This window comes from Neolamprologus multifasciatus, chromosome 20 (genome assembly GCF_963576455.1).
Source record: "Neolamprologus multifasciatus chromosome 20, fNeoMul1.2, whole genome shotgun sequence".
Lineage (NCBI taxonomy): Eukaryota > Metazoa > Chordata > Actinopteri > Cichliformes > Cichlidae > Neolamprologus > Neolamprologus multifasciatus.
The window spans coordinates 27,570,802-27,642,890 of record NC_140458.1 but is presented as its reverse complement, the minus strand read 5'-3'; the positions used below and the strand labels follow the sequence as shown (position 1 = coordinate 27,642,890).

The 72,089-nt window shown below is 40.1% G+C and overlaps 2 protein-coding genes across 6 annotated transcripts; one reads left to right on the top strand and one right to left on the bottom strand.

Annotated features, from left to right (window-relative positions):
- Window positions 1–38,005: 38,005 nt before the first annotated feature.
- LOC146495093 (hyaluronidase-1) lies at window positions 38,006–59,377 on the top strand. Of its 3 annotated transcripts, none has more exons than XM_085145761.1 (7): window positions 38,006–38,869; window positions 48,619–49,252; window positions 50,920–51,168; window positions 51,749–51,895; window positions 52,195–52,281; window positions 54,075–54,257; window positions 55,923–59,377. In XM_085145761.1, exons 2-7 carry the CDS (start codon window positions 48,677–48,679, stop codon window positions 56,307–56,309), a joined length of 1,629 nt encoding a protein of 542 aa, XP_085001887.1. In that variant the 5' UTR covers window positions 38,006–38,869; window positions 48,619–48,676; the 3' UTR covers window positions 56,310–59,377. The 3 variants fall into 3 exon arrangements, with proteins under 3 accessions (XP_085001887.1, XP_085001889.1, XP_085001888.1); XM_085145763.1 differs by lacking the exon at window positions 38,006–38,869 and adding an exon at window positions 38,876–45,137; XM_085145762.1 differs by lacking the exon at window positions 38,006–38,869 and having other exon boundaries at window positions 45,144–49,252.
- On the bottom strand, window positions 58,258–68,764 carry borcs6 (BLOC-1 related complex subunit 6). Of its 3 annotated transcripts, none has more exons than XM_085145764.1 (7): window positions 68,680–68,764; window positions 66,169–66,797; window positions 65,589–65,775; window positions 65,204–65,386; window positions 62,422–62,585; window positions 61,778–61,861; window positions 58,258–61,379 (listed from the first exon to the last, which is right to left on the bottom strand). In XM_085145764.1, the coding sequence occupies exons 2-7, from the start codon at window positions 66,784–66,786 to the stop codon at window positions 61,254–61,256; spliced, it is 1,362 nt and encodes a 453-aa protein (XP_085001890.1). In that variant the 5' UTR covers window positions 66,787–66,797; window positions 68,680–68,764; the 3' UTR covers window positions 58,258–61,253. The 3 variants fall into 3 exon arrangements, with proteins under 3 accessions (XP_085001890.1, XP_085001892.1, XP_085001891.1); XM_085145766.1 differs by having other exon boundaries at window positions 66,169–66,794; XM_085145765.1 differs by having other exon boundaries at window positions 66,169–68,736.
- Window positions 68,765–72,089: the final 3,325 nt, after the last annotated feature.

Sequence of the window (72,089 nt, the reverse complement as noted above, 5' to 3'; positions counted from 1 at the left end):
GGGAGAATTAGGAGAAAGAATTAGACGCTAAAAAAATAGACGGAATGATTAATACACCTCAAAACAACTTAGCAATGATGTTCTCCAACAGTGCTGGTTGTTTGGGCAGAAATCCTAAAAATAGATTGACCATAAACGGCCTTTGTAGCCTTTCTTGCACACTGGTTATGTTAAGAAGTCAAGTTTCTGTCATCTCTGAATAGAAATGTAAAATGTAAAACGGCATAATGGAGATCAAATCTGATATAATTGCATCAGATGAAGAGTATGAGCCACAGCTAAATGGAGCGGATGAAAGCAAAACCGGTCGCTTAATGGAGAAACGATGAGGGAGAAAAGGGAGAGGATGGTGAAAGGCGAGGAAAACACAAGGAGGGTCAAAAAAGAAGAGAAACGTGTGGGAAGGTGACAAGAGGACAAAACAGAAAGACGGTGTGAGAAAAGGCAGCCAGATGAGCACAAGAACAGGAGGTAGATAGAGAGAGAGGGAGTGAAATACTAGGCAGACAATCAGGAATAAGGCGAGACTGACAGATCGACGGGAGGGAAGATGGTCTGGGATAAAACCGGTCTCAGAGATCATTTGACGGGAGATCAAATAGTAGGTGATGAGGAGCGAAACGGCGCAGATGAACAGACGGGGAAGATGAATGCAGGCGAGAAGTAAAGATGATGAGATAAAAGAAAGACGGGATGGGGGGGGGGCAGCGATGGAAGACTTAAGTACCTGTGGTGTCACCTTTGTTCGTGCATGACGCCACCTCTCTGCAATAATATGATTGGAGACAGAAGAGGCTGATTCAAATCCCCAGATTTCACCTGTACTATATATAGCTGCACGATGTTTTGTTTTTAACAGCATTTCAGCTTCATTAAAGGCTCAGCTGCCGTGCAGGACACAAAGTGAGATGCGCGAGAAAGCTTACACTACTCAGGACTGAGCGGAGGCAAAATGTTTCACCTTATATAACAAATTTATGGGCCATAAATCTGTGATAAAACTTTAAACAACTCAGTTGAAATCTTCTCAGAGACAGACAACCATCCTTGCTCACATCCTCACTCTTGCGGCCAGTTCAGGGTCGCCAATTAAATTAAACTAACGTTTTGTGTCTTTGGGGCGTGAGAGGAAGCCAGAGTGCCTGGAGGGAGCCCATGCAGGCACAGGGAGAACATCCGTTTCAACCGACAGGAGATTTTTTGTGTGAAGTTTGGATTACCATATCAAATGTTTGGAGCCAGAGCATCTGCATTCTGGGTACTACAGAGTAAGACTTGGCAAAACTGAAGAGAAAGAATCAAGCAGCTACCACAGAGAGTATGGCTGAGGCACCTCACTCAATCTACAACACAGCTGTTCAATTAAAATTTAAGGAGGTCTAGTTAGAGAAAATGTCCTAAAAGAAAGGTCTGGAATGTCCTTGTGCAGGCTGGAGCCCATCATAGCTGTCATAGGGTGAGAGAGATGTAGTACACCTTGGACAGGTCTGTCGAAGCAGTAACACAGAGACAGAAAACCATTTGCATTCACAATTACGGTTAATTTAGAACCACCAATTAAACTAAACCTCATTCATGTGTATGGACTGTGGCAGGAAACCGGAGAACCCACACAGACATGGGCAAACTCCACAGAAAGGCCCACGCGGAGAGGGCAGTGCAGCCTCAGGATTCAAACCCAGAACCTTACTGTGAGGTGACAGTGCTAAACACTGCATCACAGCAGCAACCTTCTTAACTACATATCACGTGTACGCCTCTTTTCTCTCTGCATTTTCCCTGACTTCTTTGAAGCCCTACATCTCGACTGCTTGCTGAGTCTTCTGTTTTCACACGTGCTCTGAAAAAATGATTTGATTGACAAAGTACAGTCACATGGGATGAATTACAACACAATGTGTGTTTCCTGTGGTCTGGGTCCGGATCCAGACCATGATCTGATGACTGAGGATCTACAGCAGGGATGTTTGCTTAAATGGATTAGATACAAATAAATAAAATTGGAAGTAACATTTTGGCACAGTGATTACAAAATGTGACAAATATCTGCTGTTACTGCCTATTTTGTCAGAAATCTAATGTTTATTTGGTCCTGTAGATACTGGATAACAATTAGTTTTACACTATTTAGCGTTCCATACTCTTTAACATATAGTAACTTGACTTAGGAATGCATGTACTCTTTGCATACTTTTGATTTTTAGGAGAAGAAAAAAAATGTAACAAAGTAAGTCAGCTGGAATTACATATGCTGCGTTGACATGGCAGTGGCCGAGTCTTTGACACATTCCTTTCACACCATCGTGAAGGTGTGAAGAATATGCCAATACCAGCAGATATCAACACGTGTTTGCAAAAGCTGAAAAGCCCAGGCAAAATGGATATTCATATTTATTAGGGAGCATAAATCCTCTGTGGTTCATATCTGGCTTCTGTTAATGGCAGCATTTTATACAAAAATAACCAACAGGAAGTTTAGTGCTGATTAGTTTGTCTGCCTTTAGAGGAAAAAACGGTTTCCTGCTATAAAATGTACAATTTGAGATTTTTCCGGATTTTCTTCGATCCAGAGGTTTTTCTTTTTTATGTGGTGTTTATAGGAGGCAAGTTTTCTGACCCGGAGGCCTGCAAAATCCATTCAGTATCCTTAATAAGATTTCAAAGATCCATGGTCATCAATCTTAAAATGAGCCTGCCTTTATAAATTTTAGAAAAATTGACTTTTTGAAAGTGCAGCGAACAGCAGGTGAAGAGAGAAGGTGTTCACCTCTGCAGACACACAAAGGAGTGGTTCATCACTCTTCTTGCAGATTAAATTTAGAGGACAGCTGAGGAAAGACTTCTCTTACTTCCCATTTATTTAACATTTGCTGAGGACGATTTCTGCTGATAACTATATGATTATGAGCCACTCCTGACAGTCTGGCCTGTCTGCGCAGTAACAGACCTCCAGGACATCCTGTCTGAAGGTACTGAGTGAAGGTCACATATTACAACCCACAAAACTCGGCTCAGTCACGTTAATGTGTTGAAGCCAGGAAGTAGTGACTCAAGAAGTGGTGACAGCTGTGTGGGCGGAAGAGCTGTGTACGAGCTCAGGCAAAATAGTAACATAAATCCCCCAAATGCCCTTTAGCAGCGTGCCTGATATTTGCCGCTGACATCGAGTTAATGTTTACAGTGTTGTTTGCCTGTCAGTTATAAGGACAGCTCAAAAACTTGTTTATAGATTACTGCTGGGAACTCTGGGAATGTGCCGCACAACAGTTTGCTAAGATGAAGGAATAGTTGAAGGGATTTTGTTGAGTTTTCTCATTATCTCACGAACAGCTGGATTACACAAAAATGAGCCTGTTCCTGAATAATACAAATAATTAAAGCTGCAAGCAGTGTTATGAGGGCCCTCGCACCCCCAGCGCGTCGAGCCACGCCCAACACCTAAAGCCAGCACGTCCGATCTGATGTCACATTGATGGAATTCATGCATTTAACCACCAGCTAACATTTCATCTCATTCAATCATGATTATAGTCATCCCACTAGGTGGCGCTCTAACCATTAATCAACAAATGGCATAACAAACATTTCCGAGCTCGAGTCTCATCGCGTCTGCGACCTTTGGGAGAGATTGGACATTGTGTTTTTGAGTGACAGCAGATTATTGCTCTTTGGCGAGTGATTGAAACTCCACGTGCCGCCATGACCACCCCGTTTCCCTGAACATAAAAAGCTTCGCAATTTAACATCACAAAGGTCTTTAGATTCCACACACTGGAGATCGCATCAATCTGATGAAATCCCTTGGAGGAGTTCGTCAATGTACGGTGCCTGAAAAGAGGGGAAAATGTCGTCAAAATTACACATTAATTTTAAAATGGCTGACTTCCTGTTGGATTTGGGATATTGCTCCAAGAGACTTTTTTGTATACCTTGATATCTTCCATAAGCTTACCAGGTTTCAGACTCATACATAAAACACAGAGCAGGGGCTGATGTTTTGAAATTTTGTAGGGGGCGCTGTGGAGCCATTTTGCGCTATTCAATGAAAATAATCACATAACAAGAAAGCCTTTATCACATTGGAGGTGTGGGCCAAATTTCAAAACATTTTAAACTTTCCAAGCCCCTCAAAAGCTACTCTATCTTTCACGGTGAAGATTATATCCATAGGTCTCGGTCACAGGGGCCTAGATACCAGTTGGTGAGTGCCTGGCAACCAGCAGTCTCGGCAGAAAAATGAGCTCTCCCAAATCAATGTCAAGCAGTTTTTAGTGGTAGCTGGCAGCTGTTAAATCAGTTATTAAAGCCCCAATCACACAGGCCTCGAGACGGGTCTGTGAGCTGCTAGTAACCACCAGTCAGGGAAAAATGTCTTTCCCACCTGGTTGGCAAGCGGTTGCGGTAGGTTGTTTGCCGTCTCTTGCTGAAGGTGGTTGCAAAGATGAGGATAAAGCAGCACCAAAATCTTCCATGAGATGATGCTCATGTTTTGGTTGCTCATAGTTGTAAGACCCAGCTAGTCTACAAACACTTGCTAAGTGGTGGAGAAACTGTTTAAACTGCAAATAGAGACTGGTCGCCTCTGAAGTGAAAGCCCCATAGTTTGAATCGCACTGCTTTCAGTGGTAAAGACTTTTACTTCAAAGGTAAATGTTTTTCATTTTTGGTTTGTGTTGCATGTTTTCAACATTCAGATGACTCTGTGGTTAGCTAGTGAGTGTTTGCACGCAACTTGGCATCTTCCATGCAAACTACCGCCGCACCCGGCAACACCGTGCTTACCTAGCGACAGTCAGCAACTGTCTTCAACAGGATACTACCGCAGGGTAGTATACATTTTTCCCTGGTGACCAAGGGTTTCCAGGTGGTCACCAGCTGATCTCTACACCTGTGTGCTATAACGCTTTGTGGCTCCTGCTATGTTTGGATCACTCCCAGTGGATCTCCGATCCTTTCCTTCAACTTGAGCTACATCCTTCCCATTCCATACAAGGCCACCTGGGTTGGCTGGAAGACTGTTTACTTAGCCTGGCAGGGCGAAGGACACTGTCTCAGCTGAACTATGGACACGTACACACATACATATACTGATAAGCACTCACCGACGCATCACCCTCCCTACCCCGGATCCAACGCCACCTCCAACGCTTACCTCCCCTCTGATGTGGACATCGGGTCACTTGGAGGCGCAGTCGAAAGATTGCAGCAGTCCCAGATCAGATGTACACACTGGAACTCTTTCCCATGTTGCTGTCTGTGTTTATTGTGCCATGGTGTGTTGATATCTGTGCATTCCTGTATTATCCTTTTGTGATACACATTTCGATGTTTTTTTCCTGGCTACCTAGCCTGACCTGTCTCCCCAATGTGATGTTTGTGTATTGTATGTACGGTCGGCAAGGTCTGTCATCTCGGTTGTGGGCAAAAGACCTGCAACTGACAAATAAAGGCTATCTCATCTCATCATCTCTCATTTTTAGGGATGACAACAAAGTCACGAGGCAATGAGCAACGTTTATGTTAGTGTGGACAAAAAAACAGAAACCCTTTCTATGTTGTCAGTGTGCTTTGATAGTGTGCACAGTAGCATGTGCCATAGTTGTTATTTGTGCAAGATACCTTTCCTCAGATATCTGAAGATTGCGTTATTTGGGGGGAGGTGGTATTAAAATATGTAACCCAGCCTTTAATGCTGTCCTCTTATTATTCAGTCAGTTTAGCCCACTCTATAGAGAAAATTGTTTCTGCAGTCCACTGCAGCCGGAGCCGCTACTTGCAAGCCATGACTTTTTTTAAAAAAATCTTTCTTTGGTATTTTTTTTTTACACTTCTTCTACTTTGCGATGAACTCCAAAGTGGTTCAGTTTCCCATTCAAGCCAACTTTTAAGCCAATCAGCTTATTGTACGTGAAGGATTCTCTGTAACCTCCACAGTGTTTGAATGCCTATAATCCTTCAGCATAGCCAAAGAGCAACAGGACAAGAAAAAATGCATAAGCATGAATTCGACTTATTCTGGAGAAATAACTTGTCATGTAAAGCCCAGTAAATGTCTCACAAAAAAAATAAAAACCTGATGAACATGCTCCTGATCAGTTTGTGCCTCGTCCACATTGCAACAGTACATGCATTTTACTGCCTGTATCAAGAACTGCAGCTGCAAAACAGAACAGCCTGCTCACATTAAATGTCATTAAGAAGCTGTAATCTAAATGCCATCTATGATCGGTAGCGGTGAAATGTGTTGACTCACATAAAGTGACAAAGCAGTGTTCTTAATGAAAAAGGAAGCTGCACTCATGTCAGTCTCTTTCCTTAAAGGGAGTCCCTTTGTTTCCTTTATAGCAAAGAACCGCAAACCAGACACAGATTAGCATCAAGGTGTTGTTGTGGCTTAAAAATGTCACCTCCAGCTGTTATCTAATGCTGCCCTTTGGCGCTGCCAATGCACAGAACCCACTTTAAATTTGAACAAACTATGCAGACCACTTCCACTCATTAAAGTTTGCCAGTTTTTTCGATAACAGTGAGAAACCTGGTGGTGTGGGTGAGACTAAGATAGATCATCGTTCCCTGTTTTGACAAAACACAGCCCCTATTTCCGCTGTGCATTTTTAGCAATTTACCTTTTGCTAGAATGGAAGAGAGACAGGGGAAGGGGAGAAGAAAGGAGGAGAAGTGAGTGAAAGTGAGTTCTGCACAGTGTTAAAGAGCACACCTGGTTTGTGTTTTGGTGATCGACTCGTATCACTGGTGTGTGGGAACAGAAAAAAAATGAGGATGGAGAGCACGGTGGGGTGGGGGTGTAGGGACCGAGGGTGGAGGGGGGGAAGCAAGAGAGGAGGGCGAGTAAAGGGAGTAACGGTCGTCTCCATGGTGAAGTACTGGTCACCATGGTTACCCACAGAGCCCGGGTCAGCGGCTCCAGGAATGTGCAAGCTGTTTGCACACACACACACACACACACACGCACACACACACACACACCATTATTTTCTCCCCTTATGTCTTCTGTGTGACTTATATGTTTGCGTGTGTTCGTGTGTGTGTGTGTGTGTGTGTGTGTGTGTGTGTGATGACGGATGAGTCCTGTTGTCAGAGTCACAGAGGGGTGTGAATGTCTACACTTCAGGGGGTAGGAGAGGAGGTGTGTGTTTTCAGTGTGTGCTAAAATGAGACAGGGGCGCTGAGTGTGTGTGATATTTTATCTGTTTAGCTTCCTGTTGGGGATACTGATACATGTTTGCATCCTATGTGTTGCCGTGCGTGTGGTTTGTTTGTGTAGGTGTGTGTGGCTGGGTCAGATAAGTTCATAGCAAGGAGGGGTGACGAGACATCTCTGACTCAACTGATGCTGCCACATGCAGATGCCTGGCTGTGTGTGTGTGTGTGTGTGTGTGCGTAACACAGCAAGGAGCGTGAGTTAACCAACGTGCACTGCTGGGCTGCCATTTCTGTATCAAAAAACATCCCCATCTTCTTGCAAGCAGAGGTTTAGCACACACAGAAATGCAAACACACACACACACACACACACACACACAAATGTTTCCGCCTCCAGACACGCTCACCCGAGCACAAAATCAGAAGTTCAAGCAAGAAATTCACTCACTATTTTCCCAGCGTCCTTCCACTACATTTAGGCAATGCACGTGGTTACCACGACACGCAGCTATGCCACAAACATGCTCTTACATGCTTTAATGTATTTAGAAGCATGGGGCTGTTTCCGTGTCTCCTATTGGAACCAGTGTGCCACGGGTTTTAGGAAAACTAAAATATCTTCCAGCAGACTGAGTATTTGTACCTTGCTTACAGTATTTTAATGTGAGCTTGCTTGGGTTTCAGATCAAATCTTTTGATTTTCCACATTTCCAATTTTTTGTTTTAGAACATGCTGCTTTTACTTCTTTTACATATAGCATGAATGATACTTTTAGGATTCATTACACAGAGACTTTCAAAAATGCTGAGTTTTAATTTGAAAACTGCAGGATTATTTTTAAATTCGGAGAGACAGAAACTGAGACTTTCATGCACAGTGATGTATCAGCCTTTTGTGATTTTTCTATTTCGTTATGAAGTTATTTCCTTCCCATTGGCTTTCTTTTCTCAGTTCTCCTATAGATTAATATATATTGCTGCTTTTTCTTTGTGACAACCTTGAACTCCTTTGTGTTACTGTCTTGGTGTTTGCCATTGTACTTTTTGTAGAAATGTTGCAAGCAACATCTTCCTCTTTGTTATGGCACATTCATGTATTTGTGTTTACCAGCGTGTCAGCGGCCTATAGATGGAGATTATTTCTGAAAATGTGCTAAAACACTTGTCTCTTGCAATGACAACAATCTTGCGAAATTGTTTTCAACTTGGATGTGACATTAGGTAAGAACATGGCCTTTCCTCTAATACTCAGGCTAAACCATTTTAATGATCTATAACACTAAATTTACCATCCATGCAGCTGTTTTGTTTTGTAAGTAAGGTTTATTTATAAGGTGCTATTCAGAGGCATACAGCTTAGTAGCTGTACAAGCAAAATAACAAAAGCTAGGAATAATTTCAATGAAATATCTGTATTTGTACTGATTGTGTCCTAAAAGCCTGAGCAAGTTATCTGTGGCTAGAAGTTCTATACACATTGCATTAATTTAGTTTTGTTTAAAAGCAGCAACATTAATATGTATCAACCTGTTGTACAAATAAATAACACACAATATAACAGACAAAACCCAGTTAAAACACTAAATAAAAATAGAATAAAAAATATAATTGTTTATCCTCCTGAAAACTGAAGAAAAAAAAAGGATTTTTTCAGTTTAACTTTTTTTTTTCCCACTACAGAGGACACAATGAATAGGCTGCGTCCCAGGAGGATATAATAGTAATTGTATAATTAGCTAGCCAAGAGCTAACAATTTTAGACCATTAGTCTTAGTTTTATATGACTGTCATGGTGGCAAATTAGCAGCAGTTGATTATTTTTGTAATTTCCAGTCATTACATTGAATGTTTAGCATGCGTTGAGAATTAATTGCTCAGCTTAAGCATGTACGATAAAGGTTTATCAGTTGAGTGGTCAATGGACAATAGGACCGCTGGTGGAGACCCAGGGGAATCAATCAAATGATTGCAGTGTGATGTCTTTCATGGGAACATCACTGGAACCACATTTTCTGGACAACAGTGTCCATTAAGAAATTTTTTTGAATTGAGCATTGAAAGGAAATATTTCTTTATAAAAAGCTTTGTATTTCCATAATCTGTTTCTGTGGCCTGAATATAACCTGCTAGCTGTGGAGTTTTCTCCGTCACTGCTGTTGCTGATTGAATTCTGTCTGAATTCAGTTTGAATGAATCAGCACACTGTGTGGATTTCTCCAGCTGACACAGAGGTCACACAGAGTTGACTTTGGATAACAAACGGATGACACTTCTGCTTCACTTGCTGGATGGCCAGTGGAATATTTTAACTAACTACTGCTTCAGCTCTGCTGCCATGACGACAAATACAGGAAATCTTTCCTTCCTCGTGTGAGAATGCTTGCATTTATATGAGATTTTCACTTATTAACCTCCTAACATTCTGTCTTTCCACTCTACTTCAGTGAAGCTATTTTGTTTTAGGTCCTAACTTTCAGAATGAGTACATTGCATCTTTAGCAGTTTTTAAACAATGTAAGGGCAGTCATGTACTGTTAAATTCACCATATGAAGGTAAAAAGCTGCATGTTGTAGGTCTGAAAAGAAACAATGATAAGCAGTAGGACGTAGTAAGCATGCGAAAATGTTACAAAGACATCCACCCAGCTGAAGAGTGCCTGATGAGCACTTTACTGCCTCACAGAGGAGACTGTCCCTTTAATAAATGATCTTGCTATGTTCTGTCCATGCACTGAAAACTAACAAGTTTCATGACCTGGGGGGAAAGCAGACATATTGAAAACGCTCTTTAAAAGGTCATACATTTACAGACATCAGCAGAGGGAGTGGGGCAGGTTCACTAGTTCTGCGATAGTCTTATGTGGGTCTGAGGTATTTTGAAGGTCATTGACAATGCACAGCATGCCTCGTTGAGCCAGCCAGAGTAGTACGAGTTCTCAACCCGCTACCCTTTACCACTCTGACAGAAGATTCAGGAGGGATTTCGACTCCAGTAAGTGTTGCATTGTTCAGGCACTTTCACCCCCACTTTCACACATCAAAACCTCAGATTTATTTGAGCACTGAAATGTTTCAAAAGAAACCAAAGATAGAAAAGAAATGTGTTCCCAGTGAATAATTTAACTCCCGTTGCTTGTTTGAGGAAGAGCTAAGATTTTTTTTTCTGTTCCTGTATCTTTTCCACTTTATGTGTAGTAATAACTCTGGCTTCAATTTTGCCATTTTATTATTCAATTCATATGTTAGCTTTTCACTGTGTAAAGTCCTATATGCAGGTACCACATTGCAGAAAGGCACAGAAAACAAGAAATTGTGGAGAAAAAAATAGGTGGACTTAGATTCTTCAAATTACATTTAAGCCCATAATTATTCATACCCCTGGCAAATTTTGACTTAAAGTTACTTTTATTCAATCAGCAAGTTGTTTTTTTACTGGAAATGACATAAGTGCCATAGGTGTTTCCCAAAAGATAATAAGACGATGTACGAGAGGCATTATTGTCATAATTGGCATTATTCACATTTGAGCAAAAAGTGTCACATCCAGAATTATTCATACCCTTCACAAACTGTCACAATCTCTGGGAAAATCCAAAGTTCTATATCCTTCCAAATAGTCCAAGCTTTTTTAACCAGCTGTTTTAATCAACTCAACAGGTGAAAAACAGCAGCTCTCTGCAGTTGGTTTGTGGACAGTCATGGCTAAGACAAAGGAGCTCAGTGAGGACCTGCGGCTGCACATTGTGGCTGCTCACAAGACAGGAAAGGCCCTGTGTAAATGTTTTCAAGTTCCAGTGGCTACAGTGCAAAGTATTATTCAAAAATACAAGATGTTCTGCACTGTGGAAAATCTCAGAGGACGTGGTTGAAAGCCAAAAGTGACACCTGTGCTGGCCAGGAGGATAGTGAGAGAGGTGAAAAAGAATCCAAGGATCACCACCAAGGCCATCCTGGTGAATCAATGTCTCAAGGCAGACAGTCCAATGGACACTGCACACTGCTGGGTTCCACGGATGCAGACCTAGGAGGACGCCACTTCTCCAGATAAGGCACACAAAAGTTCGCTTGGCCTTTGCAAATGTTCATCTGGACAAAGAAGAAGACTTCTGGTCTTCTGTGTTATGGTCAGATGAAACAAAAATTGAATTGTTCGGTCACAATGACGTTTCCTTCATTTGGCGTTTAAAAAAAAGAAGAAGAAAAAAAAAAGGAGAAGCCTTCAACCCAAAGAACACCATCCCCACTGTCAAACACGGTGGCGGGAACCTAATGCTTTGGGGGTGTTTTTCAGCCAATGGACCAGGGAACCTAATCACAGTAAATGGCACCATGAAAAAAGAGCAATGCATGAAGATTCTCAACACCAACATCAGGCAGTCTGCAGAGAAACTTGGCCTTGTGCACCAGTGGACATTTCAGCACGACAATGAGCCAAAACACACAGCAAAAGTGGTGAAGAAATGGTTAGCAGACAAAAACATTAACATTTTGCAGTGGCCCAGCCAGAGTCCTGACTTGAATCCAATTCAGAATCTGTGGAGGGAGCTAAAGATCAGGGTGATGGCAAGAAGATCCTCCAACCTGAAAGATTTGGAGCTCATTGCTAAAGATGAATGGGCAAAAATGCCTGTGGAGACATGCAAAAAGCTCTTCTACAATTATAGAAAGCATTTGATTGCTGTAATAGCCAATAGAGGCTTTTCTATTGATTATGGAGAAGGGTATGAATATCTCTGGACATGACACGTTTTGCTCAAATGTACATAAAGCTGAGAATTTTTTTTTTTTTTTCACAATGATGCCTCTTGTACATCTTTTGGGAGACGCCTGCGTCATGTCCGGTCAAAAAAAAAACTTGCTGGCTGAATAAAAATAACTTTAAGTCAAAAACTTCACTTGAATTCTTAGATCTGTTATTGTTTTATACTTAAAATTATATTTGACAAAATAGTTTGATCAGTTGAAAGTCAGTAAGTCCCATGAGCTACCTCAATTAATGTTGACTACAGCTCCATTAAAACATCTGAATCCTTGATTGGAAAGTTGGTGTAACTTCAGATGAGAACAGAATTTGTTTGGGTTTTTATGGAAATATACATTGTGTACAAAAAGAAACATTTGATTTCAAAAGGCTATATTTTTCTAAAGTAGAAGGTTGTGGTAAATTTTAAAAATACTTGACTGAATATAGGTTTTACATAAAAAACGTACAATTTTCACAAGGTCTCGTTGTGTCCTCCTTTGGATGCATGGCGTATGTACGTACCATAGTCAAAGTCATCCCATACTTCTGTGAGTATTTCTGGAGTCACTGCAGCCACGGCTCTTGTTATGCTACCTAGTGGCAACCAAGTGAAACTCAGAAATTAGCTCTTTCTAAACGACTGCAGAATTAAAAACACTTTGAAATCAGATTATTCTTTTTGACTCACCCTTTATTTCACATTTACCTGAAATTGCTCAATCCTATTTCTGTTTATGTATTAAATGCATTATTAGGTAAGCTGACAGCAATGCACATGGCACGCTTTATCTCGCTGATTATCATTTCAAACAGTAAAACTGCATCTAATTAGTTACTGTGCAGATTTACAGCACAGGGTTGCTACAGAAGTCTTTTTTTTTTTAAACAGCTTGTCTTGATCTTGACCTTGGCCCAGCTGTGACACGCGACTCTGTGGCCCTGCGAATGACCTTTAACCTTTTTGACATCATTCATTATAAGACTCTACCCGTTGTGCGCTTTGTGAAAGGCCTTTGAAAAGGATCTGAATGGACCTCCTACTTCACCTTTATTGTCACTCTATTCAGTCTTGATGTGGGCTCTCAATGGTGCATCGGGCGCCATCTGTGAATACAGTAGCTCACTCTGCATGATAGACACTGGAAAGCGTTAAATACATCAACGTGGACAACAACAGTATTCCCGAAGAAGCTTCGGTGAGGGTACAATGCCACTTGAGGCCCCTTCAATTAAATCTCAGACAAGAAACTGAAATATAGTGTCTCTTGTGGCGCCAAGATGGCCCCTCTGTCAGTATTTTTTTGTTCGTGTGTGCGTGTGTGGGGGGGTCACATTGCCTGCCTTTAATGACAGATCATATAAAGCGTTCAACAAAATTCTTTAATACCACAGAAAAGTCAGGTATTTAAGTAGCATTTCATCGATGGCCATTACCTGTACTGAAAGAAAGAAAGAAAAAATGTCATGATTAGTTTCAGTCGATCAAAAGTTTTAATGCTTACGCCGCTCAAGGTGTCACCTTCATCTGGATTGTTTGCCTTCATGGGGGAGACGCTTTTAGCTGTATGCACAGTGGTACAAAAGAGCAAAATGGCCGTGTTAATTTAGTCTATTTATTCTCACGGTGTTTGGCTGAGCTGATGATGACAACGCCGAGTGCCCAGAGTTAGCTCTTTTCTGTTTCTGTCACACTTGGTTTGCCTTTGTTTTGACTGTAAAAAGCTGGTACAGAGTGATATATTTGATCAATGAGATTGCTTTACTGCAGCGTGTCTCACCTTTCTAAAAAATTATACTTCAGACGAAAGAGTGTGTATTTTGATCTTTTTTCCCCCTGTGCAGCAGCCTGCTGTGTTTGAGGTAAACAACATTCCAGCCCATTTTCAGCCCTGGGAGGAGGGCATGAACCATTAGCTTCCAGAAGCCAGCCTGTTCCCTACTGTCTGTTGTCCTGAGAGGAGAGAGCTGGCTGGCAGGCAAGCAGGCAGGATAGCTGGCTTCCTGGTTCATTGGCTGGATGGCTGGCTGTTACACTCTGATGGGCAAAGATGCCAAAAAAGTGGGCATGAAAAAGCCTGCAGGGGCTTGAGAATAACAGATGATACAAAACAGATACAAAAAAAGAAAGAGAGAGAGAGACTACTAATTTAGATGCAATTGTGAGTTTTAGGTTTTGTGTGAAATTTAAAGCTGCATACATAAACAAGACAGAGTGAAGAGTGTCTTCAGGAAGCAATGATTCATGAATCTGAGCTCCACAAATCAACCAAGATGCAAAGACGGTCTGAAAGCTGTGATATATGTTTTGAAAATAGCAGTGTCATTTGTATCTGCGCCTTAATGAAAACAAGATTGCGCTGTATTACAAGGCCATTTTGTTTTCTTTTTTGTCACACATCACTTGTCCTTGGCTGCATTGATGTAGAGTTTCATAAATTGCACTTTTTAAACAACTGGCAGAGGAAGCTTAAGATTTCAAGGTAATGTGTTAGAGAGAGGTGGGGATGAGCTGAATTTAAGCAGGCAAAGCAAGCGTGATTTTCGAGCCCGTTTATCACAGATCCGAACATTTCATCTTGGTTTTAATTCCAATCAGAATCTTTTTCTATATGTTTTGACATTCAGCTCTACTGTTTGTTTCCCTGCTAACACAGTCACACTTTGTGAGTCGGTGATCTAATGTTTTTGGTCTCTTATTTGGAGGAATCGTGCCAGAGCACCTCTGATATTTCCAATACAACTGCAAGAGCCATTTCAGCTAAAGTACCGGGAGAATTACACCGTAGCGGAAGCACAGAGACCAATTAGCCCCTTGACCACACACAACAAACACACACTTCTGGAGTCAGCCAGGTCTGATGCAGCGTCCTCTCCGGACCCAGCTAGGTTTGGCTGCAGACACGCAGTATTTTGCTCCTTACTGTCTCCATTGTGTTGTCCCAGCCAGCTGGCACAGAGACGCAAGTTACCGAGCAACATGCGGGGCATAACTCGGGAGCTAAAATGGCTGCAGTGTCATGCTATAAAGGCCAAAGTGTGGGTAAATGAGTGCCACTCTGCATTCTGGCATGAAACTGCTCTGTTTGTAATTACAGAATTGTGGGACTTTGTGCGCTCTGGTCTAACCAGTAAAGAGCACAAAGCATTTGAACACTGCCAAAGTCCCAGGCAGACGTTTGCTGCTTGTGCACCCCAGTGGAACTGACTCATCTTCATGTCTGCAGTTTTTATGTTTACGTGCCAATTAAACCCATTCCAGCTGAATACGACTCCATATCTTTCCAAGTTGTTCATAAAGGGTTCTGTTTCTTAAACTTAACATTAAAATTGCCTCTCTGATATTACAAGCATCCCCTCGCTCCTGTTAAATAGCTCTGACCTGTCAGCATGGGAACACGGGACCTGTGTGGCTGAGGAGATCTAATGTGAGTTGTTCCTGTGGATGCTTGATTAGACTGGAATACGGTTAGTTTGATGTGACATATCACATCAAGGATATGTAAGGATTTAATGTTTTGTAAGATGTTTCTAAGTAGTTTTTGCTGTGTGGCACGGCACATACTGTCTTTTCCCATGGGAGGCTGCAGCTGCCGGGGAGTGAAGTTCTATATCGATGTTAAATTCTCTGCTACACATGCCATGCGTGTGAACGCCTGGACTCAAGGTTTCCCAGCAAAATGTTGCATTACAGCATGTTGATTAGTTATGCGCTTAATCTGTGATTTTTAATATTGTGGCTGGCTGTCCACGACGGGTGAGAGTGCATCCAGGATGTATCAGTGATTCTTAGAATAACTGCAGCAGGTGATAGTACAAAACGCTTCCCTTGTGTGACCTTTTGGGTACTTTAAACCGAATGAAACACTGCTGTATTGTTCACAGATAAGTGCTTCCTGTCTGACAACAGAGATGGGCACTGTGGCCAAAATAGCAGATAGCAGCAGGGTAAGGTAAAGTGGCCAAACAGGCACTTTGGAGTTGAGTGCTGCTCGGGCTTCCTACTCACTGTAAGTGGAGTTTAAGATTGTTTATTCCACTGCAGAGGGAAAGACTTTCTGCTGAATATGATTACCTGCTCAAAATCACAAATTTACTGAGGCTGCCTTTAATGAAAACTCTTATCTTTAAGTTATAAGACCTACAGGAATCCACCATGCTACTTGGTATTCCTTATTATAAATTAGCTAGCAAGACAGAGAGACACAGACAATCCCCGCTACCTTTCTTTTAAAATTTGTCATCCACTCAGCATACATCAGTGTAAGAACACTTCAGCAAATTACTTAAAACTGCTGCCAGCAAGCAGCATCTGTCAGAAAGTTGCATCGTGTCTGGTTTCAGTGTGCTGCTGCTGAGCCTTCTCCATCAAACACACAGATGGGGCATCACTTGCCTCCTTCAAGTGTTGCTTTCTCAAAAGCTGAACTGCCTCTCTAAAGTCCCACGGATGAGATTCTATCGAAACTGATGTTGCTCTCTTCAGAGCGTCTCATCTTCTCTCATCAAACAGCTTTTTGTGTTTGCTGTGAATAAATGACTAAGCACGGTTCATCTCACCCCAAAGTATAGATTGGACCTGCGACGTTAACGCGGGATGTTCGATCTAAAAAGTAAAAAAAAAAAAATAATTGAAGAGTGGATTTCTTTGTTTTTTGCTCTTCTTGCAGTGCAATCACAACACAGCCAGAGAGTTTGTCTTGTTTGGTCACTACAGCAACGGGTCGGGTTACTTTATTGCATTTGCCTTTGTTTATGCCCAGTTACACAATTACCAGCCAGCCAGTGTGTATTCACTGTGAAAATATTTTTCCAGTGGAGTGTTTTTCCCTCAGTGGTACACACCATTTTGCAGCAGTTTATTTGCTCCCATTCAATGGGAATGTCAAACTAACACAGCCCATGTGAAACCCAAATGAGCAGTGGAGTATGGAAACACTACAAAGTTCCCAACAGCAATTTAAACACCAGAGACTGACCTCTGCCACCAAATGACGCCATAGGTCACTAATGCAACCTACTACTACAACGTTTTAAGCAACCTCTAGTTGCCTTGTGGCTCATATGATCAATGCTGAACGTGTGTCTGTGTGTTGCCTTTAAATAGGCTGACTTGGAAAATGGAGCTTTCTAATGCATTTCTGTGCAAAAATGCTAGACCCATACCCCGATTTCTTTATGTTTTGAAATAGCTGCTGTTATTTACTGAAATGTGCAAGTATATAAGGGAAAAAACAAGTTTGTACAATTCTAACCATGCTGAAAGTCAATATGTGGTAGGACGACCTTTATTTTTCATCACTGTCTGAACTCTTATGCAGCTTTCCTGTCGTTTCTTTAAGTAGTCTTCAGAAATAGGTCTCCAGGCTTCTTGAAAGATGTTCAAAGCTCTTCTTTGGATGTTTGCTCCTTTTGTTCTGTTCTCTCTTGAGATGATCACATACTGGTTCAATAATGTTGAGGTCCGGGCTCTGGGGAGGCCAATCCATGACTGATAGTGCTCCACAAGTATGCTTTTACTGCATTGGCAGTGTTTGGGATGATTGTCATGCTGAAAAATGAAGCTGTAGTACAATCAGTTAGACTTTCTATGGAGTTTTGGATGGTGAACCAAAATCTGATCCTATTAGTTACCAATGTTGGGTAACGCGTTACTGTAATTAAATTACTTTTCCACTGAAAAAGTCGACTTACTGTTCATTTTTAGGTATTTTAATTACAGTTACTTACAATGTACTTGCGTTACATTGTAAAATAATTAAACTTGCTGAATATCATTATTTAATTTCAATCTTCTAAAGGTAAAAGTAAACTCTGCTGCTTTAACATCGCTGTAGTGCAGGTGCACGTGATTTCGCGCCAGTTTGCTGCATAGTCGTATTCTAAAGCGGAAGCTGTTGGACTCGGCTGAAGCAAGTGGCTGTTTAATGAAATGGACATATTCCCGTCTTTTCACTTTTCTGAAACAAGCAGACAAGAACATTACAGTAATATGTAAGCTATGTCCTGGGGAGAAAAAACTATCGGCTGCTGTTAATAGCACATAGAAGCACTTGACACGAGAGCATAGACAAACACTTCTGAGTGATCATTGTTCATCATACATGGATAACACCGCGGCAACTCCTGCTAAGCAGGCAAAATGTGATTTTACTTCAGCAGCACAGAAAGCGTCTGAAGGTGAGCTTAAACAAATGATTGCAGGCTACATTGTGGAAGAGATGCTACCGCTGCGTACTGTAGAGTCTCCGTCTTTAAAAGAAAATTATTTATTATTTAAAGAGTTTAATTTCTATTGTTTGTCCACTCAAGGTTTATAGGGATTTTAAGAAGTATTTAGTTAAATTACTTATTGAGTAATTAAGTTACTTTTCAGACACAGTAATTAGATAAGTATTTTAAATACAATATTGATTAAGTAATTAGTAATTAGTAATTAATTACTTTTTTAAAGTAACTTACCCAACACTGACCATGACAAAGCCTCCACTGTGTTTTACAGATGGCTGCAGACACTCACTGTCGTACCACCTTCCTGACCTTCTCTGTACACGTTGGCAACAGTTTGAACCAAAACTTTCCAATTTGGATTCATCACTTCATAAGACTCGTTGTCATTGATTATCAGTCCATTTGTTGTGTAATTTGACTAACCTCAGCCTTTTCCTTATTTCCATACAGAATAACTTATACACAAGATACATTTAAAAACTGGGTCATTGCTAAGTTGTTGTTATGTGTAGACACAAGACTGGTTCACTCGTTGAACGATTCCTAGGTCAGTGAAAACAGAAGTAAGCTGCTTAGAAACAAAATATAAAGAAATCAAACTGCACCATTTGAACACTGAGAGCAAAAAGAAAAAAAAGCCAAAACTTGTTTTGTTTTTTCCTATCAATCCTTACAGCTACACTTTTAACACGATCAGTTTAGGTTGCCATAACGACTGAGCCCCGCTGAACTGCTTGGCCCCCTTTATCGCTGTGCGCAGCTATATTTAAATCAATTAGTACTGACTCATAACATGGTGGTGGTTATCAAGCCATATCAAAAAAATCGGTGGGGAAGCATGTCACAGTATTTTATTATCCCTGAAATCAGCACTGGAGTGCATCTGTGGCGGTGACACTTTTCTTATGCTGCAACACAAACCAAAGCGAAATTCAAACAGCGTGCGCCGCGCCTGCTTTAATGAAACAAATGATGCAAACAGCCCAAACAAACCACTGAACATTCACTCGTAACATGCTTGGTATAACCAGCGTTAATCCTTTTGTACTCGTCCTTCTGTGTGTGTTTGCGTCTGTCTGCCACTTTCTCGATTCAATTTCTCAGCTTGAGTCTCCGCGCAGGCACGACTGTTAGCCAGACGAACCACCGCCAGAGTGGTTTACTAAAAGTAACATTTCTTCCAGCATTTTTCCCCCCGTTGCCGTTCCTCCCTCCTGTTTACCCCCTGCCAGCCCCCCACCACCACCCCTCCAAGCCCCCTGCTGTCCCATCTTGAAGACAGAGTTGCGTTGCAGGCTCTGTGCTCCTAAAGAGCTGAAACTGTCGACTGGGGAAGCGGTGAAATGGAAAAATTTAATCGCATTAAGAGAAAAACCTTCTCTTTTCATTTGTAAATTCCTCGGACACGCTTTTTTTTTTTCCCTCCACGCTCCCCCCTTCCCCCTTACAACTACCTCTCTCCCTCTCTCGCTCCCTCTCTCTTTCTGTCCTTAGCCCGACACGGCTGCTGGGCTCAGAAAACATCCGCCTAGACTTCAACACACACACACATATTCAGTGCATGTAGGGACACACATTCAAACACTCAAGTCCTCACTTTACTTCAGCCGAGGATTTGACAAACTAGGATGGAGGCCTATTGGATGGTTGCACAAACACACACGCACACACACACATTGTAATTCCTTTCCTTTTCCCCCTTAAACGAGACAGAGATCAAAGACCATTTCAATGGCTCCTCCTTTACCCCTCCCTCCATCTCGCTTTCCCTCATTCAAATCATTTAATGTACTTCAGCAGTCTTTCTTTCCTGCTTTCCCTCATTCTTACTTCCTTCTGTGTACTTTTCTTTTCCTCTCCCTCCCTCCTTCTTTCTCTCTTCCAATAATCTTCCCTGAATTTTCCCTCTTTTCTTTCCATTCTTCTGCTTCCTTATTTCTTTATGTGGAGCCATGTTCCGGTTGCATGTCGTGTTCACATCCGCCTTCATTGTCATTCAGCTCCACAGCAGCCCTACCTCTGTGACACACACACACACACACACACACACACACACAATCTTCATTCCAACGCTACCCACATTCCCCTCCTCTCCCCTCTCCGATTATTGACCTCTTTCCCCTTAACGCACACAGAAATCCACACACTGCTTCCATGGGGACGAGCCACCTGAAGAGTGCTGAGGATTAACAGACCAGTTCAAACAGTGTCAAGAGCTTTTTCTCTCTCTTAACTCCACGGAAGAAACCCCATCACCACACAGACGCACCCGCACGCACGCATGCACACAAACCACAGACAGCACCTTGGGAGTTTGCTTCCAAAACGAAACACGAACAAAGTGAGGTTTTTCTGTCACCGAATTATCTCCGACGGAAAATTAAACTCATCGGGGATTAAGAGTTGAAAGTGTTTGCCTCTGTGAACTATCACCTTTAAGGCTGCAATCAGGTGTGTTTTTTTCTTCTCCCTCTTGCAATTACAGTTTAATTTAAGTTAAACTGAAAGAAAAGCTTTCTTTCCCCACTCCAAGCCATCCTTGAATTAATGAAGATTTTATTTAAAAGCATGGCAGAATATATTCAGAAGCAAAATATATTCAGCAGCGTGTGTCTCGTTCTGAAACGAAGCATGTTTTACGACTATCAATGCACTGGTCATTTTGTCACGTCTTGATTCTTTAGTTCGAGATAATAATACACAACGTGCCCCCCCATCCCTCTTTTCTCTCGCTCCCTCTATTTCTCTTTGTACATTAGCTTTAAACTCTGCTGCTGGTGTCCCCGCTGAACTCGATGGTAGCTATTGTGTGTTAAAAAGACCAGTTAGCTTCACATTCCTGCTGGATACTGTCACACTAAAAAGCACAATGGAGGTGCTTTCGCACTGCAAATCTTTTAGTTAGGAGCTGCAACGTCAGCCAATCTGTAATACCACTCACTCTGATGTGTGTGTATACATGTGTGCACCTGCTCATCTATTTGCTCCCTCTGCCTTGTTCTCTCTCTTTCTCTCTGGCCATCAGAGGGCCTCCCAGGCAATAAGATCCACAACAGTCCACCTTCAAGTCATTTCGATAACAGAAATAGTTTACACTTCAAGATGTTTGCCTTTACTGTCAGATGCCTATTATGCCTATTATATATATAACATTTGTGGATTTTGATGCTGAAGCAATAGCATTCAAAATGCCACAAATGCCCAGTAATGGCTTCTATTTAATCACGAAAGGACCGTTATGGACAGAGCTGCAGCGTTCACACTGTGTGGCACCTGATGCACAAAAGCACAAAAATGCCGACAGTGTTCTATACACATATACATATATACATACATATACATACATACATATACACATATATATACATACATATACACATATACATACATATACATTAGGGGTGCAACGATACACAAAATTTATGGTTCGGTTTGGTTCGATACTTTGGTGTCACGGTTCGATATTTTTTCGATACAAAAAATGTTCATGCTTTTTTAATTTGTCATTTATTAAAATTATAAATATATATTTTAACTTAAAAGTACAGTTTTTAAATGTAATGTTGCTAAAACAACAAAGTAATAAAAAAATAAATCTATCTGATCGAGAAATCACTCATCTTTGGAAAAGAGAGTTTATTACAGAGAAATGGCTCTTTCCAAAAATAAAAGCTATACTATACGCTTCTTCTGGGCTATATTCTCAGCAGCATATTAAACATATCAGGTCCCCATAAGGAGAATCATGTGCTAACAGCTGTCTATGACTCGGGTAAAGTTTGTCGCATGCTGCTTGTTATTTTTGTCCGCTTCCACTTGTCTTTGCACTAGGATGATGTCGGAGTAAATGTGCAGTCATATTCATTGTGTTCCCACTAGTGGTGTCAGCTACGGTGGCCCTGAGAGGCCAAAAGCGCTGCAAAAAGAAAAACACTTGCAAAAACAAAAAGCGCTGCAAAAAGAAAAACACTTGCAAAAAGAAAAACACTTGCAAAAACAAAAAGCGCTGCAAAAAGAAAAACACTTGCAAAAAGAAAAAGCGCTGCAAAAAGAAAAACACTTGCAAAAACAAAAAGCGCTGCAAAAAGAAAAACACTTGCAAAAAGAAAAACACTTGCAAAAAGAAAAAGCGCTGCAAAAGAAAAACACTTGCAAAAACAAAAAGCGCTGCAAAAAGAAAAACACTTGCAAAAACAAAAAGCGCTGCAAAAAGAAAAACACTTGCAAAAAGAAAAACACTTGCAAAAACAAAAAGCGCTGCAAAAAGAAAAACACTTGCAAAAACAAAAAGCGCTGCAAAAAGAAAAACACTTGCAAAAAGAAAAGCGCTGCAAAAGCACACACAACACAACGGAAATAGGAAAAAACACAACGGAAATGTTTCTGGGGAGACAATAACCGGACGGACCAGTTGACCAAAACATGCTAACAAGTGCACTGGGACTGGGAGACACTTCAACGAAGTGGAAGCAGAGCGGCCAAAGAGTAAACTTCCAAAAGTAAGTTCTGAATATTATGTCACTTATTTATGTGCAAATGTTTAATAACGAGGAGCATTAAAACATTACTGTTGGCCACATGCCGGCAAAGTTATGTGACATTAGCGATGTTTGTACTTTCAGCGTTTACTTTGTTTTAAAGTCTTTACTTTATACGCCGTTAGATAGTCGACCTTAATCTTACAGAGAATGTGATAATTTTGTGGATAATTAAAGTCAGTCATATATCCACAAACACAACAGGCTGAAAGTCAGTGATGCTGCTCGGTTTGCAGTCCTGAATATCACGGCACAAGCAGGATTCACTGCGCTGTTAATGTTAATTATGTCATATTGCTGCCTCTGTTCGGTGGTGTTGAGCCAAACGGACTTTAACTTGTGTTTGAACGAGCTGACGGTTCACTCATTGTAGCGACTTCCACAGTCGCTAGAGCCCGGGGATGGAGCCCGCCTATTTGCCTGACGCGCTGTCAACTTTAGCAATAATGCGAGAGGTGGAATTGTTTGCTTGTTTATTAAAGTGTTTACAGAGTAATGTCATCTCAAGATTTGGACTCTTACAACGTCACAGGCTCTAATGTAACAAGACGAAACATGTTGTGCAGCGGTCAACAAAAACTACGGCTACCCAGCCCTCCTCTCTGTCAAAATCAAAACCAGTGAATGACAGACTGACAGCGCCCTCTTAATGTCGCCGCTAGCACCCACGTGACTCCCATTACACATCACCATAGCAACCAAACAAATGAAAACCCAGTGATCATCAAAAAATTCAATACATTTAATTATGGTTCCTACACTCATTAAGCTGAAAGAAAGATGCTTTAATCACAGCAGTCACACATGTGTCCACTGTACCAGCTGGGAACTCTTCTTGTTCAGCACTCGTAATAACACTAAATCCTCCTGTTTGTAGCAGTGTGTACACCTGAGACTGTCACCTGTCTGTCTGTCCTGCACTCTGTCTCTGTTTCTTTCTCTCTGATTGTGGAATAAAAGTATGAACATGTATTTATAAGTTACACTTGTGTTTGAATCCTGCAGCTTATCACGCATTTGATTTCCATGTGTGACGACTGCAAGTGTCCAGAGTGAGGACAGACTGAGGGACCCACTGCTGCACATCATCTGTGAGGCTTTGCACCCCCAATGATCCACCAGGAGAAACTCAGCAGTGTGTGAGGAAGAGGAGGAGGAAGAGCCAGCAGCAGCTGACAGATGGAGAGAATAGACAGACTGTTCCCTGTTTGTGAAGGACTGCTAGGAAAGTTTAACATAACTAACTGTCTGTCCTGAATCAGTCTTATTAGGTAATGTTCAAATAATGTTATCATCCAGTGTTTTCAGTGTGGGAGAAAGTACTCAGGGCCTTCAAGTTACACACTATGAAAGGCAGCAACAAGTTTAATATTCAGAAACCTAAAGTATGTATCAGCAGCTGAATGGACCTAAAAATAATTGTTTGTTTCAGTTCTATGAAGCTTTGAGTATTTTGGATCAGTAGCACTGCTGTGTTTGTTGCATCATATCGCTGTAATTGTTTATATGCTTTATATATTCTGAGGTAAGTTGATCTATAGTGTTACATCATATTCTATAAGGATGTTATGTGTTTGTAGACTTTCTGCCCAGTTTGTCCCATTTAGCAGAAGTCAGCCTGTTTAAGGCTCTGATATCTATTCTGTATGACTTAAAGCAGTTATGACATGGTCTGATTTTCTCACCCAATAAAGGAATATTCAATATATCAGTCTACTCTTCATTCTATCAGAAACAGTTATCACAGCTCGTACATTTGCTTCTTCCACACATATATGTAAGCATTGAGCCAAATTTAGTAATAATGCCAACATATTAAAAGAACAATATTTGTCTCTTATATATATAATACATCTATATATACACTGTCACAGATACTTGTCTTTAAGTGAAGATTTAAGGTGATAGGAAATATAAATAAATGCAACTTGAATCTTTACTGAAGCTCAGTGTTTGACACAGAGTTCACTCACATGTGCTGTACCAGTGTACCTGCACATGTGATGTGACAATAGAAGTGATTTGATTTGAGAGTTCAAACTCACTGCTGTAATAACTGATAATGATTAATATAATAACTATAATATTGGCCATCTCATATTTACACTGACTTTAGTCTCATGAACAACATTAGCTAATTGTTATTTACTAGCTAATCTTAAATGACTGTTCAGTACAGATATGAAGCCCAACAATCATGTTTTACAGTCCTGTGGTCTCAGCCTCAGATACTTATTAAATCACACAAAGCTCGTGTAGAAACAAACAAACGAACAAAATATGTTCTCCTTCATTTCTGTCAACCACACGTTTCCCGCTATCATGGTTGCTAGGCAACCTGGGCAGCGCGACGGAGGCTAGACCGTCCCATTTCAGACCCTGAATTGGGAAACAGTCCCTGAATTGCTGTATCCCAATTCAGGGTCTGCAGCCTTAAAGTACGCAGCCTCAACGGTCCTCAAGGGCTGCGTACTCAAAGACCGCTAAGGCCGGAAGTGTGAGGCTTGTGAAATGGGACGGTCTAGCCTCCGTCGCGCTGCCCAGGTTGCCTAGCAACCATGATAGCGGGAAACGTGTGGTTGACAGAAATGAAGGAGAACATATTTTGTTCGTTTGTTTGTTTCTACATGAGCTTTGTGTGATTTAATAAGTATCTGAGGCTGAGACCACAGGACTGTAAAACATGATTGTTGGGCTTCATATCTGTACTGAACAGTCATTTAAGATTAGCTAGTAAATAACAATTAGCTAATGTTGTTCATGAGACTAAAGTCAGTGTAAATATGAGATGGCCAATATTATAGTTATTATATTAATCATTATCAGTTATTACAGCAGTGAGTTTGAACTCTCAAATCAAATCACTTCTATTGTCACATCACATGTGCAGGTACACTGGTACAGCACATGTGAGTGAACTCTGTGTCAAACACTGAGCTTCAGTAAAGATTCAAGTTGCATTTATTTATATTTCCTATCACCTTAAATCTTCACTTAAAGACAAGTATCTGTGACAGTGTATATATAGATGTATTATATATAAGAGACAAATATTGTTCTTTTAATATGTTGGCATTATTACTAAATTTGGCTCAATGCTTACATATATGTGTGGAAGAAGCAAATGTACGAGCTGTGATAACTGTTTCTGATAGAATGAAGAGTAGACTGATATATTGAATATTCCTTTATTGGGTGAGAAAATCAGACCATGTCATAACTGCTTTAAGTCATACAGAATAGATATCAGAGCCTTAAAAAGGCTGACTTCTGCTAAATGGGACAAACTGGGCAGAAAGTCTACAAACACATAACATCCTTATAGAATATGATGTAACACTATAGATCAACTTACCTCAGAATATATAAAGCATATAAACAATTACAGCGATATGATGCAACAAACACAGCAGTGCTACTGATCCAAAATACTCAAAGCTTCATAGAACTGAAACAAACAATTATTTTTAGGTCCATTCAGCTGCTGATACATACTTTAGGTTTCTGAATATTAAACTTGTTGCTGCCTTTCATAGTGTGTAACTTGAAGGCCCTGAGTACTTTCTCCCACACTGAAAACACTGGATGATAACATTATTTGAACATTACCTAATAAGACTGATTCAGGACAGACAGTTAGTTATGTTAAACTTTCCTAGCAGTCCTTCACAAACAGGGAACAGTCTGTCTATTCTCTCCATCTGTCAGCTGCTGCTGGCTCTTCCTCCTCCTCTTCCTCACACACTGCTGAGTTTCTCCTGGTGGATCATTGGGGGTGCAAAGCCTCACAGATGATGTGCAGCAGTGGGTCCCTCAGTCTGTCCTCACTCTGGACACTTGCAGTCGTCACACATGGAAATCAAATGCGTGATAAGCTGCAGGATTCAAACACAAGTGTAACTTATAAATACATGTTCATACTTTTATTCCACAATCAGAGAGAAAGAAACAGAGACAGAGTGCAGGACAGACAGACAGGTGACAGTCTCAGGTGTACACACTGCTACAAACAGGAGGATTTAGTGTTATTACGAGTGCTGAACAAGAAGAGTTCCCAGCTGGTACAGTGGACACATGTGTGACTGCTGTGATTAAAGCATCTTTCTTTCAGCTTAATGAGTGTAGGAACCATAATTAAATGTATTGAATTTTTTGATGATCACTGGGTTTTCATTTGTTTGGTTGCTATGGTGATGTGTAATGGGAGTCACGTGGGTGCTAGCGGCGACATTAAGAGGGCGCTGTCAGTCTGTCATTCACTGGTTTTGATTTTGACAGAGAGGAGGGCTGGGTAGCCGTAGTTTTTGTTGACCACTGCACAACATGTTTCGTCTTGTTACATTAGAGCCTGTGACGTTGTAAGAGTCCAAATCTTGAGATGACATTACTCTGTAAACACTTTAATAAACAAGCAAACAATTCCACCTCTCGCATTATTGCTAAAGTTGACAGCGCGTCAGGCAAATAGGCGGGCTCCATCCCCGGGCTCTAGCGACTGTGGAAGTCGCTACAATGAGTGAACCGTCAGCTCGTTCAAACACAAGTTAAAGTCCGTTTGGCTCAACACCACCGAACAGAGGCAGCAATATGACATAATTAACATTAACAGCGCAGTGAATCCTGCTTGTGCCGTGATATTCAGGACTGCAAACCGAGCAGCATCACTGACTTTCAGCCTGTTGTGTTTGTGGATATATGACTGACTTTAATTATCCACAAAATTATCACATTCTCTGTAAGATTAAGGTCGACTATCTAACGGCGTATAAAGTAAAGACTTTAAAACAAAGTAAACGCTGAAAGTACAAACATCGCTAATGTCACATAACTTTGCCGGCATGTGGCCAACAGTAATGTTTTAATGCTCCTCGTTATTAAACATTTGCACATAAATAAGTGACATAATATTCAGAACTTACTTTTGGAAGTTTACTCTTTGGCCGCTCTGCTTCCACTTCGTTGAAGTGTCTCCCAGTCCCAGTGCACTTGTTAGCATGTTTTGGTCAACTGGTCCGTCCGGTTATTGTCTCCCCAGAAACATTTCCGTTGTGTTTTTTCCTATTTCCGTTGTGTTGTGTGTGCTTTTGCAGCGCTTTTCTTTTTGCAAGTGTTTTTCTTTTTGCAGCGCTTTTTGTTTTTGCAAGTGTTTTTCTTTTTGCAGCGCTTTTTGTTTTTGCAAGTGTTTTTCTTTTTGCAAGTGTTTTTCTTTTTGCAGCGCTTTTTGTTTTTGCAAGTGTTTTTCTTTTTGCAGCGCTTTTTGTTTTTGCAAGTGTTTTTCTTTTTGCAGCGCTTTTTCTTTTTGCAAGTGTTTTTCTTTTTGCAGCGCTTTTTCTTTTTGCAAGTGTTTTTCTTTTTGCAAGTGTTTTTCTTTTTGCAGCGCTTTTTGTTTTTGCAAGTGTTTTTCTTTTTGCAGCGCTTTTTCTTTTTGCAAGTGTTTTTCTTTTTGCAGCGCTTTTTGTTTTTGCAAGTGTTTTTCTTTTTGCAAGTGTTTTTCTTTTTGCAGCGCTTTTTGTTTTTGCAAGTGTTTTTCTTTTTGCAGCGCTTTTTGTTTTTGCAAGTGTTTTTCTTTTTGCAGCGCTTTTTGTTTTTGCAGCGCTTTTTGTTTTTGCAAGTGTTTTTCTTTTTGCAGCGCTTTTTGTTTTTGCAAGTGTTTTTCTTTTTGCAGCGCTTTTTGTTTTTGCAAGTGTTTTTCTTTTTGCAGCGCTTTTTGTTTTTGCAAGTGTTTTTCTTTTTGCAGCGCTTTTGGCCTCTCAGGGCCACCGTAGTCAGCGTTAATCTGAAATGACATTAACGCCACAACACGGCAAATCTCCGTTAACAAGCTACCGCAGATCACCCGTGGGGCTGGACAGCGTCAACACGTTAACGAGCAAACTGCGCTAACGCACTAGTTTCCCACCAATGTAATTGAGCGTTGCATGGCACATCCGACATACTGTTTTACTTTCGTCCATGACGCGCTTACCTTCAGGGTCATACTTCACATGAAGACCAAAATAGTTCCAAACGCCAGATCTGAATGAGGGTGGGGGAGCTTCAATTTGCCATGTTGCAAGGAGCTTAGCTTCTGTCTTGCTAGCTTGCGCTGCGCTAGGTGGATCTGCGCTCGACAGTGCAGCCTAGGCGGAGTAGTTGAACGCAGATCCACTGAGTGCTCAACACAGACAGCATCGTCAGAAGAAAAGTTGATAAAATAAATTAAAATAAATTTAAAAAAATTTATTGTTCGATACATATGCGTACTGAACCGAAAACACTGTATCGAACGGTTTAATATCGATATGAGTATCGTTGCACCCCTAGTATGTATGTATGTATATGTATATGTTAGGGGTGCAACGATACACAAAATTCACGGTTCGGTTCGGTTCGATACTTTGGTGTCACGGTTCGATATTTTTTCGATACAAAAAAAATGTTCATGCCTTTTTATTAATTTGTCATTTATTAAATTTTCACGGCACATTCTGCACCACATCTCTGTGCGTTCATCATTTGTTTGAAGCCAGCTCACCTCCTGCAACCACTTTTCCGAGAATACGCGCTTCTTTTGTGGTTCGGACTCCTTCTGACATTTCTTTGGAGGTGGAGGAACATCACAGTAATTGCTTAAAGGAGCTTCTTCGACGTCTTTAAGAGTTTTAAACAAATGTCTGTCCTCCTCCTGAAAATCTTATGTACGCAAACACGCGTTGCAACTTCTTATCTTGTGCGGGTTTTTATTTTGACAGCGAATGCGCACCTGCGGACGACTTATGTGCAGCCCTGGTTATTTAGCTCGTCATATTGCAGCCACAGAAATTCTTTTGTCCATGAAACCATAAAGCTGCACTTTCTTTTTGCCTTATAGTCTGATTTGTCATAACTTTTCCGTTTTGTCACTTCTTCACCCTGACCTGTCTTATTTGGCTCAGCAGAACTAAAATATATATCCTGCTGCTTTTACACACGCACTAACATAACGCTCAGCGATTCTCTGCGCGATCAACCTCTCACATCTTTAAGCTGCGGGAGATTTCACTTGTCATGTTTGCATAGTAAACTAACGATTGATAAGATGATGTCAGAGGAATTGGTGCAAATTATCATCACTCACCAATCAGTACTGTCGCTTTCTATACACAGTTCACGCGATTGCAAAGTGAAAGCAAAAAACAAGCGCAAATTCAAACGCGATTTCAGTATGTCACATATTGACAGTGGCCGATGTCAATGACATAATTACCCAGCTACATTTCCGAAAGAATGCAAAAGCATTGACATATATTTTTCCTTCCTACGATAGCCCGACGGGCAGGGCAGAGATAGATTTTGGTAGCCCGACTGGAAAAAAGCCCCAGGACGTCGGGCTAGCGATTTTGCGAGCCCTGTATCTGATTGAGGAATCACTCATCTTTGGAAAAGAGAGTTTATTACAGAAATGTCTCTTTCCAAAATAAAAGCTATACTATACGCTTCTTCTGGGCTATATTCTCAGCAGCATATTAAACATATCAGGTCCCCATAAGGAGAATCATGTGCTAACGGCTGTCTAAATGACTCGGGTAAAGTTTGTAGCATGCGTGCTTGTTTTTGTCTGCTTCCACTTGTCTTTGCACTAGGATGATGTCGGAGTAAATGTGCAGTCATATTGGTTGTGTTCCCACTAGTGCTGTCAGCGTTAATCTGAAATGACGTTAACACCACAACACGGCAAATCTCCGTTAACGAGCTACCGTGGATCGCCTCATGAGTGGGGCTGGAAGAGTCAACACATTAACGAGCTAACTGCGCTAACACACTAGTTCCCACCAATTGAGCATTGCTGGCACATCCAACATACTGTTTTACTTTTGTCCATGACACGCTTACCTTCAGGGTCATACGTCACATGAAGACCAAAATAGTTCCAAACGCCAGATCTGAATGAGGGTGGGGGAGGTTCAATTTGCCATGTTGCAAGGAGCTTAGCTTCTGTCTGCTAGCTTGCCCTGCGCTCAGTGAATCTGTGTTCGACTACTCCGCCTAGGCTGCACTGTCGAGCACAGATCCACTGAGCGCTCAACACAGACAGCATCGTCAGAAGGAAAGTTGATAAAATAAATTAAAAATGTTGTATTGTTCGATACATATGCGTACCGAACCGAAAGCACTGTATCGAACGGTTCGATATCGATACGAGTATCGTTGCACCCCTAGTATATGTATATATATATATATATATATATATATATATATATATGTATATGCGCATATGTATCGAACAATACAAAATTTTGCATATATATGCATATACATACATATACATACACACACACACACACATATATATATACATACACACACACACACACACACACACACACACACATATATATATATATATATATATATATATATATATATATATATATATATATATATAAATGGAAGAAGAACGGAAGTATACATAGTATTTATTGTTTTCCTTGATCATTTTGATGCAATTCACACATTGGGAATGTCACTCTCACTGCTGATAATGAGGTTCTCAAATCATCAAGCCAATAGAACAATACAACAACAAAGCAGCGTGTACAAACACAATGTGGATGGGGAAATGTGTTCCTGATTTGAACAGAACTGCATCAAGAGTGGTGACAAAAACATTCATTTTGTGAGAATTGCATGAAAGTGGCTGAGAAAAACCTAAAACCCCACACCCAACCTGAGTAATGTTAGTGACAATGTCCATCCCTTTATGACCACAGTGCACCCACCTTCTGATGACTACTTCCAGCAGGATAACAAACCATGTCATGTGGCTGAGATCATCTCAAACTGGTGTTGTTGTCTGTACTCGAATGGCCAATAATCACCAGATCTTGCGCCAATATCATGTCAGTATGGACCAAAATCTCTGAGAAATGTTTCCAGCCCCTTGTTGAATCTATGCCATGAAAAATGACTAATACAATGATGTCATAGCCTCTATGACTTTTTGAAGGTGGTATTCAGGTACAAAACAATACCCAGAGAGGAGCATCTCCAAATAGGTCTACACAGTGAGAAGAACACTGAATTTTTTATACATGGAAATGATATATTAAACTAATATGAAATAACAACACTTGATTTTAAATTTCTTGCTGTTCTTGAGGAAATAAACACCACCTAACAGTCTGTATTATATTTTGCACAATACGAGCAGTAAAAAGCTGCACCAACATCCAATAATGGGCTAGCCGGGGAGGTCTAACAGCTCAATTCATGCCCTGCACGCACCTCTCAACTACAGTCACCACACTTGAAATGTCTGCATGTCATTGAATGCACTCACACAGCTACCACACTGAGTGCCAGTATGGAAGTGAGTGTCTGTAGTGAATAGATGTTTCAAAGAGAATCCCCACTGAGTGAAAATCCCAGTCAAACCATTCAAATTTACAACATAATTCTCAGAACCTGCCACACAGAACATGTTTCCTGCTTTCACTAAAAGATCCAGCCTCTGATTTCTGATGTTTTTTCATATATTGTACTTTCTATGCACTATACTGTTGCCATTTTAAACAGTCTATGCCAGTTTGAATAACCACTGAGATTTTACCAGCTGATCAGCCCCCAGGAGAACTTTGACAAGAGCAAAAAGGAAGGTTCACACATTTCAGAAGACCCTCATTAAGACAGTTTCATGCATCTGATCTTGATATCCCAGGAGCATCACTCTGTGAAATGCACAGAGACACCATTGTCCATTGTTGTTCATTTAAAAAGCAAATTAAATCCTGCACTGACATCACGCCAGCACTGAGAAGAGAATAGTTTCTGTCTGAGCTGGTACATTCTGGAAATTACCATATTTTGCAAATGTCTAAGTAAAACGTTCCCCCTCAAAGCCATCCATGACTGTGATGGGTGCAGTACTGAACGGCACTGTGGCGCTGTGACAATAAGTATGACAGCCTTGAATGTACTGGAACATAGAAAAATGTTAAATATGTTGGACTAAAAGGTGACATGTACTGCAAGGAAGCTACCAAACTAGCAGCTGTCACCTTGTCTTTGTCTTGGTAATGATGTACACAAATACTGGACTGCACTACAACATTTTTTTAACATGTGTTTTCATGATCAGGACACTGTGTGGTAACCATCTCATGATGTCATCAACTGATTTATGGACATCATCATTTTGGCCATCTTTCTTCTTTTCTTTTTTATAAACAAACGTTCATTCTGCATCCCTGAATAAGTCACAAGTTGGAAATTCTGAGCTCCCAGTCAGAAATGTTTGTGGAACTTAAACCTGTCCTGTCAGTGTTGTGTATCACTAAATAAGCCACCCACAGAGCACTGATCAGGCTCCAAAACAAATCCTGTTTTTCCTCAGTTTTTCTGGAGCATGCCAACTTGAGTTCCCGAGTTCCAACATTCGAGATCAGAGTTATCTGGAAAACAGCATATTTACTGTGGATGCACCATATCTGTATGAGAGGGTGGAAGTCTGAGTAATCACCTAACAGTAGGATTGCACCAATCCAAATCTTTCTATTTCCTTGACTCTGGGTATCAGCGAGTAGCCTACTACTGTAAGACCAAATCACATTCAAACCCATAAGAGAAATAAACACTATACATCCAAGAACAAAACTTTACTGACTTGGACTTGAATACATTAACTGTATGGATGTTTTACAGAGAAACAGAAACATATGAATAAAATGCAAAGTCCCTCCTATGTGCAAACCATATTATTTGCATGATAAATGCATTAAAATGCTCCAAATGGCCCCCTAACCACAAATACTGAAGAGAGTTTCATTTATTTCATTTAGACAAAGAGATGAGGAGCAGACATCTAACGGCGCAGAAAGCACCTAGCTGTTATAAAAACCCACTCCACAGAGCCTTAACAACAGGTGGATTCACCTTTTTTTCTTCTAAATTGACTCCTGTCAGGTACAGCTGTTATGAAAGAGGAAATTAGCACCAGAAACAAAAATTATTTTTTTTGCACTCGGCTGTAAATGTGTTTATTTCTGCTCCATTCCTGTTCTGGGCTTCATTTTTTAGATGTTATTGCTTGCATAAAACCCTTCTAACACAATTTCCATCCCATGATTCAACATGTCTTTACAGGACCCAACCCAGCATCCCTCTCTGTTATATGGGCAGACGCTTAATGACATAAGTGTTTTATCAATGACTCCCACTGTGCAAATTAGAATTCGGGCTAGCGTCTGCATCCTGGAGATGTTCAAATACCACAGAAAGACACAAAGTGTTTTTATATTATTATATATCATTTTTAAAAATCTTTGCATTGACAAGAATCGTATCCACTGCTTCTGACAGCCGTTGAGCTTGGGATCTTAGGGTTCTTCCAGCTGTCAAATCCCAATTTAACCCCAGTGTGCTCAGCAGTTTGAGAAACACTGGTTTAACCTTAAGGTATTGCTGGTGAACTGCACATAAGCTGTGTCCTCCGAATGCTCCATCTGCTTCACTTTAGAGAGGGCTGAAGAACTCGTCACGGCAGCATAATACATAGTACAACACGCTGTACGTATAAACACGTCTACGTGCGATATACATGAAACTAGACGAGCAATGAAAGGAATCAAAAGAAGCACTGGCATAATATAATAAAGTCTAAAAACTTTATTTAAAAAACCCACAGATGTGTTATGGCTGCAGGCATGCATACTGTACATATGAATTCAAACCTACAGTTTAACGTCCGCACACGCAGTATCAAATAAGTAGAGCTGCACCTATGTAGGTTGCTGCTAAAGTTTCCTTATTTCCCCCCACATGTTCATCACAGTTGGATCAATGTTTTACATCAAATACATACGAGCTTTATCAAAACACTTCATATGTAACCAATTCAGCTATAGGTATATGTGGTTTTAAGAATACTTAATGTGTACCTGAGGGACATTAGTAGCTTTGACAGCCACCGAACGAGGATGGGCTCACTGATCAATAATGGAACTCATCAACTATGACAGCATGCAAAATATAATAAATAGATAAGTAGATATAAACTATAATTAATGATTTTTAAACATTATTAATGAGGAATAAAGTTTCATTAAATATAAAGTTGTTATTTATTAAATGTAGCTTATAAAGTTTTGGAATATATTTATGATCAGTCACAAATTTAATTACCAACATTTTTTGACAAAAAAAACCCCACATACTGAACTCAAGAAGCTAAACTGAGGATCACATGATTCTCCCACCTTCCCATTCAACCTCAGAATCAATTTCCTAAAAAACACAAAGAGTGATTCTGAGAAGAGTTAAAATTAAGTGCTAATTTTGCTCAAGTTGGCCACCCCTGATTCTCAAATATGAATATTTCCAAATCAGTGCAGGGTGGTACAACGAAAAGAGCAATTAATTTACTCTTAGGCTCTCGTATAAAGAATCATATTTTTGGTTAGCCTTTTGATTGGAGGTAAGGCCACTTTTCATTTTAATGTCCCCCTGCAGAGCACTGAAGACTGGCTTTGAAACAATCGCCACTTATTTGCAGCTGCAGACTAAAACAATATTCCAGGCTCCCACATCACTCTGTCACACAAACCATACTCAGAATTCACTACACAGAAAATGAGTCAGTGACACTGGCTTCCTGTTAAATTTAGAGTCAATTTTAAGATCCTGGTCTTGACCTGCAGAGCTGTGCACGGATTGGCACCAGCCTACATCTTTGATCTGCTACAGCCCTATGTCCCTAGCAGGTCTTTGAGGTCATCTGATCAGGGCTTACTTGCTTTAAAAAATACTAAGAGGAGGACTAAGGGTGATAGAGCTTTTGCCACTGTGGCCCCGAGACTGTGGAACTCTCTCCCCCAAACATTAAGAACTGTGGACTCAGTAGCTGTTTTTAAAAAAACAACTCAAAACTCACCTTTTTAAAACTGCTTTTGGTTAATATTTTGCCTGTTTTATTTTCTCTTTTTAAATGTTTTTATGACTTGTAATCTTATGTGCAGCACTTTGTGATTCTGTCTTGAAAGGTGCTATATAAATAAAAATGTATTTATTATTATTATTTAAATACTTCCCACTTCCTGTATCAGTACTGGTATGTTGATTCACGAGTACCCAACTACTGGACTTATTTGTTCATAGACTTTTTAAAATTAAAATTAACAAAAAAGTGCGACTGACCAACAAGTCGGTCTGAATAGTGATTTTTCAACTTAGGCTATGGGTACTTAAGTAAAAGCTTAATATTATCAGCACATGAAAAGAACGACATACACAAAACAATTAGCCTAAGTTTTCTCATCCAGGTGATCCAAATAATTATCTTTATATTGAAGGATTATGAAAAGCTGCAACAATGTAAACAGGCTAAGTATGCAGTATTGCTATTTTATTTTTCTGATATGTTCACTGGTGTGGTCCCTGACTGTCACATTTTTCAGCTTTAAGCAGTGTTTCTCTTTTCATTTTTGTCTGACCGTGAATTTTACCATAAAATTAAAATACTATTGGCGGAGAAGTAAGGAGATGCTGCATGTCTTGCCAAGATAGAGATTGTGCGAATGCAGTTTGCGCCTTTGGCACACACCCTGCAGCGAAAGAAGATGATTCATTTGAATCAGCAGGTGAAAATGACCCTCAGGCCACTGGTTCTCTGTTACACAGTGAAAGTCTGAGGAGAACAAGTTTATGTTTTAAAATATATTAAAAAATCTTCAGTTTTTCAGGTGTATTTTAACATTAATTTATTATTTCTTCTCAAATGAGGAAGTGACTTATTTCGAGCTGAGTAGTGTGTCCAAAAAGAGGCAAGCAACTGAAATTCACGAAAGGTATGATGAATATAGCACAAATATTAGGTAGCTGACATGCTGCTGTGATAGCTACCATTTCCCAGCATGCATTTAGCTTTGGGGTCATTACCTCATCTGTTATAATTTTATTTTTAAATGCAAAAAAGTATAGATGTGAGTATGTATGTGTAACTTTTAAAGTGTTTTATTCAGGTTATTAATAAAAAAATAGCATTGACAACAGCATCCCTATGAACACAGAGATTTATGTGATCTATCAGGACTGGAATGGAACAAAACCTCAGAAGCATGCAGAAGAGATACAACAACCGGAGAACTGAGAAAGTCAGAAGCACGTGACACAGATACAGCGCAGATACTGAGATAAAGATACACCGCATGGCATGTGGTGGATGCTTTTATCCTTAGCTCCCCACAGCGCGATGCGGGAATTTTTAGTGCAGAAGGCCTCAGTGGGAATTACCAAAAGAGGTTATAAGATGTAGGAGCAGCTATGTATCAGATACTGTAAGCAATGCACTGAACTCCACAAAAGTACGCCTTCACAATCAAGATGCAGAATGAACGCTCATACATAAAAGATTATTCGATATATGGTATTTTCAGAGTTGTAACTCAGTGGTAAATTATTGATATGTTTAGAATGTGTTCATCAAAAGTGGGATTGCATTTAAATTGTATGAATTATACAATAATAACAACTAAAAAACATTTAAACAGTTGAAGAATTCCCTACTAATCCAATAATTTTATAGTTGAATTATCCATATTGGCTTACCCAGCCAAACAAAGACCTAATATTTAAGGGCTACCAATTCCTATCCTATACAAATAAACAAAGAGAGGTAAATTAGGAGCAGGGGAGGATGAAATGAAAGCAACTAAAAGAATTGCAAAAGGAAGTTTCAAATATTGTAAGAACGCTTCGTGCAGCATGAAAAGAAACAGAGCCTGGGACTACACAAATCTATAGACTAACAGCAAGAAGAAAGCACAATTTACAGAAGGAGTACGAGAGAACAGGTGGTATTCTTTGACCAGGTTATTAGCTATTATGTGCAGTGACAGCCCTAATGGAAAAAAATGGCAGGGAGCTAAAAAGAGAGAGATGGAATGTGAAAGGTATGGCGCCTAAATAAAGGGTTGGGATAGAAACATATAAGCGATAAAATGGAAAAAGAAAAGAAGACAAAGACAATGAAGAAAAAGATGATGGAGAGAGGACTAAACAAAGGAACGAATGTGGAAAATTGGAGGATATAAATGCACATTTTTTTCATGTAAGTGTAATCAGCCTCAAATACAAGACGGGCCAGTCCACTGATGCATGATTTATCCCAAGTTAGATTAAAAGTGGCTTTTCATATGTGTTCATATAATCACGCTGCTACTATCAGTCGAGGATTAATGTTGTTGACAGGGTCTGTACATACCTGCCCACCTTGGGTACTTCATCGTTTCACACGTGAGCACAGGAAGAAACATAGAGAAAGAGGATACAGTAGTTTATTCCTGCATCACACCAAGCCAGACAAAGCTGGTGTCTCCCTGTGAACCCTAGATAAACAGGGATCAACAGAGGTAAGCATAGAACAACAGAGTCAAATGTGGAAGAATCAAGATTAGGGAGAGAGGGATTTTGGTGGGAGGTAGCGAGCTGGAGCAGAGGGATGGCTAAAGGAGGAGAGGGGAAGTTAAAAGGAAGTTAAACAAAACAAATTGTGTTTAGGGTAGGTTAGAGGACGAAAGGTGACTGAGGGGAAGAGGAAGAGGAGAAGATAGGAAGGATGAAGAGGGAGGACGAAAAGACGAAAGACAGGTGTGATCCTCCACAGCTCGGGTGTTTGTTCAGCCAAGAGCAGCAGCGGTAGAGCAGGGGATTATGGGATTACAGTCGGTGTCACTGGTCATGTGAGTCGACATGGACGCCACTGACCCTGCTTACCTTTAGTAAGGAAGCTTAAGTTGGCTGTGAAGGCGAGGTCAAACATGCACGCACACACACACTCCTGCCCACGCATCTTTCTATCTGGCGAACGCACCGTCAATGTCTAGCCTCTCTTTCTGAATTTTTTTAACACTTTTATTTTCTTTTTTCCTTTCTGTTAGATTTCCAACCCTCTATTTCCTCATCCTGATACATAGTCTCTCTCTTTTCAGATGTGCTCTGAAATTTTGTAATTTTGCTCCCTTCCTCGCTCTCTCCCTTCTGGATGTCAGACTTTTTTGCTGCATGTTATACATGCACAGCTCATCCATGCCATCGCAAATCCAGCGGGATTCCATGTTTTTTCTCTATGGGAGGTTAAGGAGTAAAACTGAAGACGGAGGAATCAAAAATTTTAGTGCAGGAAGAAGAAACTCTCACATTGTCCAGTGTGTGAGGACTAAACACGGGAACAATGTTGGTCTTGGTAAGTTTATTTATTTAACATAAAAAAAGAATGATTTAAACCAAAATGCAAATACATTTAGCAAAAGCATGTATGTGAGGTGCGGGCGACAATGTTTTAGCCTCAAGTTACCATATCAACAAGTTGATGTATCAGGTAAAAAGTTACGTGTAGTTTAGCATTAGTTGGTTTCACCGCAGTAGTGTCTGTGTAGAAATTTTTTAAATTTCTTTAAAGAAAATCTGCACACCTGAGTTACATGTCATTCACTTAGAGAATCCACGATAATGTGCATAATATTTTGTCATTTTACACACTAGAACTTTGAATAAATGTAGAGTAGCCATCACTGTTACATTAAGAAAAACTTCTGTGATGTCGTTTAAAAGTCCTTCAACAAATATGTAAGCACAAAAAATGTATTAAAAGTTTATAACACTGTAAATAGTCAGGAGCAGATTTGGGCATTTATTAACGTATTTGAAATTCAAATGTTTTATTTAGAGACCCATAATTGAATGCTGCATATCAGTAGTCACGCTGGTAAATACTGATACAATTTAACGATGTACAAGGTCGTCACTGGGGAACGTTCAATTGTTACAGAGTATTTTAACAATAAATATCCTGATAGCTGATTAGTAACTATGTTAAAGTTTTCGTTAATATTATATTTTCTTATATCCAATGTGTGTGATTCATGTGTGTGCTTTGTTATTGTATATAACAAACATATATATATATATATATGACTCTATACATTACTATTTGATATTGTGCCCCTGTAGTGCATGTCTACAAATTCAGAACTGCATTAGACAGTTTGCATTTCAATAACTATAATAATAAGGGCCACGGATGTGTAATATGAAATCTCGTTTTTTTTCCTATGAAAATATATAGATATTGCTATAAAATAAAAAAGGTGTTTTGAGGAACATTAAGTGCATAACAATCTTTTCTAAAATCTTTTTAGAATAATTTTTTTTATTTTGAGTGTTGTATTGCAATAATAAGTAGCATGACTCCTGAACAAAAGCCTTCTCAGTCGGTAGTCATTAGTTCAGGCAATTCTTGACTAGCTGTTAAACTTTTAAAAAAAATGTATTAATTAAAAGGTTTTTGTTTGTTTGTTTTTAGTGCATAATAAAGCACCTTGAGCTCCAAGCGAATACATGTTATAAGTAACAGAGGTAAACCTGAGTAAACACAAAAGAACACCATTTATCTTTTGGGGGTTTGGACACCAGGAATTCCAGTGCATATTTGGGTCACCTTCTGCTGTTTTAAATGTGCTATGTAAATAAAAGTGACTTGACCTTTAGAATAAAAATGGTACTTTTTGTACGCACAAACAAGCTGCCTCTCAACGACACCAACAAAAGCGGCAATCATTCTGAATGTTTCGCCTCTACCAGGAAGGACTCACATTAGAGTGAGTCCCCAAACTAAGTGGCTACCGTTAGGCAACATCCGCGGTTAATAATAAGTGGGGAAAATGCTCACCTTCAGAGATTGCGTGTCACCTTCTTGAGGTCGTTTCCTGCTCTCTAACCTCTAATGTGGAAGTCCGGATCCATAAGCTTAGAAAGAGACCAAATTAGTATTGAGCAGAATTGAGTTCAGCTTATTAGTGCGGCTTTCCACAACATGACAACCTGTGCCCACCCACCAGGGGCCACAGGTTGTCATGTGGCCCCATGGGGAAATATATTGCCCACCCCTGCTCTAACCCTTTAGATTTCCTGCCCAACGTGTGTCATTACTATCATCATATAAATAATTGAAGGCTTCATATGAATGGGTTTTTTAATTGTTACTGTGGTTTTGGCTGATTTCCTGTCCGTATTGACTAATGTCAGTATTTGTCTTCATTGAGCAAAAGCACACCAGGACAGACTGGACAGTGCAGCCACAAATTAAAGGTAAAAAGGACAGCAAGTTTCTAATATGCAGACAGTCTGTTGTACTGAACTGTAGCCAACTTGAAGTAGTCAGTACCAAAGATAGATAACAAGTTACAGTTGCCAGGCTTTCAAATGAAATCTAAATTTAATATTTTACGCTGTTATGTCTTGCTCTAATGGATTTTTTATTCATTAAGTGCATTTTTTTAAATTGTATTTTTTTTTACCTATTTGATGATGACAAGATCAAATCTGAGTCTCAGCAGGTAAAAATAACAGATTTCCTTGTGTGATTGGCACAGCATGATAGCTTTCACGGGACACGAACAGACAAATGAAGTGTGAGATCAAAAAACCTCGAGAAACACATCAGAAAATCACTGAAAATGATGGATTTATAACAAATTCATTAACTCCATTGTGGCTGAAAGACCCAGTAAAGAAAGCAAACCTTTTATGAATAAACAGCAGTGTAAGTAAACTATAACAATCAACTAAAAGGAAATCAACCTCCCATACACACAAAGCATTAATTTTCTTTTTTTTTCCCTGTGCAAATCTTTTGTGTAATATAAAGCTGACACATTGGGGGCAAACAGGACATGTAACCCTTACAGCTGCAGTGCCCTTTACTTGCTTGTAGAGGTGGAGGGTTCAGGATTCCAGACAGCAGAAGAGTTAACATAAACAAAGGCTTATTGACGACAGATTAGCTGGATAACACATTTACCACTCACTACTAGCAGACAGACAGGGATTATATAGAGTATTATGGGATTATGGTTATGGAAAAAAAATAAAAATAAATTAAAGACCAGCTTTGTAGTACTAAAATACCTTGAAACAATAACATGTGATTGGGAGTTCATTATGTAAAATATACATTACATCACTTAATGCAAATGCTTTCAGTTTTTACCACTGACACATCTTTTAAAAGGTTGCATTTTAGAGTGCACCCCACAAATTGTTATGAAATATTTGGAATATATGAGGTTCTAGCAAATTGTCTAGAACCTGTCTGCAGTTAGAAGCTAAGATGCATCAAAAACAAGATTTCAGAGAACAATAACAGTTACTGCTTATTGTCTTCACTGCAGGGCACTGCACCGTGTAACCTTTGACCTCCTTGGAATTATGCATTAATATCTTATAGCTTGTTTAGCATTTGTAGTGTATATTTTATAGATCTTATTTACACTGGCAGGCAAAAAAAGGGTCACATATTCCAATATTTTGCTGGACCATCTATGGTTTGATGACTTTGATGGCAGACATTCAACGTGGCATTGTTTTTAAAAATGAATGCTGTGTCACATTCATGTCTGTACAGAGCTGAGTTAATTTTGCTTCAAGGTCTTGTCTTGATAATGGGAGAGTCGTACCACTGAGTAAAGTCTTCTCCAGTACATCCCAAAGACTTTTAATGGGATTAAGATCTGGATACTGTGGTGGCCAGACCATGATGATCATGCTCCTAAAGCACTCTTTCGCAATTTGAGACCAATGAATTCAGCTATTGTCATCTTGGATCACGAAGAAGCCATCAGGAGAGCAAAAATCCACTGATGGACACACCTGTAGAATCGGTATTCAGAGTCAGCCAACTTACTTTTTGAGCATATATTGTTGCTGAAGCTAGACTGGAACAGGAAAAACCTGGACTCCTCAGACCACATCACCTTTTCCCGCTGCACCCTATCAAATTCGGCTGACTGTGACAAAGTGGGTGAGAACACCATTTGTCCATATTCTTAGTTAACATTCTTGTTTTGATTTAACCATATTTCACATGTAATCTGCAAAAGCCAAACATCTACTATCCCGGGTTTGTTTATGTTTTGCACTTTTACAGATTATATAATATAACATCTTGGTTTAAATCAATTCCTACAAGTTTGTTAAGTTAACACGTTATTTATTTCAACTGTTAATTTGTATTGTTTAAACTTACCTACCTGTCTTCCAGAAACAAAAGGAGGAAATGTAGTTTTACTTCCTGCTTTATAGCTTCTGGATTCATCTGAGGTCACAGGATGAGACCAAGTGCAGAAGGGGAAGAATTCTTGTAATTTCATAAAGTTGATTTTAGAGTGTTTATGGAGAAATAGACTTATTGTTGTAATATGTATTGATTACACCATAGAGTTTATGTTCCTAGTAAAGAGTAGTAGTAGTCATCTTACCTACTGAATGGAATAGTCCAGAGGAGAAATCGTTTGGTTAAGTGGACTATTTAAGCAGAACTCAGGTGTTTGAGGAGAGAGGACCAGGTCAGTGTAGCTTAATTTCCGTTGATTTAAGTTCAGTTATGTTTATTTGAACTGAGTTAATTAAAGAGTTGAATTTCTTATTCGTTTCTTTGTAAATATTGTTTGGGTCACAAAATGGTGAATAAATCACTTGCTACACTGGACAGCATCAGTCTCCTGCACTTCTTTGACCGCTTAAGTCAAGTCCTACCACACTGACTGATAAGTGGTTTTCTTAAGGCAACACAGCTGTTAAGGTCCAATCCCTTGGTATGTCTTCCAACATGATTCTTGCTTACTGCATCACTTAGGGTTAAATAATCTGTAGCCAGCGGAAACTTATTCATCTCAAATCCAAGTGGTGATTTCTATTTTTTTATTTTTTGGCCATGCAGTTTAATTTACATTAAATCAATGAAATGACTTGAATACTTTGTACTAAAGCAGGAATATGATGGATTAATATAAATGATTCATTCTGTCTGAAGTTAACCAAGCCTTCTGCTCGGCCGTAACGATTTCTGTGAAACTGTCCAAACCTTGGATCATAAAAAGGGAAATCAAAGATGGTTTAACAAAAAATATTTTAAAAATTCGATAGTTCAAGATAGAATGACCCTCTTGAAAGTAGAATGAAAACAGCGAAAAGTATTCTATAGGCTTTATTTTACAGTATTGTGTAATTTCTTTATATATCATTACAAGTTCGTCACAATTGCCACTTTAATTATGTATGCTCAAGTATTGTATGTGATTTTGAGTGCTGGATTTTTTTATTTATTTTTTTAATCAGGCAGGCATTTTCTGATTCATTTTGATGATAAGAAAGATAGCTGAAATGTTCAGGCTTTTACCTTTAACACGTTTTTGAGATATTCACATTCACTCTGCGATTTCAATGCGCAGAGAAAGGCTTGAATCTTTAAAATGATTTGATGTGAATCTAAAATTCCACAGCAATCTTTATAAATGTTAACATTTATCAACATTACATTTTTATGCAAATCCGAGATAGTTAAGCAGGAAATGTTCTCGAAACTGGCTCATCTGAGATGGGATAAGTTGCTGTTTAAAAATACATTAGTGTTTTCTATGTTTTTCACAAATGCATGTAGTGTAGCTTTCTATCATAGCTGTGCAAACACTGTACTTTGTGTTATTTGTTCAAACGGGGGTGTGTGCAGACATTACTTGACGGACAGCCATACCTCACGCTCCAGTTTTGTTATGTTAATTTCAGGTTTCTTATTGGCTAAGTCGATCAAATGTATCGACAATTAAAACCACCAGATATATAGAAGTATTGAGGGCAGTGGATGCTGTGACATCCTTATGCATTTATTTGCAAGCAGCATATTAAATGTTGCGGGAAGCTGGTGGCATTTAAAATTCTACTTAGTCCCCAGCAGGCTCTCAAATAGTGGGACATTTCCCTTTTTAATGGCTTGTTAGAGAGTATGCAGCTATCTGTGCTCCCGAGAAGAGTTGCCACTGCTAACAAGCAATTGTTAGAACATTTTTCACCAAAATGTGACAAGCACCTGGTGAACAAAAAAAAAAGAAAACGTCTGGAAAGCACAAGAATGCAGCACACCCTTGTTAACACAGAGGAATTGGACACAATTTGATAAAGTGAAGTAAAACTGACAAACTTCCTTTAAGTTATTGCAGATTTCGCTTGTTAATTTAGATTTAAACTGTAAAAGGATGGCACTCGTTTCGAGAGGATTACCTCTTACAAAAGGCCTAACATCCAGCTAAATGACACGCTTACCTTTGTTATACATACTAATAGGCTCCTGAAGGCTTTTATGTTTGTTTAAGAGCCGTCGTACTTTTAAGATTAGAAAGATTAGCCCTTTTCGTTATTATTTATGTGCACAGTCTGTCAGGTTGCGCTGCAGTTTTTAAACTGTACAGCTGCCAGAACATGTTACTGTGTACCAGTACAATTCACTGCTCCTAAAAACCAAATATTTTTCTTTTATTCCAAGAGCTCCACTGGATAAATGGTTTTCTCCCTACCTTGACCACAACCTCTGGCAGAAGAGGTACCGTATCTCAGTAGGATCAGCATAAATGCATAAAAAGAAAACAATTCTGTAGAGACATGCACTAAATGGACAAAAGGTATTGGGCCACATGTCCTAATTCTTGAATTCATGCGCTTTCAGTCTCATGGCAACAGGTTTATAAAAATCATCTAGCCATGCAGTCTGTCTTTACAAACAATTGTGCAGTAATGGTTCATTCCTAAGTGCTACTAGATATTCCATAATCAACTGTAAGTGGTATTATTGCAAATTAGAGGCATTTAGGAATTACAGTAAGTCACCCACAAAGTAAGGCTCCATGTAAAGTTACAGCGTGGGGGTCACTGAGTGCTGAGGTGCATAATGCATAAAAGTCACGAGTGCTCTGCTGACTCAATAACTGCATCGCTCAAGATGTCCTTTGGCATTAACATCAGTACAAACACTTTATAGCATGGGTTTCCACAGACAAACAGTTCCAGTATTGGAAATCCCAAGTTCTCAGTATCCATGCCCAATGCTCTGTATATATGCACTGTATATAAAAGATGAACACTGCTTCTTGGTGTGATGAATGTGCTAATGTGCTAATGTGTAAGAAACCCCTGGCTCCAAAAAATGGCTCCACTTCTTAATTTATTTAATACTGTAACAGCCTCAAATCTTGTTGAACACAGCATCATTTTAATTTAGTAAATTATACTCCAATTTATGGTAAAATTGACCATAAAGCAGGGTACGCTTTAGGGTATGGCTACCTTGTGTGAAGTCTCTACCTACTGAGTGGACATAGATTCACAGACAAATCCACCGCTGTCATGTCAGTCCTGGTCCAAGACGAGGGTTTGGAGGCAAAAATTTGATCATTTAAAATGTCAAAAAACCCCAACGTGTAATATATCCACTCCTTATGCTAGGGCACAGATGCAGTGATGTTGTCTAAAGTCACATATCTCTGCATGCTACCAATTTAATAGACAGTTTGCCTGGCATCTTTACCCCCATTAAAAATTTATATTTTGTATTTATATCGTGAGCAGATCTTGGTGCATATCTGTGTCAGTTCACACAGATAATGATGCTATGGTGTCACTGCAGAAGTATTCCTCTGCCACTTTTAGCAATGCAGAGTCTCCCTCCATTATTAGTTTTTCTGCCTACACAAAAAAACAACACAAGTGCTGTTTTCAGTTCTTATTAGCTCATATCTTGCACTGCCTGCTGAACAACACTCCTTCAGAGTACGACAACAGTGTCTCTCCCTCCCAATTGGACAAATGTTTCCATGGACAGTTCTCTATTTTCTAGTTTGTGTGTGTGTGTGTTTTGTTTTTGTTTTAACAAGAAGCTGCAAGAGATCTTGCTCTCCCCTCCTTTTCTACAGAAATGTAAAAGGATACCCGGGCATTCATAGTTCATTATTCCTGAGCAAGCCACTCACTCACCCCAGTTTAGACTTTTAATCACTATATTCTTATAGTAATTACTCAAACGATCCAAAACTTCATGCACATTCACTGGCAGGAAGCAAAAGCAGTACCCCTTGTGCCGCTTTGAATAGTGTTAATCTAAAACAATAAAGCGTCCCACGACAAAAAAAGTAAATCTTTAAAGGCTGAGGTCCAAACATATGCTTAAATGTAGTCCTACACTAACTAGACTTGAATTTTCTCCTATTTCCCCCCTCAGTTTTCTCTAGCTCTCTGAACTGACAGGATCATTTGGTGCATATATTAGCACTTCATTATGATCCAAATTAGCCGAGTGAGTCACACAGTGGTCACACTGAATAGAAATTAAAATGTGACTCATAAAGTTACTTTAAGGAAAAGAGTGTTATAAATGAAAAAAAAAGTATTTTACTCCATGTTAAAGATAGCAAAACTATTTAAAAGTGTTTATAGCATCAGTGAATTTAAGGGTGAAATAAATATTTGAAACTTCTTATCTACTCTCTCAGAACCAAACACTCTTGTAACCTAACAAGATTCTCAACTACTCAGCGTAAACCACTGGTGCCATGTGTGTTTGTGTGTTGTGTACCTTCAGGATTTCAGGGGGTTAATCAGATCAATCAAAAAGAGCTGTATTAAGCTTGTAGTAGAAATATCAAAAGAGGCTATTGGTTTGATTGAGGTCTCTTTCTGAGAGCAACAGTGGGTTACAGATGTGACCTGTTGGTCTCAGGATCTTGTGCCTGCTTGTTGCAATGGTTTTTGAGGGCTCCAGCAAGCCGTGACCTCCAGCTTGCACTGGGGTGGTTTGCAGCTGAGCATGAAGCGGCTGAGATGAGAATGAGCACTTCCAAGTCAGAGGCCATAGTTCTCAGCCAGAAAAAGGTGGAGTCCCCCCTCTGGGTTGATTGAGTTGCTGGCCCGAGTGGAAGAGTAGTACCTTGGGGTGTTGTTCACATGGGAGTAAAGGTTGTGGGAGACTGATAACAGATTGGTGCGACGTCTGCAATAGTGCTGTACTGGAAAGAACTGAATGTGAAGCGAAGTTATCCATTTACTGGTTGACCTATACGTTCCTTTCCACACCAATGAACGACAGCTCTGGGTAGTGACCAATATAATACAGACACAACCAGTGAAAACGAGGTTCTTTCTGGGTCTCCCTTGGAGGTAGGGTGAGAAGCTCAGTCATTCACGAGGACTCAAACCAATAGTAGGCAGTTGAGATGGTCCAGACATCTGATTAAGATGCTTCCTGAGCACCTCCTTAGTGTGTGTGTTTTTTGGGAATCCTACTGGCAGGAATCCCCAAGGATTGTTGTTGTTCCAGTCAAAATGGAGAAGGTGGCAAAGGAGAGGGACATCTAGACATCTCTGCTTAGACTGTTTGAAACCCTGCAACCCAGAAAATGTATCTATGAAACAATGTATTTTACTGTGCTGTTAGTCATTGGGCATTTTGTCAGTGTAAAAGAAGAAGATCGGGTTTTGTACAATGTGACTGATACATGAAGACTGAATTTTACCATTTAGACCTTAAAAAAAGCCTTTTCAGCATTTCTGACTGATAATAATCAGTACTGGTTATTAAATGCAATCAGCAAAGCTTATGTATTAACAAATAAGATCAAAGTTTCCCATCCTAACTGTTGCAACAAAATGAACACAACTGCAAAAAAAGATGGCCATCAAGCCAGTTACTGTCCTGAGAAGATGCAGTGTCAATGAGCACATCTGGTCATGGATGGTGGGTTTCTTTCCTTCTGGACTTTCCTTGTAAAAAATAAGTTATATCAATGTCTAGTGTCTCTCACCAACATGTGGTGAGTATTGTTGAGCTCAAGCAGATGTGTAAAGTGCACCATGAGGGCATCATCAAACAAGTGGAAAGCCAATTCGAATGTTTACATACATGTTTAAGATCCACAGATATCTGGGACAAGTTATTCCCCAGTGACGATTCTTAATGTTTCAAGTTGCTCTAATGAGCTCAAATTACCAACAACAACTAACTAACAACAAATAACTTGTTCATCACTTGCTGCACACAACTTGATGGTGACATTGTTTAGCAACTGCATCTCTTTACAGAATAAAGTTTAACTCCTGCTTTGTGTTTTCCAGGAACATGATTCGCTGTGAGGGGCTCAAGGAGACGAGAACCTGAGGGGGAACTGCTTCAATGGCGTGGACTGAGCCCCGGTCTCATCAAGACCCACAGCCAAAACCAAAACTGAAATTTTACCATCTCAGAACTCACTCTGCTTGTTCATCAGCTCTCTTTTTCCTCATGATTGCTGCCTTTGCTGGCATCTGTACAGCTGCTCCACCGCAGCCAGCCTTCCCCCCTCTCCTGTCTGGACAGCCTTTTATTATCTTCTGGGGTATCCCTGATTCTTCCTGCTCTGGTCGGCCAGATCCCGGCTCTTTCAGGATGGAACGGGACAGCCGTGTAGCTGTCTTTTATGAAGATACATTGGGGAACTACCCTTACTTTGTAGATATAGACACGCCAATAAATGGGGGACTACCACAGCACACACGGCTGGAAACTCACCTCCAGAAGATGAAGCAGGACTTAGAGGAATCTTTACCTGCCCCAAGGTACCTTGGTCTGGGGGTACTGCGTTGGGGTGAGTGGGTCCCTCAGTGGTCGAGGAGTCGAGAGAAGCAAGCGTTATATGTGGAGGCATCAAAGAAACTGCTCAAGGGTTTTTTTCCTAACTGGACCCCTGCAGAAGTGGAGAAGTGGTCAAAGGTAAGGAAAATCCAAGGTGGTAGAAGTAAAGAGCCACTATGGCAAGAAGAAAAGCTGGTGAAAAGGTAAAAATGCTAAGATGAGTTCATTTTAAAGTTCAGGGCAAACTCGGAAGAAGCCAACTTTGTTTTAAGAAAAAATGTTTGATGACAAATTCAAAAGAAATGCTGCTACTAACAGCCCCACTATGGTCTTTTTTGCTTTTGGTTATCACACCAAAGTTGCATCATTAAGCAGGCAAGATTTTAAAGTAACAGTGTAAAAAACTATAAAGAGAAAGACGATGAGGAAATGTGAGGAAGGAAAATGTAGAAGAAAGTCAGACTGAAAATTTGGTACTTATCTCGTGAGTGTATTTTATGTGATGACTCACTTGGACAAAGTGATCCTTGGCATCATTTTGTAGCAGAGAGATTATCATTTAAACCTCAGCGTGGCCTTAGAAAATACACAACTTGCATTCATTTAGACAATTTGTGTAAACATAAATATGTGTAAATAAGATATTTTAACCACATATTCACACTTAGCAACTCTAAGCAGTTGTGTTTATGTAATAAAACTGCTAAAGTGATTTCAGATGTATTTGGTGTACTGTCAAGGCCAGCATGGTAAGAGGCATTTTAGTAAAGGCAGAGAATATTGCTAATAAAATGTCAATCAAATCTAGTTTATCAACTATTTGTAGTAAACTCTTAATAAATTATTTTAAGGTAATGTATTTAAAAAATATATATTGCTTTTGATCTGTTGTAGGTCTCTTTCTGTGACATTATAGTTCTGCTGGGTAAACAGTGGCTGGTAACTGCAGCACAACCAAAACTACAATGTACATACAAAGAAATTCATATTAAACAGAAATTTACATTAACTACTTGCATTCAGTACAGACAGAACCTCATAGATTTGAAACAGAAATTCAGAAATTCATAGTTGCTGCAGGAAAGTAATTTAAATTGCAAAATGACAGAGGCGCTCAGTGACCAAGCTTTTACACAGGAATATAAGCAACCAGCTGTGCCGAATCCCCTATTGCAAAGAAATGTGTCACAGATGAGTTGTGTTTATCAGTGCATTGGCTTCTTCTGGGGAGGCTAGTCTATCAACTATAGTGTTCCATTGTGTGCTCTTCTATCCAGCCAAGCTTTTACTGTATTGGCAGCGTGTTTGGAATCATTATCACACTCAAAAATAAACCTGGTGCCAATTAGATGCTGTCTAGATGATACTGTGTGGTTAAAAAAGCCAAACCCCAAATCCTCAAATGTGTTAAGGACACACTGCACACAAGGCTAACATATACCAAGTTTTATTCCAATAACAGTTTAGGAATCACCTTGCTGGTGCAAAAATACAACTTCATGTCTCTCAAACTGTGTTATATTTGGCATTTTTCATAGATACAACTAAGAAAATGGAAATAAATTATGTGCTTTTGCAACAGACTGCTAGTAACAAAGTGTCAAAAAAATACTGTTGATACTGCCAAGAAGTCCTGTTCATTGATCTGATAAGACCTGCTTGTACATTTCTGTCATCTTGTGTTGTATTTTGTTGTTTATCATCAAATAAAATGTGTCGGGATGATGACGTGCCCAAAGTTTTTTTAGCCCACAAAACAGAAATTTCCCCTTAAAAGACATAAAGATCTGCTCATGTTTTCACAGGTGGACTTCGAGGCAGCAGCCCAGTCAGTAATGATGGAGACTCTACGGGAGGTCAAAAGGTTAAGACCCAAAGCATTATGGGGCTTTTCCCCTTACCCTAGCTGCTACAATAGCGACCCAACTCAAACCATGTTAGCCAATTACACCGGCCAGTGCCCCCCTGCAGAGATGGCTCTTAATGACGAGCTTTCATGGCTATGGAAACGAAGCTCTGCCCTCTACCCTCTCCTCACCCTGGAGAAGCTGCAGGTCAGTAACTTTTCCACGTGTATGTTTTAGGTGAACAGTTTTATTTGCTTGTAATTGCTATTATGTATTGCTATTATGACCCACCTTTATTTGTATGATAAAACTATGATAACAGAAAACATTGTGTTTAGGGAGCACTGAAAACCTAATCACTGCCATGTGTACTTCAGCTTGTCTGGCAGACAAGCAGAGGGAAAACTAGGGAGAAGAGAACAAGTCCCAAAAACTGTTCTCCAGCTCAGTCTCACTTCTTGGGCTGTCAAAATCTACCCGACTGTTGAAAGGCAGCTCCTAGTGTAAAACCAAAAAAAGAAGAAGGTCACGTCTGGTTTGAAACCTTTTACCTGTCAGAGTTAATGCATGCCAACATCTCTGTGAGTCAGAGATACAGTACCGAGAAGACCAAAAAAAACGGAGTGTTTTTGCATTTGACAAAGACCAACCAGTTTCAATTCTAAAACGCTGCACCGTAAACACGTGTCCATGTCAAGAAGAAACTTGGAAAAGGAGCTTTGATCACCACAAGATGACACCGTTTATTTCTGTTAAAAGTGTGTGCATTATGTTTGCTTTTTTATAGAGTGGGACACCTGGAGGCAGGCTTTTTTTATCCAGTCAAATAAAGGAAGCACTACGAATATCTTCTGCAAGCGGGACAGAGTTTGACCTTCCAGTATTTCCTCTTGTTAAGAGTGTTTATGCCTCAACTAACACTTTTTTATCACAGGTAAGACATAAGATACAATTATATACACTTGTAGTGCACAGCAAACATATTTTACTTAAATAGTCAAGCAAAACATAAACAGATGAAGTGCAGAAGTTAATTCCAGTAACATATTCCAGTTTAAAATGTAATCTCAGAAAATGTGTTTTTCTGTTGCTTCACAGCTTCCTTATGGGATTATGATTCATGGCTTAATAAACAGATACTTCCACTGTAATATACACTGAATATTACAAAGCCATTGTATTGACCTTTCATGGCTTAATTTATTGCACATTTTCTTTGTCTTTTTGTTACAGGCTGATCTGGTCAGCAGCATAGGAGAAAGTGCTGCCATGGGAACAGCAGGAGTTGTCATGTGGGAGAGAAGTGAGACTAAAACAGAGGTACACACTGTGCATAAAGACCACAGCATGCTCTGCACCCTTATTACTTCTGAAAAATGTGGGACACTGTGTGAAATATAAATAAACAGAAAACTGTGTGATTTGCAAATTTCATAAACCCATATTTTACTTCAGTAGAACATAAAAATATGTCAAACTGTGGAAATTTAAAAAAAAAATTGGCTCAGTTTAAATGTGATGGCAGGGGTGAGGGCAGCAAACGTCTAGAAAGGGGAAACATTAGGTCAATTAGGTAAACTGGCCACAGGTCAGTAACGTGATTGGGCATAAAAAGAGCATCTTAGGGTCTTAGAGAGGTGGAAAACATTCCACAGCGTAAAACTGTGAAGACTTTTAGGATTGAATCATCTACAGTACATAATATCATCAAAAAGAGTCCAAAAACTTTGAGAAATGTGTGGGTGGAAGGGACAAGACCAAACATCAGTACTGGATGGTCATAATATTTGGGCCCTCACACAACCCTAAATTACAAACAGGCTCGATTCTGTCATGGAAATCAGCGCATGGGCTCAAGAACACTTCCAGAAATCATCGTCCGTGAACACAGCTCACCCTGCCCTCTACAAATCCAGGTTAAAGAGATATATGAGCACAATCCACATATCCTCTCCGGGCCAAAGCTCATTTAAAATGGACTGAGGGATCCCTCTGCATCCCTGATGGTGTCAAAATTCTGCTCTTGCTCTTGACGAAGGCGGTCGCACATTTCTCCTCTCCTCCTCCTCCCCTCCCTTAGCTTCCCTGCTTAGCCTCTTGTGTCCTTGTCTAGTCTCGTGTTTTTTTGTATTACTTTTCCCTGGAACACTCTCTCACAGTCCGTTCTCTGAAACCTAAAAGAGAATTATGGATTTGATCAACTGGTCCCTGAATGCAATTGACAGCCCTTTCTCAACGAGAAGTTTGGGCTTGGGTGAGCCTGAGTGCTGAAGATATCTACCTATTCGGAACCATGATAACAGGGTTCTGGCTGATCGGAGCTGGCTTGGCCCTGACTTATCGAAGAATTAAGAAAGCGGACCCGGCTGTTCAAACCCCCACAAGGCTGCCCGCTGGGACTGAAACGATGGGACGAGACGTGAGTTTCTCAAAATGGGCTCATTGAGTGCAGCACGGATAAGATCTTGGAGAAGCTTACGGCTGCCGTGAATACTCAGAATAAGATCTCTGAGTGTAAACTGGATCACATCTTGGAGAAGCTCACTGCGGTCGTGAGTTCTCAGAAATCGGCTCTTTGTGCACAAGAATGACAACATCACGGAGCGTAAGTTTGATAACATCATGGAGAAGCTCACGGCTCTCCAACGGGAGATTGAGAGACCAGTGTCGGACTGTTAGAACAGCTTTGAAATTCATGAGTTGTTCGCACTAACGTAAAAACCACCATCACTTCATGCGGATACCCCTTTGGCGCCAGCTGCGGTCTCAAGGCTGGAGCTGAACAACAACACCCTGATAATGGACTGTGTTTAGACTGTTCTTCCCATTCTATGCAAGGCCACCTGGGTTGGCTGGAAGACTAATGTGGGACTAATAAAGGTATATCAAAGTATGGGGGTGCATTAGTGATGGGAGCTACAACCCTAAATCAGACACGAATAGGACAACATTCCTCTCTCAAAAGTCCGGCAACTGGTCTCCTCACCTCCCATATATTTTTATGTTTGCATTTCAACTTTTGTGGTCTGCTACAACGCTTAACTTCATAAAGGAAACTTTCAGAGAGTTTCGTCCATTTTCCTGTTTATATCAAACTGCCTCTCTTTTTCCAGAGAGAGTGCCAGGAACTGGCTGAGTTTGTCCGTAAGGTCCTGGGACCCTACTCCATCAACGTTACCACAGCAGCTCGACTCTGCTCAGCCTCCCTTTGTCAAGGAAGAGGTAGATGTGTCCGTCAAAATCCAGAAAGCTCTGCCTATCTCCATCTCCCACCTCCATCCACAGTGGCTGAAAAGGTGAGAAAATACTATTTAAAGCCATTTAAACTTCAGCTTCCTGCATGTCAGGAATCATGCTTGTGGAACAGCTGACAAACACATTGTGGTACCAGAGGCTATATAATAAAACCTAGATTTCTACAACTGATTCACAAAGACTGCTTACTGTAGTTTACAGGGACACAGTGATGCATGCTCCTAACCTGCTGCATGTTTGAAAAGTTGGAAACATAAAAGCTAATTTTGAAGAAGAAAAATTGAAAGAAAACCAGGTATGCTTTATCAGGGGGAATATAAACTAATCTCAGAGGGAACAAAAACAGCAGAGAGTTTGACCGCTTGAGGATATTCTGTGTTCAACAGACAAGAAGACGGCAGCTAAGATGCAAAAGAGGTGGATGCAGTGGAGTCTGATCCTCCACAGCAGGAACACCGTGTTATTTCTCTGTAAATGACTAGATCAGGATTTCACAACACTCAGTACACACAGTTAGGTGCATACACCTAATGGCAATGATGCTTTTTTGAAGACCATAACATTGGATTTTAAATCAAACAATCAACACGTGATTGAAATGTAGACTTTCAGCTTTAGTTCAAGGTCTTTTGCATTAACTTCATTAATGTGAAGCACAGCTGTATTTATGTATAGCCCCCATTTTCAGAGGATCTAAATCAAAAGGGTAGACTAATGTAATTTTAAATATTATATTAATGATTGTTTTTAACACTTGGATGAAATCAGTTGGAGCCTGAATGCTAAAATCCATGTACATTACCCAGCGCTGGGATTCGTCCCTTGAGATACTGTTATCGTTTTACTGCAGTCATCTTCCACTGCTACTTGTTTTAGACTGTCTGTATTCAGTTTATTCCTCCGTCGCTGAAAATCACGCTCTGTTGGCTTGAGATCAGTTGACTGACTTGTTGCTTAAAGAATGTCCCATTTCTTTGCCTTTAGAAACTCTTGGGTTGATTTTGCAGGACGCTATGGGTCATTGTCTATTTGCACTATGATGCGCTGTCTGATCAGTTTCTCTCCTTCTCCACACTTTTCTCTTTCCATCATTGGGAAGAGAAAAGTGTGGAGAAGGTGTCAAGGTTTGTTAGCTTCATCTGAGTCTGCATGCTTCTGGGGGGGAAAAAAGAAATAGGCAAACCTTTTAAGTGGTTTCTGGCAAAGTCTGACCTGAGCCTTCTGGTCTTGAGTGCAACCAGTGGTTTGTGCATTCGTGAAGGTGTCTCTTGAGTGGGCCTTCACAATGATGTATCTACCTCCTCAAGAGTGTCCCTTACTTCATTAGATATTGTGAAGGAGTCTTACTTAACCTGGGAAGTAATTCTGGCATCATCGTTTTCAGTTGGCTTCATGATTTTTAAGGCGTTGCTGAGCTGGCTTGGGCATTGGCTTCTTTTTAAAAATGTAGCAAATTGTTGATTTGATTTGGTCACTTCCTAAATATTTGTAAGCTCTTCTTTGTTTGTCTCATATTGACAGTTTCAGTCAAAAGCTATCAAGTAAAAGGTCGAGACTTGGAAATGCCTTCAAATCTATTGTCTGGTCTATTGAGTAGTTCTTAAAGTGCAGAAAACTTTAGACTAATACTCCAAAAAACTGCAATATTTCTTGTGAGAGTAAATATAGTAGTGTTTGTTACTGATAACATAATTTTCTGCCATCAGTCTCAGGTGGAGGCAGCAAAAGCCACAGATCTGCCGGACACAGACACTAAGACAGCTGAACCGGATCCAGCTGAAACCTGGAAGAAAGACTTCCAGTGCCAGTGGTATAAGACAGAAGACCAGGATGTCTTAGACCTGCAGTCTCCCAAAGATGGAGTGTCTCTTGGAGGAACACTGGAAGCAAATGCTGGAGGTGTAACAGAGACTACAACAACTGCCGCAACAAAACGTGCCTCTGTGACAGAATTTAGTGGGAGTAGCACAGCTGGTACTGGAACTGCACCTTCACTGGAAGCATCGACAGATAAGGGTACCAATTCCCCGAGTGCCCCAAGCATCACCGTTTTGCTGTTGCTGGTGGTTGGAAGCCTAAGCCTGGAACCTTAAATTTTGAACTGAACAGCCTTCCTCTTGGAGGACTGCATCAAAACCACACGTGTGAGCCCTTCTGAAGTGCCCTTGAGCAAAACATCCAAACCCTGCCAGGTGCAGACGATTAACCAAGTGTGTGATCTGAATGGTGCATCATTAAGAAAAGGACAAACTATGACCAGAGCTGAGGGTGAAGACCTACCACTGGTTGTGCCAACAGATTCAGGTTACACTGACTAGTTGGATTTAAAGAGAAATGACTAATAAGCCAGAAAGTCATCCAACCTCGCCACGCACTGGTAACGTTTGTAAAACTGCTTTGAGGTTTGTCCGTGCATGTGTGTATGGCCAGAGAAGGCCCAAAATACTCTGTATTTCAAGAAATGCGTCATGTTAAAGGGCTGGTTCAAAAAGAAATGTTTTATTTTATCATGAAATAAAAGAACAGAAGAAACCACACAAGCACACACATATGTCAGTGACTGATTTCACATGCATGTAACGAAGGCTGCTGTTAGTTACAAGTGTAGATGATCCATGGTAAGGGTGCCTGGGCAAAAAACCCAAAACTATTCACATCCCTGAATCATGGTCCAGGTAAGTGAAATGTCACATTCTTTTCTTATTTTTGGAAGCTCAACTTTGAATCTGCTTTTAACAGGGAGTTTATTTAAAGCTTCGCATGAAGAATTTAAATGCAAATTTCCTACACAATGAATGTGTGTCATCCTTGGGCTACATATTTACCATATTAACACACACACAAAACTCACTTAAGCTTTACATATCATAAATGTTAATACTGCTGAGATGCAGCACATATTTTCTGAGTGCTCTGGCCTCCTCTGCCTGAGTTCTGCAGGAACTACACCCGTCCACACTGGGAAACAGTCACTGTAGGAAAAGCTCAGTTGTAAACAATAAAATGAGTGAAGGCACAATTCTGGTTTGCCATTTCACTTTCAGGGTCACTGGATTTCAAATCTGGGCTCAACACCACATTTTCATGGCTTACAAAGAAAACAGTAAACGCAGTACTCCAGACAAGCTGCAAATTCATATATATAGTCTTATGAATAAGACGGTGCTGTCCCGTGAAACTGAAGTACACTTGATGATCCAAGAGCTTGTACAACCATCTTTAGATAATCTAAAGAAATCCTATTTTGTGTGACTCTCACATTGTTGCAGAAGAATTTTGTCCCACTCTTCAATACAACCTCGCTTCAGTTCACCAATGGTTTGGTTTTATGCACAGCTCTCTCAAGGTCCTGCCAAAGCATTTCGAAATCTGCGACGCTCTTATCAATGGATGGGTTTTTCTCTTTTTTTCCAGTATTTCTTTCACAGGTTTGTTGCTGTGCTTCACATCATTGTCCGTGCACGACCCAACTCTGACATTTGACTCTAGAATATTTGGTCTTGGATTCTGTGGCTGCAAAACAAGCCCAAATCACCATCCCTCCACCACCGTGCTTGGCAGTAGGTATGGGTATGCTGTGGTTGGATTTCACGTGGTCCTGTGCATTGTAGCCAAACATGTCCACTTCGATCTGGTCTATCCAAAAGACATTGTTCCAGAAGTCTGATTAGTCTTTTCTAACTGTGGGGTCATGAACTTAAAAAATTAAGATGTTAACTAAGGCCTGTAAAGTCTGAGTCAGAACATATCACACAGTTACTTTGGTTGAATCTGCTGGGACGTCCATTCGTGGAAAGGTGAATAATCTTTCTCACTGTAGAATGATGGACTTTTGTTTGCAAGTGGCTTTTTAACCCTTTGCAGACTGATGGGCAGCAGCAATTGGTTCTTTAGTTTACTTCACTGCTGATGTCTTTCCTCCTGACTGCTACTTACACTCCTAAGTCCTCTGGCAGCAGTAAAGATTCATTTTTAATCACAGGACTGTAACAGAATACTGGAGGTGGTATTCTGTTAAAAAAAGCTCCAAATGTTTGGGTCTTTTTGCAGCTTCTGTAAATTTATTTTTCAATAAAATATACAGTCAAGACAAAGGGTATCTAAATCATTTTAGTTACAGAAAGAGATCATATGTACACAGGTGCCTCTGATTGTAAAACAGAATTTAAAAAACAAAACAAGAAAATGACATTTCCTCTCTTACATCACAGCTCTATGATGTTTCTCTTGCCTCAAATATCTATCAACTCTTCCAGTAACTTTTTTTTACTTTACACTCTCCTACAAAACAGCATTTATATCTTTACACACATGTACTGGTATATGTCAGTATAACTGAGGGAACCTGGATGAATATTAACTTTACTATATACCTTGAAATTTTAATAACATTTCCTGGCTAAAACCCTTTCCAATGAGGTTCGAGGGACATAATTAAGAAACCAAAGAGCAGCTTTACACAAACAGCCATCATAACCAATTGAATGTATTTTTTGGCTTGATCTTTACCGCACTGATAAAACAAGTGCAGAGCGGCATAGAGGGGCACGTTTTGCAGAGTTAATGCGCTGCTCTGAGCTCCACATCCACATATGACACTTCGTAAAGATGTTTGAAAGTGATTTAATGGCTGAATTAAGCTTCAATATTATGTTCAAGATTAAAATGTATACTTACCTTGCTTACAGTATTGCTCAGACAACATTTTAGATTAAAAATGACTTCAGTATTTGGTTTGGATCAATCTTGAAACGCTACTGACAGAAATGTATGCTGAGTCCAGTGTGAGACAACCAAAACAAGGCTCCTCATTCCAAATGACATCTATAATAAGGTTCGCTCTTAGAATGAAGATCTTCAACACATACTCTGATCTAGATTAATCCCACAAGTGCAATTACAGCAGACATTTCATTAAATTAAGAAAGGCTGGGAACAACAGCAGGGCGACGCTGCACTCACTGGCTTTATCATTGGGTAAATTAATAAATGCTTAAGTAAACCACCTTAGCTCACATCCACAGGCCGCAGCTCTTTTTTGTTGTAACACTGTGTCCACTATGCTGACATTATAAAAAGTTGCACAACAGTTTATCTGCTGTCTGAGTAATTTCTCTCCAACCCTTCGATGCAATCAAAAGCCAGAGCTGTGAATCAAAATCATTTTTAGCATTTGATTTTCCAGGTTTCAAACACATTTATTAAATGCAAAAGTACCCATCTTCACCAAAGTAAAACAGAAAGCTACAAAACCTCCAACTTGAGTTATTCACCACGTTTAGCAGCTGATTTAAGTCCAAAGCTGGCAAAGCCCTCACAATCATTCTTCAAGAGCAGTTTAATGGATTTAAAATGTGTTTTTGAATGGAGCTATTCTAATGCATAAATCATTTCTTTAAATTGGGTGAACAGGAACCTAACCAAACACGATACAATTAATGACACTGAGCAGTGTTTTTGTAGTTACTCGCCTGGAAATAAAAAGACTTTCAGCAGCTTCAGATTTCACTGGAAATCAATCTTCGCTTTTTGTTTTTTCTCGTTATTTTCAGTTTTGTGTGGCTGCAGTGGTTAATTTTTCTAAGTGGTTTCAGTCAGAGCTGCATAGAGTGTAAAGTGTTTAAACCTTGGAAATCGAGTTGTCACAATGTGCACATGAATCTTGTTTTATAAAGCCACGTTGAGTCACGACTATAATCATGAGGGGGACAGACTGAACAAAAAGAAGACTGCACACTGATCTGAGCCCTTGGTTTGTGTTTGATGACAAGATGAGATGTTATCTCTGGCTACAAGTTATGGAGGCATGTAAATCATGTATTTACTTAATCCAGTCAGTCTCTTGGGTTGCTAATGTAAGCTAGCCAGCTGTCTTCAGATATCAGGCTGATGCCATCTCAGCACAAACAGTGCTAACGAGAATGAGATCAGACATTCAGCCCTGCGTGTGCTCAAAGTTACAATGCTTTTATTTTTAAGTTACGCACAATAATGCTGCCCCTTGATTGTGTTTTACAATTTAGCCTATCAGATGCACTTTACTTAGTTTTACAGTTTTATAGGATGTAAGAATTTAGGTTCTCAAGATGTGATGCAGCTGAATAATGAAGAATTAAAGTCAGGAGATCAACGTCAGTATCCAGCCTTATAAATGGCATCTAAAAGTCAAAGGAAATTAAATACCTGAAGCTGTTAATCTTACACGTAATATTTAAAGCCACTGCGAAGGCTGCACAACATATTTTTCCAGTTATGTACTCAACATCATCTTGGACTGCACTGACAGAGTACGGACTGTACTGGTTCCCAGTGGCACAAAGTTTCAGTGTTTTTGAACAAGCACGCATGCTGAGGAAACTGAAAACACACAAAACACGCAAGGACAAACAGACATGACACAACTGTAATTTCGCTTGCAGTGAAAGAATCTGACCCTTGTTGCATAAGATTAAAAAATAGACTTTCTGTTCCTGTGCAAAAGTCACCGCCTTCTGAGCAGTTTATTATTGCCTCTCCAGTGGCGGAGAGACGGAGAACGAAACATCACCTCCATGTGGGGAACAGAGGTTAGTGCAATCTGAACCAAGCAGGCTGGACGGAGACCAACTCACTCCTTTTAGACGGTGAAGTGAAAAAACAAAACACAAAAAAAAAGAGCCCATTATCCCACCTTCTTTAAGGATCTGTCCATGTGCATGTGTCCACGGTGCAAGTGTCTCTAAAATTGGTTAATTTGTGAGATTTTGTTTCTTGACAACTTGGATAGCGTAAATGTTGTGAAAAGGAAAAAGCTCAGTCTGAAGAGCGAAATAAGCACAGTTCATCTGAGATCTCACAACACAAACATGAGGAACGTCTAAGCCAGTCCAGAGGAACTAGGAGTGCCAATAATCCAACATGCCGAGCAGCAACAGTTCCCGGACTCCACGGGTGTCTTCGCTGCAGTATGTGTGTGTGTGCTACCTGCACATGGGTGGGTGGGTTGCACACATGCGCCTGATGCTAGACCTTTGCATCTGGGATGTTTGTTTATGGTGTTACTTGCAAATTGCCTCCAGAGTGTCAAGGGTGCGTTTGATATCGCGTATCTGCGTAGCCAGGTTGTGTATGGGCTGCATGGAACGATCCAACTCCTCGCAGCGAGCCATTAGTGTATACATGCCCTGTGGAGGCAAAACCATGGACGACAGAATTTATCAGAAAAGGAATAATTTGTACTTTAAAAAATAATGTGAGGGGGTTTCCCACTGTGGTCCTGATTTAAGGTTTTTCCTCATTAACGGTTTCTTTTCAGGTTCACAAGTTAGGAATGCCTTACGTTAAATCATATTTCTGTAAAGTGACCTATCATGTAGCGACTGCAATCCAAAATCCAAACCCATAAACAAAACTCGTGTCCAAGGAAAATCCAGCAAAATGACATAAGCTGGGCTATCACTATTATTTAGCTAATTAGGTAGTAAAGGGTATAATGCATGCTCTGGTGGACCCAGCAAACAGCAATCTTTACTTGTCACATTATGTGAAAGGAACAGACACAAAAACAGAAATTACATGTCACCTTTATACTCATATCTACAGACTCTCCCAGGCTGTCCACTGAGTCTCTGTAGGTCTGGATATACCCCACACTCAGAGCTGTCATCTGCATAAAAGAGATGGTTAAGAGATTAAAGAATAGCACAAAAACAAAAGGGGAGAAATAAAATAGTAACATAAAACATGAAGACCCTGTAATATATCTACATACACCCTCAGAAGTGCTATTACAGGGTTAGACCCCTTTTTGCCTTAAGAGCTGCATTAACTCTTAATGGCATAGATTCAACAAGGTGCTGGGAACATTGATGTCAACATGAAAGCATCACAAAGTCGCTGCAGATTTGTTGGCTGCACATCCATGATGTGAAACATGCTCTTTGGATTGATATCTGGTGACTACAGTGAACTTGTGATATGAGGTGTTGATGGAAGGCAGGAAGCTTTTATGTTGTTTATGCCAAATTCTGACCCTACCGTCTGAATCCAAAGCAGAAATCGAGACTTATCACCAGGCAATGCTCTTCTCAGCTGACATCTGTGACACCCATCCACACCTTAAACTACTACGTAATACACAGACTTCAATGACGTGTACGTGTTACACTTCTGACTCAGACGACAGCATAAACAGGGTGATTTGAAGAAAGAACTACTAAGACTCACATTTTGGATGGTTCCATTGAGGCTCCGCATCATCACCTCCACACTGTGTGCCACTTCCTGGGTGTGTCTCTGAAGGTCCAAAAGGACGGTGGGATCAATGGGTGGTATATCTGCTGGTCGCCGTGTCAACCCTCGACTTCGGTAAATAGGACCCGAACAGTCCGCTAGTGAGAGTCATCATAAATTAGATATACAATATAGAATAGCTAATATAGAATATACTTTTTTTTAGATAAGCCATTAGCAGAATTATCTATAAAGTGCAAAATTATGGACACTGGAGGAGGAGATAAGCATATGCCTTCTGACTGAAATGCAGTGAACCAAATTCTAGTCGGACCTGTGGGGTGCAAAATTAAACTATAACTACAGTGAAGAAGGAAAAAAAAAAGGAAACACTGAATAAAATGAAACATTCTTATTTGACTGTTTCTCAGAAATTGAAACAACTTACACACTTAGCCAAGAGTGCCATGAGTAATTAAACCTTGGATTAAACAAACCCCAGTCAATAAATTGGAATTTAAAAACTGTTTCAACCTCTGAAAGGTTTCTGTCGGGCTGTGGCAGGACCTTTAACAAATCCCTTCAGTCTAAACAAGGTCTGTGCGTCAATCTTAATTGAATCAGCAGGTAGAGAGAATGAGCTGCCACAGAGGACATATTGACTGTGGCCCTGTGTTTAAATTGAGAGGCCAGTTTAGCTGACTCTCTCATCCAGGGGGGTTTCTGAGTGAAGGGCAGGGGCTCTGTGTCTTACTCCAGCAAAATCTGACAAGACGGATGGCTGCTAATGCACAAGCTCTGCCAGGTCGACCTGCTGAACCTACATAGATGATTTAATTTCTGAGACAGCGGCACACACACGTGTGGGATTTTGAGGAAAAAGAAACAAAACTTTTTCTCCTGGGGTTGGGTCTCCATCGTCTCCCCACAGCTCAGACTTAGGCTAATTTAATCACACAGGAAAATGGGAAGATGAGGAGAGGGGAAGAACAAAATCACCTTTTAATTATTACACTTATAAAATCTTATGCAGAGAGGACTCTGAAGGGAAACAAGCACTGGTGGAGGGTTTCACTAACCAAAAGGGTAACTTTTAGAGATTTCTCAATGATATGAGCATAAAGCTTAATGCAGAAACATTTCCTGAGCACGTAAGAGAATCACTAAGACAGGATAAACCAGATAGTGTTCATACACAGTGTAGAGTATCTACCTGTTAGAATGGCTTGTTGCTTCATGTTGGCACCATCACTGACATCATTCACGTTTTTAGCTTTGCTTTATTTCATTATTTGCTGCAGCAAGTGATGTTTCAACACTTAACTACTCTTCAACTGTAACAATCTGTATATATGGTGCACTTCCTAACTGAATAAACACATCATCTTTCCTTGAGTCAGTCACATGATTTTTCACTCAATCTATTGAGACAGAAAGTAAAATAAATAACTTAAAAAAATAGCGACTGCATGAATTGCTTAGCTTGTACCGCATTAACATTGTGTGATAACGGCAAACCAGTCAACTGCAGCTACTGCATGCTCAGAGGAAAAATTATACATTTATTAGAGATGCACCGATCAATAGGCCAGGGACCAGAAAAGGATGATTTTTTTAGTCTTCTCTGCTCTGACGAGTTCCAGTTGGTGAGACTCGGGAATATCCCATGCATGAACCGGTCTGGTTTATGCATGGGCAACATATGCACAGCGACGCACACGAATAGTTGTGCGCACATTGACAGCCATATGCTACCATGTTGTGAAGCGTGGAAGCTTTTCACTGTGAGTGAAGACACAAAGTTTGCTAAAGTAAACTGTAAAGGGGGGGTGGGGATCAAACCTAACCAGACCCTTATATCAACCACACCCAGCTGAACATGGGCATTATAAAGTAACTAAGAAAGGAAAAGACACCAAAGCGAAAACTATTCAGAGCTCTGACCCAGCAACCTTGACATGAGCAACGGCTCAAACCAGTAAAACCTGTAAAAAAGATAAAATGGAATTTGTCTGACAGTTATTCTTGTTACATAAATCTGTTGCACCTGCCTTTGTTTGCCTGAGGTAAAATCTACAATCAGAGATCTAACAGCTAAATATTTTAGTGAAATCAAGCATTCATCATTATATGTAAACTTGTCTCTTTAGGTCTGAATGTAGCCCACACACAGAGCTGTAAACCATACAGCTTAGAGTCCACACTCACACATCTATCACCACATCTGTCTTTACCGTGGAATTCTTTTCTCAAGCAAATCTGAGTTGCACCGATCAGATTGTATGCATTTGATCAACTGTCACTGAATGACCCCACAGGCCATTAAGGGATTCAAGCAAGCCAGTTCATAATAGGATAACCAACCATGGCAATTAATTTGCTTAAATTAGTACCTCAATTCCAATTTACTTATTATGGTCTAAGCAATGCATTAATGATGACTAGTCACTGACTGGGTGTGTTTGCCTCTGCAAGGAGGAGCAGGCTGTGAATCTTAAAGAAGACAACTGTCACTGCAGTTCAGTCCCACCAGCTATACAAATACCAATAACCTGTTGAAATGCCACATTCTACAGCAGGAGAGCTCTATCTGCATGTCCTCTACACCAGCACAAACTGTATACAGTCCACACATACAGTATGCATGTTTCTTCTGTTTGCACTTAGAATAAAAAACTAATACGGAAATACAAAATGTTTTCATAATTTACAAAAAAAAAAGAGAGGAAAAACTGTGTTTGAATAATGTCAATTATTCCTCTGACTCTTTACTCACAGTCACTGCAGTCCAGACTAGGCTTGGAGCTCATTTTGATCTTCTGCTCGAGGTTTTTTGTGATGAAGTTAGTCAGGTCTCCATCATGACTGACTGTACCCTCTAGTTCCAAAGCAGAGGAGATGGTGGCCCTTCGGCCCTCTGACTGGCCACTTCTGCCCCCTCCTCGAGCCCCTGAACCACCTGCAACCAATCAACAACTTGTGGTTACAAAACACTGTCGATAGTCAATAACACAGTTCAACGTGGAAGAAAAGTTAAACAATGTCACAAATTCCACTTCTTTTTACTTCACTCTGGTGCTTTACAGAAAAAGATTTTATACATTTCTCAGTTTAGAAAAGACACGAAGAAAAAGCCAGACCACGGGAAGATGCACATCTACCTCCACACGCGTGACTAATTTCATCCAGGCTCTTGCTGTCCTGCATTCCCCGCACATTGCGAACCCAGACCTGGGCCATGATGTGAGGAGGGCAAGGGGTATCATCTGAAGAAAGAAGAGGAGGTGGAGGAGAAGAAGAGGTGGAGGTACTCGGACCAGGGGCTGAAGATGAGTAGCGTTGTGAAGACTGGAAATTTTGGAGAACAAATAAAAAATAAAAAAAGTAGAGAAAATTTACTGAACCATGTGGAGCTACACATATCTCCTGTCGTTTACAGTGGCCACGCTTTTCTTTGATAGACGGCTTCTTTTCTCACTCTTAGGTTTATTCACTCTAAAATAACGACAATCATCTTGTCAATCATTGATAGTCAGCACGCTGCACTTTATTTTAATCCTACTGAAATTTGTCTGAAAGAGGTCATGTTCTGATGACTCAGCTACATTTATTTGCGCTGGCTTTAGTTCTCATTACATCTGCTGACATCATTCTCTCTTCCTCCTTTACCCTCTGCTCTCTTTGGTACACACAATCTAATAAACCTGAAATGTCAGAACAATAATCCGGCACTCCACTCACTTCCACCTTTGTTCTCCTTCCGGCGTGCTGATTCTCCAACTTGTTTTCATTCTTCTCATCCTCCTCCACATCCTGTTTCTCTGTCTCTCCATCTACATCCTCCTCTTGGCTGTTGGAGCCTCCATCCGCAGTCTCTGCTTCTGTCTGCTGCCTTTCTGTGGTGACTAGGTGTCCTTGCTGATACGAGTCTTTGGACTGCCTGTGCAATGCTGAGTCCCACAGAAGAACTGCATCAGCAGGGTCCACAGTCTTAGAGGCTTCATCAGGAATGTCTTTGTCTTTGGATCCTAGATCTGTTTCTCCTGTGCCTGTCACCGTGGGGAGGGAGGGGTTTGCCTCCTCAGGGCTCTGTAATGATAAGCTAGAGGTTCTCTCATTCATGTCCATCTCTGTGTCCAAGTAGCCTTTCCCATGGTGAACTAGGTTTTCCATATTAGCATCGGCATGGTTCTCTGTGTGCATGTGGGACTCATCCACAGATGCCTCCCCGGTACCTGGTACTCTACTTGAACATTTCACTGAGACCGGAGCTTGAGGGCCATTCTCCAGTGCAACAGGTGTCGCTACCCCGTTTGCCGTTTCTGGCACATCTGTGCCAATCACAGGGGAGAGACTCATCCCTCCGCCTGCTGATTACAAAGAAAGAACATTACTGGAAACCTGGAAGTGACTCTGCCTTTTAAATCTATAATTAAATTAACTGGTTTTACCATGAGCTAAAAGGGTTTTCCCACATACCAAAATAACATTTTTCATACAAACCATTTTTTAAAAACCTGAACCCATCTCATCCCCTTATACTTCCTTAACCATCAGCGCTAAACACTTAAGCACATTAGAAAGGATTCCTCACCTAAATTAGAAAATGTTTGATCAGAAAATTCGTAAACAAAGTCAAGAGTCTGACCAAGCATTCAATGCCATCTTTTGCTACAGTATTGAGTATTCAATGGTTTGGCCAGATCTACTTGAGAAACACGAGTCAGGGGGTCAAATATCCATCAATAGGGCCTGATGATGTGGGTAGAACCAATGAATTTTATCCAATGGATTATTTACATATACAGCAGTAAAGAGAATTTTCTAGATTTTTGAGTACATGGGATGTAACAGAAAGGCATGCAAACAAAAGTTTGCATACATTGATAATGGACATGAATATCACTTTAATTTTGGGCTTTTAATGATCTCCTTGAACTGGTCTTTTACCAGAGTGGAATGATTACACAACAAATATCTTTAATAACTTCAAAATAGAAAAATCGAGAATTGGGTGTAAAAATGTTAATTTCTTTGTGATTTCTGACCACAACTGCACATTATCAAATGTAAATAAGAATATAGTAACTACATTTTGCTATGTAGCTGAACAATGGCAGCTGTTTACGGTTTGTCATGATCACTTCGATGCATCAGGAACATCGTTCTCACCACTCCTAAAGCAGTTCTCATAACACTGACTGAACTGTGCAAAAGACTAAAACAATCAAAAAATTTTCACGTCAAACCAAGCAAAGTCAGTCGATGACGTCCAATCTGTCACCAATGAATATTGTAGGGCAGCTATTACTGTGTGTGTAACTGGCCTTGCTCTTCCCTTTATAGTTGAAAAAGCTTTAAAACTGATATGATTTAAAACACTAAATCAATACCAGACAGCATTAAGGTAAGTGATATCTGAAAATCTGACTGCCAAAAGTGTTAAAAACTGGTTTTCATGAATCAGAGTCAAATGAAAAATGCGAAATGAGAAGTTGAAGTATGTGTAGAAACAACAGCAGTGCGTAGAAACACAATAAGAAATGCTTAATGTGAGTAAGGAGACTTACGTTACTGCTGTAAAGAGAAAACTCTAAAGGCACAACCAAAAACAACAGGAGAGGAGTACATTCACTGAATTCACTGACTCCTCTTCAAAAGTAGAATAAGTGAATAATGTGCTTGGTCTCCTGACCTCTCATATGACGTACAAGACAATGGAAACAATTAGACTGTGAGAAGAAGGGGACTGCTGTGAGAATTTTCCAGAGATTTAAACACGTCGGTGTTAGCTGACACACTTATGGATCATAACAATTTTCCATAAAGACTGAAATGGCGTCGTACTAAATGGTTTAGCTCAATACTAAGCTACCTTAGTGTTCATATTAGCTTATATTTCCAGATTTTAAGACAGCAACGCCCGAAAATTACTGTGTGACAAACAAAGAGGAACTAAGAAAAAAAAACCCTGACAAGCATAAGTGTCTGCCAGCGCTGAGGAAGTTGTCGTAGTGCTGTCAGAGTCGCCTTGCTAGCTCCCTTTCAGCTGCCAGTGCAGTTAAATGACGTTAGCGCAGCGCGGCTAACATTAGCAATCCAGGCCTCCAACTCCCAGAACACTCACAGCTGGCTTTTATTGTTTGACACGGCTACATCAAAACGTACATTTAGTGCTAACCTTCGCAGTTACCTACAAGCAGGCTCATACAGCAGCGCTACAGAGCTCCGTTAGACGATAAAAACACTCACCTGAGGAGTTTCTATCCTGACAGATGTAAGCAACAACCGAGTCCGATGAAAATATCCTTCCGCATCAAGTTCCGAAAGAAATGTTCCGGCCTGCATAAGGCATCATTAAACATATATATGTATATATAGATAGATATATAGATATATAGATATATAGATATACATGTTATACGAAAGAAAAAAAGTTCTGTCAGCACGACTCTTTGGGTTTAAATGTGAAAAATAATTTGTAAAATTTCATTGAAAAAATGTCTCAGATTATCCTGTTATAAAACATAAAGGTTCTGTTACTTCTTTGTACTGTGTTTCTATTTAATCTTTTACTTAGTTACTTTGGTTTAGTATGAATGAGTGAGTGAGTGAGATATGTCTTTATCAGCAGGATAAGCTGTAAAATGTATCAAAATACAGCAACACATTTTCCACAGATGTACAAATGGACCACAAATGTCTTTGTCAGGCAGATTCTGGCACCCCTGCTTTAAAGAAAAGCGGTTGTGTTCTGAGTGTACTTATGTTTTCAGTTTATCAGCATCATTTCGTTCCTATATGTGCTGAAACTCAGTAAACCATTTATCCACATGATAATCCTGCATTTCTCTATTTACCCCAACAGATGGAGACAAACACCGCAGGTCTCCAGTATGCAAAGAAACTTCCCCGACTACAAGCTACCTGTTGGTGATTTTCCTCTGCCAAATACAGATTGAGGTGGACCCTCTTTTACCTGTAGTTATGGCCTATGACCAAACCACCCCAGTGTTGTGGAGCTTTAGCAACTAAGCAAGAAGCAAGTCCACTAAAATAAACTGAACAATGGCAACAAAAACTGAAATGTTGGTTACCTTGAAGGTGCAATATGTGTTGTAATGTTCATGCCACATGGGCCAAGTGTCAGCATGTACTGGTTTGGGTTTGTACTTCTCTTCAGTTACATATCTCCAAATCTAGTGTAAATAGGCAATCATAGAAAAATGTGCACCACTGCGTTTGCTCTAATTCGTTTCAGAAACACTATTTCACTAAAGCCTCATTTAAAAAACAACAACATTGGTTTGTTTTGGGTTGTTTTGTTTTTTTTAGGAACATTGGACATAATTTTAGCAGATGGTGAAATAAAATTAGTAACTGAGTATAAGTACAAAGCCAAAGGGCCCCAGTTTTGCCTGGTTGCCTACACTGGAAGTCAGGACAGTGTCTGTGGCTTCTTAAATCTTTAAATGTGGTCAGAAATGACAAACACTGCTGCAGAGGAGGAGAGAGGAGTCAAGACCACACAATCACCACATCTGAGGATCTCGTATAATTTCTAATCTAAGCCATCCATTCAGGCCAGCTGCGTCCTGTCTCTTGGTGAAGATTCAGCTGTTTTATCCAATTTTGTTCCTCTCCTGATGTGACAAACATCAAAGCCTGTGGAATTTACCTAAAGACTAAAAGACTTTAGAAATAAGCCAATATTCAAGGATTTCCCAGTAGAGCACTTTGTAGTCACTTTGACTGTTTCCAGGTTTTGTGTTTCTTTTTTTTTTAAGGCTATTAATGCCAAAGAAGCTATTTTAGCATATTAGGAACTGCCACAAGAAAGGCACCGTTTAGGAAAACGAGGAATAAAAAAAAGCAAATTGAAGGCACATGGCTCCACACACATGTGGTTTTTGCATAATGAAAGCTGGAGACTGCATGTTGCACAAATGAAAGTAAAAGCCTGTAAATCATTATCCCACAAGTCGCAGATATTAATTACATCCATACTCAAGGGGCAAGACAACTGTGCTCCTCAGATGACTTGAATTAAATCTGCTCTTCTTCATGTGAGGCAATTTCTGCTCACGGCAACCAAAACTGCAGCTGAATTTATTCAATTTTGTTCAGTTTAGACATAAACTTTAACAGGGTAACACTTTAAAACTGTAGATGAAAATTATAAATCCTCCCATCGCCCCCAACTGTTTTTTCCTTCCAACTGTTGCCAAGTGTTTGCCCCTAGGAGTTCATCTGATTGTTGGCATTTTCTCTGTGTTATTGTAGGGTCTTTACCTCATAATATGAAGTGCCTTGAAGTGACTGTTTTTGTGATTTGACTCTATGCAAATAATTAAATTCATGAATTCATAGTTAATTAAACTTTTTCACAGTTTACAACAGTAAATGGGTTAGCAGTTTAATAATTAATTTGCAAACCAATGCAAACATCTGGTTATCAAGAAGCAAATGGTGCTTATAAAACTTGGTAAACTGTTAACAATAAACATGGCTGGATGGTTAATATACTTGCCATGGACACCTCATTAGGTACACCTGTTAAACTGCGTTTTAATGTCTAATCAGCCAATCATATTGCTGCAACTTGTAGAGATGTAGAGACTTTCTCAAGTTACCATCTTGAGGGTTTCCAGAGAAAAAGAGAATATCTGTTCTCTGGCTGAAAATGCCTTGTTGATAACAGGGGTCAGAAGAGAATATCCAGACTGCTTTGAGCTGATAGGAAGGCACAAAGCTCACACATTATGACTAAGGAATGCAGAAGAACATCTCTGAATGCACAACACATCAAACCTTCAAAAAGTTGGGCTACATCAGCAGAAGACCACAGTGGGTGCCACTCTGTCAGCTAAGAACAGGAAACTGGGGCTACAGTTTGCACTTGCTTACAAAACTTGGGCAATATGAGGCTGAAAAAATGTTCCAACGTATGATGAGACTTAATTTCAGAAACAGCATGAATACAAGGTAGGACAGATTAAAGCTTTAATCCGTCCTACCTTGTATCAGTGATGTAGTTTAGAGGTGTGTGGGGGATAGTTTCTTAGTTACCTGAGCAGAGTTTAAATGGCACAGCCTGTCTGAGTACTGTTGCTGACCATGTTCATCCTTTTATGACCACAGTCAGTGACGATAACAATAAATTCTCTGCATTCAAACACCCTCCACAGTAACCAGATTTCTATCCAACAGAGCTGTGTTGTGCACTGTGTTGGATCTGAGCCATGAAAAAATGATAAAGCTCTGAAGACAAAAGGAGGTTCAACCCAGTACTGGCAAGGTGTAGCTAACGAAGTCGCAGGTGAGTATAAGGTTATAACACTCATTGTGAAGCACACAGGTGAGATGTGGCTGGCATTTATCACTAAACTGTGAACACAGAGAACCTATTTTGTGTTTCGTTTCTTCCACAGGTTAGTTACATTTTCCCTTGTTGTTCAATTTACCTTTGACTTGCTGTCTATCGAGATGCCAACAAACTAGTCAAAGCCGGTCAGGTTTAGGACAAAATGAGAACTGAATTAAAATATGACAAGCTTTTAGTGAGGCACTATAGGGCTAGGGATCCTACAAGGGTGCTTAGAAACCCATCACAAACATGGACATATTTAAGTACAGCTGTTACATAGGAGAGATATTGTGGT

Excerpts from the sequence above, each read along its gene's own strand:
- LOC146495093 (XM_085145761.1), top strand. The coding sequence starts at position 48,677 with ATGGCGTGGACTGAGCCCCGGTCTCATCAAGACCCACAGCCAAAACCA. Across the intron at positions 52,282-54,074 it reads GAAGTGAGACTAAAACAGAG|AGAGAGTGCCAGGAACTGGC; the intron begins GTACACACTGTG and ends CTCTTTTTCCAG. Across the intron at positions 54,258-55,922 it reads CATCCACAGTGGCTGAAAAG|TCTCAGGTGGAGGCAGCAAA; the intron begins GTGAGAAAATAC and ends TTCTGCCATCAG.
- borcs6 (XM_085145764.1), bottom strand. The coding sequence starts at position 66,786 with ATGAGTCTCTCCCCTGTGATTGGCACAGATGTGCCAGAAACGGCAAAC. Across the intron at positions 65,387-65,588 it reads AATTAGTCACGCGTGTGGAG|GTGGTTCAGGGGCTCGAGGA; the intron begins GTAGATGTGCAT and ends GATTGGTTGCAG. Across the intron at positions 61,862-62,421 it reads TCAATGGAACCATCCAAAAT|ATGACAGCTCTGAGTGTGGG; the intron begins GTGAGTCTTAGT and ends TCTTTTATGCAG.